General features: G+C 49.7%; 1 protein-coding gene and 1 non-coding gene across 2 annotated transcripts; both read left to right on the top strand.

The window, feature by feature from the left end:
- Nucleotides 1-8843: 8843 nt before the first annotated feature.
- Nucleotides 8844-8953, top strand: LOC125148521 (U6 spliceosomal RNA). Its single transcript, XR_007145603.1, has one exon. It is a non-coding gene; the product is annotated as a U6 spliceosomal RNA (small nuclear RNA).
- Nucleotides 8954-44836: 35883 nt separating this feature from the next.
- TMEM72 (transmembrane protein 72) lies at nucleotides 44837-70150 on the top strand. Its single transcript, XM_047826465.1, has 5 exons — nucleotides 44837-44906; nucleotides 62545-62611; nucleotides 66523-66594; nucleotides 68154-68293; nucleotides 69672-70150. Exons 1-5 carry the CDS (start codon nucleotides 44837-44839, stop codon nucleotides 70148-70150), a joined length of 828 nt encoding a protein of 275 aa, XP_047682421.1.
- The last annotated feature ends 1201 nt before the right edge of the window (nucleotides 70151-71351 follow it).

The following is a 71351-nucleotide window of genomic DNA, read 5'->3' as shown; positions in this document are numbered from 1 at the left end:
TTGCTGGCAGCTCAGAGCACGGGACAAAAAGCAAACTCTCTTTCCAGCATGTTGAACTTTGCACTGGTTTAGCCTACTTGGGTGGCCAGCTGGTTGGCCATACATGGCTGCCATGACTTGAGGCAACCTCCCTCATCCAGCTCAAAGGCCCAGTTCTTCATGAATCTTCACTTTGTTTTAAAATAAAAAGGGTGGGGGGGCACCTGGGTGGCTCAGTCGGTTAAGCGTCCGACTTCAGCTCAGGTCATGATCTCGCAGTTTGTGAGTTTGAGCCCCGCATCAGGCTCTGTGCTGACAGCTCGGAGCCTGGAGCCTGCTTTGGATTCTGTGTCTCCTTCTCTCTCTGCCCCTCCCCAACTTGTGCTCTGTCTATGTGTCTCAAAAAATAAATAAATACTGGGGCGCCTGGGTGGCGCAGTCGGTTGAGCATCCGACTTCAGCCAGGTCACGATCTCGCGGTCCGGGAGTTCTAGCCCCGCGTCAGGCTCTGGGCTGATGGCTCAGAGCCTGGAGCCTGTTTCCGATTCTGTGTCTCCCTCTCTCTCTGCCCCTCCCCCGTTCATGCTCTGTCTCCCTCTGTCCCAAAAATAAATAAATGTTGGAAAAAAAATTTTTTTTTAAATAATAAATAAATAAATATAAAAAATTTGGGGGCGCCTGGGTGGGTCAGTCGGTTAAGCGTCCGACTTCGGCTCAGGTCATGATCTCACGGTTTGTGAGTTCGAGCCCCGTGTCGAGCTCTGTGCTGATGGCTCAGAGCCTAGAGCCTCCTTCAGATTCTGTGTCTCCCTCTCTCTCTCTGCCCCTCCCCCACTCATGCTCTTTCTCTCTTTCAAAAATAAATAAACATTAAAAAAATTATTTAAAAAAAACATTTAAAAAAACAATCTTGCTTTATCCCTTATCACATGAATTTAAACTTAATGACACTGTAATGAAAGGCATGGAGTGTGGGGTGGAGAGGCCTGAACTGAGTATCTCCTGCATGTCCCCAGTCATTCATTTGGGCATTTGCTCCCTGATCTCCTGGAATTCCACCACCCGCAGAAATGTTAGAGGTATGAGACCCTGTTAACAGAGAAGAAAATCAAGGCCAGAGAAGAGAGGAATTTGTATGAGTCTCACACCGAAGTGAATGACTTCTCCATTCAAACCATATGACTCCAAAGTTCTATTTTATCAGGATTAGTGTCGCCCACCTGGACAATAAAAGAATAAAGAGAGAAATTCTCTCTCTCTTTCTCTGTTTCCATCTCTGTCTTTGATTAGAAAACCTGTAACCAAAACCACAGCACTGTTTTTCAGCATCCACCATCTTCCCTCCAATGTGGATCCCACAAGAAAGGATCTGTACGGGCCAGAAGCTTCTGTGGAGGGTAGAAGCTGGATCCTGGTGGCTTTGAGTGTCCACCTGCTGGGGAAGCAGCTTTCCTGCCTGGCTCCCAGCTTCCACTCAGAAAAAGTGGGAAAGGGAACAGGCCACAGGTAGCTACAGGCCCAGAATGGAGATCATAGATAAGCTGGAAACCATGCAGTCAGGGTTTGGGGGTCCAGACCACAGGAGAAGACTCTCTCCACAGGGAGGGCCCAGCTCTCCACTCACGGGACCCAGCTTCCAAGGGGCCTGCGGGAACAGAGGAAGAGGGAGCCGGGGTGAGTCAGAGCTTCCGGTGCTACAGCTGCTGCCACAATGGAGGCATTGAAGCTGGTTGGGCAGAAGCAGGCAGGGGCAGGGGAGAAGAGCGTGGAGGGATGGGGCCACCAGGAGAGCCCCACATGAGAGGGCCCGACGTCTAAGGAGCCACAAGGAAGGAACTGCACTTTGAGGGCAGGGGCCTCCTGACCTTTAAGTCTGCCCTCGCTGCCACAAGGGGGGCAGGCCCCCCTGGGCTCATGCCGGCATCTCATTATCTGCCCTGCCCCCAGATGCATCAAATGCCCGTTGTTCTCAGCTTCCCCACCCTGCCGCCACTCAAGTCCTTGGCTAAAGAATGCGTCGTGGGCACAGGGACAGTAGAAGAGGAAGAGACTGAGTGCGGTCTGTGCCCTCCTCTGCTCTTCCCCACCCGCCCTCAGTGCCCCAGGTCTGCAGTGCCTCTGGAGGCTGGGGACAGGGCCCCCCCCTCCCCCCGCACAGCCTGCCCCTGAGGAGGTGCCTGGCCCACGGCCGGGCATCGTCTCCAGGCCCCAGTGCGGCTCCCGTGAGTTGGCATCAGCCTCTGCATCTAATCCGCTGCAAATCTGGGTTCTCGCACCAGTGCCCTCACCCTCAGACCTGCGGGTCTAGCCTTGTCCACTGAGGGCTGGCATTCGCTCCTTTTCGGTGATTATCAACAGTTGAATGTATCCTCTGGCAGAGGCAGCTTTGTGTTTTTAACCTCCCAGCATCCTTCAAACGTTTCCTTCAATCCTTTCCTCTCCACCATCAGCACCTTACTCCCAGCTGCCCTCCTCCGTGCCTTGGACACCCTGGAATATTCTCCAGGCCTCTTGTCCTGACTCTCCAATTCATTCACTTGAAAAAAAAAAAAAAAAAAAAAGTAAACCTGATTGTATCACTCACACCCTACAATCCCTTCAAAATTTCCCCATTGCTTTCGACCCAGAGACCCAACTCCTTCCTGTGGCCCGGAAGGCCTGGCGTGCTCTAGCACGGCCTCCCAGCTTCTATTATTTTTCTTCACTTCCCTATTCTCCCATCAGACAATAAAGCTCCCAAGGTCAGGGACCACGTCTGGTTTGCTCTTCAGACTATTTCCAGTTTGTGACTTCATCCTGGGCTCAAGCAGTAGTAACAGGTGAACAAATGAAGGAAGGAATGAATGAGCGAATGAATGAATGATCAAAGGAGGTGGCTGTCTCTCTGGAAGGTAAAGAGGACTGCTCCCCTTGCCCAAAGCATATCCCATTAGTCTGATGCCCGAAGTGCTGTGGAAGTTGGGTTAGATCCCTCCCAGGTGTCTTTTAATTCTGCAGAGGGGCACAGTTTGCTCTCTTCAGACAGAACCGTTGGACTAGAGCTATGTCCGGGCCCTTTTATTCTGTGGCTTTATGTGTCTGTGAGAAAGACCCTGGGTCGGGCCAGGACCACGTGTGAAGAGGGAGCCTGACTCTGGGCCACATGGGCACAGAAGAGCCTTTATTCTGGCGGACTCTTGATCCCTCACTCTGACTAAGCCCATTGGTGCACTGCGGGGGGAGGGGGATAAAAAGAAAAGTCTTGAGGAATGCCGGGGAAGGAAGAGAAGCCGAGTGTCTGGATGGTATGACCCCAGGCTACAACGCTACAGTGACTCTCAAAACATTCTCCCGTATCAGGAAGATACGCGCGCTCCCCCAGCGGGAGTGGGACTACAAATTGTTCAACTAATTGGGCTGCATTCTGAACTCAGCCTTAGTCCAGAGCAGGCCTCCTGCACAGGGATCCCCCAGGACAGACCTGTAGGGACTCTTGCCCCCTGTGGTCAGGAGAGTGAGCTGCTGGGCTGGGGCAGGTGCCAAGGTGAGGAAGGGGAGCTCCCAGTCACCAGCGGGGGGGCTAGGAGATGATGAATAAAAGGACAACTGGTCGGGCATTGCTCAGTTCACAAAGAATTCACCATCTACAATGGTTAGATCCTTAAGCAAGATTGCCTCCTCATTGCTTTGCATGTAAAGACAATTAAGCTGAAACAGTGCCTGCGATGTTCATGGTTGCAGAGTGTGGGGCGAAGGGGGAGAGCGGAGTCAGACGGGCAGCGTCCCAGGGGGGTGATGTGCTATCCCGCTACATGACACTGCTCTCTGGGGACTTATGAACTCCGCAGTAGAGGTTATGGGTAGATTGTGGGAATTCTTCATGAGGCTTTTAAAAAGCTATCATTGGTGTAAGTTGCTTTTACAGACATCCCTGGAAACCATGGGGAGAGTTGGCTAAGTCGCGGGGTAGTGGTAATTGCACTGAGTTCACACCAAAGGCCAAAAAGGAGCCAGAGAGATTGAGAGACAGAAGACAGGATCCTCAGACCTCTGAACCTACTGCCTGGGCCTCTGTGGGTTGCTGGGCAGCGACTATAAACCCACGTCCCTCAAGGCATTGGCCAGCCCAGCTAACAAACACGGACATCTTTGGTCTAAAAGGAAAAACAAGGTGACAGATAGAAATGCTATTTTTGTTGGGGCGCCTGGGTGGCTCAGTCGGTTAAGCAGCCGACTCGGGCTCGGGTCATGATCTCGCAGTCCATGAGTTCGAGCCCCACGTCGGGCTCTGTGCTGACAGCTCAGATCCTGGATCCTGCTTCAGATTCTGTGTCTCCCTCTGTCTGCCCCTGCCCCTGCCCCGCTCACGCTCTGTCCCTCTCTGTCTCTCAAAAATGAATAAACATTAAAACGTCTTTTAAAAACAAGAGCCCTGCTGATATGAGATAGGGGAAGGTGTGAACCAGTCTTAACTAGTGGAAAAACAGCAAGGTGCCTGTACATACACTGGACTGGGTTATCCATGGGGAAGGACACCTGGAAAGACGTACTAGAATCTGGGAGTCCAGGGCAAGAGATGCTGGGGGAGGAAAAGGAGAGCGAGCCCTGCCTGCCTCACCTTGGCAGCCTCTGAATAGACACACATCACCCCAATCTGTTCTTCCCTTCCCATCGGTGGAACCCTGGCCATGTCAGGATGGGAGACCAGGGCTGGAGTCTGGGATAGAAGAGAAAGAAGGAAGAGAACCGATAATTGTCCTGATGACTGGGCATCCACCATAACCCCTTCTGAGCAGACAGGGCCAGCGCAGAGATGGCGAGGGGACCGGGGAAAGGATGTTGAAAGGAAGAGCCTGGTGGTCACGCTGGGTCTCTCTCCTAAAGCCTCAGGGCACCTGTCACCTCCGTAAGAAGAGTAACACCCTGTGTTTGTCAGGCTTCTTGTAGGGTCCTGGAGAGTAACAGACACACCGTCTGGAGCTGGGATGCGGAACCGAGGACGGTGACGTGAGCTGACATCTGCGGCCTGCCAAGGACACGCACCCCTGACTGATGCTCTCCACGTACGGTCCTTGGCTAAACCCTCAGACGCCCTCAGAAGGACTAGGTTTCCACATGAGGAAAGAAAGCCTTGGAGTCAGGAGCCAGGAGGACAATTCAGGAAGGCACATCCGAGCTCCTTAAGAGGCAAGGTCATCCGGGTCCTTTACAAGTTTGAGATTCCTTGATTCTATTGGTCTGTTGTTGTGAGTCCAAGAGCGAGGTGAGCCTGCCTGGGGACCTAGATGCGAACAGTAGTTTCCTTCAAGCTAGTAAAATCACAAAACACAGAGGCTTAATTTCTAAAAGTTCCCTCAGACGTAGCATTGCCTTTATGAAAATGGTAAAGGATACGTGAATAGACAGAAAGAACTAGTTTTGTCAGAAGGGATTCCGTAGTTTGTCTGCACGTCTAGCCTCTAGGGTTTGACATAATTAAAGAGCTTTCCTTTTCCTTGAGTGTGCACACACATGCACACACGCACAACATACATGTGTACACACACAACACTCTGGGTACTGTGCTAAGCTACCTCTGGCCCCGCATTAGTCACATTCTTTCCTACAGCACCATGCCCTCCTCTCTCTGGGCTGATTGTCTTTTATGATTAATGAACATTTTAAATACCCGCAAATTCTGCCGACCGGCTTTGAAAAGCACTAAACAATCTCCCAGCTGTCGTCAGGACGGGCTTTGGAGTCCGAGATGAGAAGTACCCAGGGGCATCTGTGAGGGAGGGGCCGGGTGCTGGACACAGGCTACTGGGGTCCAAGCCGTCCAACTTCCTAGCTGTGGGACCCGAAGCAGGTGCCTTATCCTCTCTGAACCGCAGTTTCTCCATTTGTAGCCGGAAATACGATAGCATCTGCTTCTGAGAGTTGGTGTGGGGATTAAATAGTTAGCCCAGAACACTGTTTAGAAGAGCACCTTTGGTGTCATAAGGCAGGAACTCCAGATCCTCCCTCTGTGGGCTCAGACACCCAGGATCTGCAAACTGTCAGGAGGTTTGGAGCTTTGTGCCCACAGCAGCCACACACCAGATTGAGTCTGGGGACTCTAGTGGTCTGAGCCTTTAGTTTCTGGGCCCCTGGGTGCTGGTTCCTTTTTCAATTTCTCGAGTGAAAGTAACCTGTTGGCCCTGTGAACCTTGCTCTTGGACCCTGGCTTGTCTGGCTCAGCATTGACTCCATATCTGCCCAGTTCAGGGGTCTGTCTCATTCCCACCCTTGTTCGGGAGCGGTTTCCACCATACAGATCCTTCCAGAATTGCATTGTTACCATCTCCCAGACTAAGAGCACCAACCCTGTTCAGAAGCTCCTGCGGCCCCAAGATGAGAGGCAGGAAGTCAGAGGAATGGTTCAAAGACTAAGCAAAGTACACCATTTGAACTCCACTGGACAGAGTTTCAGAAACAGTGGCCCCTGGAGAATGGCAAATTCTCATTGGGCCGAACGCAGGGAAATGATCCCGCCCGCCCCACAGGCATCCTGCATGTGGCCCATTTGAATGTGTTGAGATGCACAGTAACCTTGACAAAGATGCAGGAGCGTAATGGCCCAGAGGGATGTGCTCTGACTAGCGTTGCCACCCACGGTCACTGGTGATGACTGCCCTTTGATTGCTGCCCTGGAAGTCCTGAGGGAGTCTTCCTGACCTCCACTCCCCAGGCTCTCCCATGGTGGAAAAAGCCCCCAGATCCCCTATAATAAATCTCTCTGCTTCCCTACATAACCCTGAGCAAAGCCCCTCAGTGACAGCTCTCAGGGTCCAAGGCACCGCCAGCTGGAAAGACCATCCACACTCCTTCCCACATACCCTCTGCAGGAGAATTCTTGCTCACACCAGGTCTCTCCCTGATGCCAAGCCCTTTCTACCTGCAGGCTGGGAGCTCATTTCTCCAGGAAGTCTTTCTTGACCCAAGGACCCAGTTAGGTCTCCCTTCTTCATGCTTGCTACACCGTATGCATCGAACATCCTGCTCGATGTCAAGCTCCGTGAACAAGCAATTATGTCTGTTTTGCACCCCATTGTACCAGCACAGGGCCTATATACATAGACTTTGTATTTATGAATAAAATAGATGAAAAATGTCGAAAGGCTTTGAGATCATGATGCCTGGGATAGGGAAAGAGAATATATGCAGCTCAAATCCCTGAAGTCTGATAAGGAATGCATATTGGCACAGACTCTGAGCTGGGTGGGCTCCACGAGGTACAAAGGTGAGCCCACTAGGAGACCACATCCAGGAGGTGTGAACATGTATAAGCGTCTGGTGGTCTCTATGCAGCTGCATTCTGTTAAGGTTTCTGGTGACTTCTGCCTCCCTTTGTCCCTCTAGGAGCCATATTTGTGCCTGGAGGAAAAAGCAGTGCCAGGAAGGAGACCATTCCCAGATGTCAGGAAAGCCACCTCTGCACTCCGTGGATGGCTTATTTTAGTTCCCGAACTTTCTTTTTCTTTTTTTTTTAATTTTTTTTTAATGTTTATTTATTTCTGAGACAGAGAGAGACAGAGCATGAGTGGGGGAGGGGCAGAGAAAGAGGGAGACACAGAATCGGAAGCAGGCTCCAGGCTCCGAGCTGTCAGCACAGAGCCCGACAAGGGGCTCGAACTCACGGACTGTGAGATCATGACCTGAGCCGAAGTCGGTCGCTCAACCGACTGAGCCATCCAGGCGCCCCTAGTTCCAGAACTTTCAACAAGAGGAACCAGTTGGTATCAGTTCCTTGAACAGCGTACTTAAAGGATGAGTTTACCTCGTTTAACCATTTTTATATATTTCATTAAGGTCTAGGAAAGAAATTTTTTTTTTTTTACTAAACAGAGTAACAGTCCTACCTGTCGTCACCATGAGTGGGGAGAGGGGGAGCTGGAACACCACTGGACGGCCAAGCCCTGTTGAAGCTGTGACCAGGTTTTAGCTTGTGAAAGTTCTGCAAACGTGCTTTTAAAACCCTACACGATTTTGTATAGACTGCACTGGAGAGCGGCAGAGTCCAGCTTTTCCACACCATGTGTCATCTGCGGCTGGCTTACTACCGCTGCCCCTCGGCCCCCCTGGCCCAGGGCTCCTCACCCTCTGCCCCCAGGGTACGTCTGGGGCTATATCTCACCCACCTTCCGAGAAGCAGAGCTGTGGGCAACAAAGCTTAAAGCGGAGAAATCACCAGGAGTATACACACAAAAGCAGGACACAGGAGAGGAGCCAAGAACAAGGATCAAGTGGAAGAAGCCATAGGGAGGGGAAAAAAAAAAAAAAGCCACCAGGTCTATCAGAACAATACTGGACCTCTGCCGCCCTCTAGCAGATGCTGGCCGCACCACCTCCTCTGCCGTGGGACCCCAGGAACAGACAGCAGGCTCAGAAGCTGGGTTCTACCTCAGACACCGCCACTTTCTAGCAGGTGACGTGGGGAAGTTATTGAAAACAGCTGGGCAGTTATCTCATTTGTAAGGAGGGGGTAATACTAGTCTTCACCTCCTGTAAGACTGTTAGGAGGTTTAAATGGCCAAGATGGGGAAACAGGGGACCAGATTTAACCTCCCCCAGCAAGAACCCCTGGGAGGTGGGGGGCAGGTCTGACCAAATAGCTGAAATAACAGCTTTCAACACACAGCAGATCAGACACGAAGTACGGGGATCCCTGAGAGAGAGGAAACAAATGATCTCTCTCATTGCCCATCTCACTGACCAGTTTCCACGGCCCAGGGAGGGGACCCGGGCATGGCTTGCCGACTCTATGAGTTGAGGAGACAAAGCTGAGAGTCTGAAGAAACCAAGGCAGATACTGAGGAACTGGAGCAAGAGAAAGCTGCAAAGAGACACAACCCTAGAGCACTCCAGTGCTCGCTCGGGCAGCACAGATACTCACACTGGAACGACACAGAGAAGTAACATTAGCATGGCCCCTGCACAAGGAGACGCGCAAATTCGTGAAACTCCGGAGAACTCCAGAGAAAGGGTCCCCTTTAAGTATGTAGCAGAGTACCGATCGGCACACGCGTGTGCAGAAACTACCCGAGCCCAGGAGAGGACCACCTGACTCACCGCAGGGCAGGGTACCCAGCACTCACACAGGACGAATAGCGTCTCTTCTCTCAAGGCAGACCGAAAACTTCACAAACCACGAGGCATTTACCTGGAGTCTTGCTTGAGGACTAGGGAATGATTACCCCCAGAGTAAACACAGTTTCAGCCCCCCTAAGAAACTGAAAGGCATGACCCAAAAGGGTCAAACTCTTTCTGAGTAACTTAACGGTATCCCAGGACTAAGCTCCAAAAAACATGCAGTAAAACAAAAATATCCAGCACACAACATAAAAAGTAACAATGTGCAGCATTCCATAAAAAAATAAAATAAAATGGCCACCCATGCAAAGGGGCAGGGAACATAACCCATAATGAGAAGAAAACTCCATCAATGGCCTGAGTGCCAAAACAGGGCACATCAAAACTGGTGGGAGAGGGATCAAGCGACACGTTGAGGGGAATTCACAGCACCGAACCAGGTTTGGAAGCAAGAAAACTTTCAAATCCCTGTTTATCAGCTTCCATCTTTAAAAAAAAAAAAAAATAGAAAAGACGAGCAAGTTATACTGAATGTAAGCGGGAGAAAGGAAATAATAAAGCTCAGGGCATACATAATGGAACAGAAAATGGAAGAACAAGAGAGAAAAATCAGTGACATTAAAAGCTAGAAGGTTTTTTTTTTAATTTTTTTTTTTAACATTTTATTTATTTTTGAGACAGAGAGAGACAGAGCATGAACGGGGGAGGGGTAGAGAGAGAGGGAGACACAGAATCGGAAGCAGGCTCCAGGCTCTGAGCCATCAGGCCAGAGCCCGACACGGGGCTCGAACTCACGGACCGCGAGATCGTGACCTGAGCCGAAGTCGGACGCTCAACTGACTGAGCCACCCAGGCGCCCCAGGTTTTTTTTTTTAAGAAGACCAATAAAATTGATAAACCCCTGGTCAGATTGATCACAAAATAAGAGAAAAGATTCAAACTACTAATGTCAGGAATGGTTATTGTGATATAATTATAGGTTCTACAGCTGTTATAAAGAAATAAAGGAGAATATTGTGAAAAACTTGAGGCCAACATATTCAAGAAATAAAATGAAACAGACAAATTCCCAGAGAGCCATTATCAATGCTCGCTAAACAGTAACAGATAACCAGACAGTGCCCTGTATCTATTTTTAAAAGTCAATGTATACCTTAAAAATCTTCTCACAAAGAAAAATTCCAGGTTTCATTACCTAACATTAAGGAAGAACTAATACCAATTCTACATAACTCTTCCAGAAAATTGTATAGGAGGAAGTATTTCTCAAGCCATTCTAGGAGGCAAGTATTGCCCTGATACCAAAACCAGACAGACTTTATAAGAAAACTATCGACGAATATCCTTAAGAAAATGAATACCAAAAAAAAAAAAAAGCTAAATTTTAGCAAATTAAATCCAATGATATAAAAAGATAATACATCATGATCAAGTGAAATATATTCCCGGAATGCAAGGTCAGTTTATGACTTGAAAATCAATCAGTGTAATTCACCATATTTATCAATTAAAAAAGAAAAACCATTTAGTCATCTCAACAAACCCAGTAAAAACATTTTCAAAAACTCCAACCTTCAGGGCACCTGCGTGACTCAGTCTTTAAGTGTCTGACTTCAGCTCAGGTCATGGTCTTATGGTTCGTGGGTTTGAGCCCCATGTCAGGCTCTGTGCTGACAGCTCAGAGCCTGGAGCCTGCTTCGGATTCTGTGTCACTCTCTCTCTGCCCCTCCCCTGCTCATGCTCTCTCTGGAATCCAACCCCTTCTCACGATACCGCTGCTAACCTGGCCCCAACATCTGATCTCCTAGCTTCCACCCTACCCTTCAATGAACTGTCCCCAGAGCAACCAGAATATCCATTCCATGTCAAATCTCACATCTCTCTTTTCTTTGCTCGCAGCATTGGCCAGAACCCCAAACACCACATCAAACAAACAGTGATAGCAGGCATCCTGATCTGGTTCCTTAAATTGGAAGAATAGGAGTCTAATGTTTCTCCATTAAATATTAGGTTTCTGGGGGATTTTTGAATATAACTTTGGCCAAGTTAAGAAAAATTTCTCCCATTCCTAGTTTGATATTTTTTAATCATAAAAGTTGAACTTCGTAAAATACTTTCCTACGTTAATTTAAATTGTTCTGTGATTTTTTTCTCTAGAAAGTTAATACAGTTAACATTTTTTTACCAAAAGTTTTATGATAACTTCAGATGATGGGCTACCTTTGTAGGTTACACCCTATGTGAGCATGATATATTTTTTAACATGTTATTTCGTTCACTTAGCTAAGATTTGAGACTTACCTTCTACGGTAATAAGTGAAATTGGAGTACTGTTTCCTTTACCTTTATTGTTCTTATCTGAATTTTGAATTAAACATTACATTAGACTCACAAAACAAGCCAGAAAGCTTGCTCTTTTTCTATTGATGGAATCACTTATAAAAATTAGGGATTAGCGATTCCTTGAACGTATTCTAAAACTCACCTAAAACTCATCTGGACTTGGGGCTTTGAAGATAGGAAATCTTTAAATACCACTTTAATTCTCCTTAATAACTCTTGGTTTAGGTAACTTTTATAATTTCTTCATGAACTAATTTTGGCCCTTATTCTTCTTAAGCTTCAATCTGTGCATTTGGGTTTTTTTTAAGTTATTAGCACAATTACGCATAATTTAATGTTCAGGCTATGCTGAGTTCACTTACCAACCTGTAATTATATGTACAGGCCAGTCTTCTTCCCAGTTGGAAAGAGAGAATTGGGGCCCCTGGGTAGCTCAGTCGGTTAAGCATCTGACTTCTGCTCAGGTCATGATGTGGTGGTTAATGGTTTTGAGCCCCGCATCAGGCTCTGTGCTGACAGCTCAGATCCTGGAGACTGCTTTCGATTCTGTGTCTCCCTCTCTCTCTCTGCCCCTCGTCTGCTGACACTCTCTCTCTCTCTCTCTCTCTCTCTCTCTCTCTCTCAAAAATAAATAAACATTTAAAAAATTATAAAAAAAACAGAGATCATTTTCTTTGATAATGTTCATACGTATCTCTAGAACTGTGCACAACTGATAATGTCTCCAGGAGATTGTGCGCCCCATGTCCTCCTCGGAGAGTCTGTGCTGTTTTAATAGCCATTTCAAGAAGCTCTGTCCTGCCTGGGTTCTTTCTACAATAAAATATAGATGGATCCTTCACACTCTTCTTCCTTGCCTTGCATTTTCGTGCCACCAGGGACTGCTACTGTGTCTTCCACATTCTTAAGATTTATCTCTTCCCATTCAGTGCCCAGTGCATTGCCCAAATAACCATGTCAATGGACTGATTACAATTGGAAGTGTTCTCTCTGCTGCACTACAATAAATCCAGGATTAACCAGAGAATCGTTACCTAGAACTTCCAGTTGTTGGAAATATCTCTTTAGTATTCCTTCACTTTTAGAAGTAACCAGCTAAGGAGTGCCTGGGTGGCTCAGCCAGCTAAGCCTCTCACTTTGGCTCAGGTCATGCGTTCATGAGTTCGAGCTCGGCATCATTGGGCTCTGTGCTGACAGCTCAGAGCCTAGAGCCTTCTTTGGATTCTGTGTCTCCTTCTTTCTCTGCCCCTCCCCTGCACGCTCGCTCTCTCTCTCAAAAACTGAATAAATATTTTTTTAAAACTTTTTAAGTAACCAGCTAAAATAATAACTACCATTCATTCAATGCCTACTATAAACCTGACATAAATCAGCACTTTGGGTATGCTAGAAGCTTTATTAAAGCCGCAGAAGGAAAAAAAAATCTTAGTAACTTTCTTTCACTGATTGGGAAAACATGCCTTACTTGTGTTAAGTGACTTGCCTGAAGTCATTTAGTGAGTAAATAACAATGGGGATTCAAATTGAGATCCATCTGGTTTTAAACTGCTAACTGAAAGCTGGAATTTTTCTCAATAAAGAAGCTTCCAAGGAATGACCCAAATCAAATGGTTTCTGCCAAATCAGGTATACCTACAAAATTTTAAGCTCCTGGCTAATATTTTAATTCCTGGATAGCTATTAAGTTTCATGCTTGTACTAACTCCTGCCCACTGGAAGTAACTGTCTGCAGTCTTATACTGAGGAAGACTGTGCGACTGAGTTTGCGCTAAGAGAGGAAGATTGCAAAGAGTGAATCTAATGTTTCTATTAGTCAAGATTGTCCAGAGAAATAGAGCCAGTGGGATGGATAGATTAAGAGAGAAGAGGAGAAAGAGAGAGAGAGAGAGAGGCAGGCGGGGGGTGGCTGGCTGGCAGACAGGAAATTCTAGCAGGAGTTGATGCTGGGGTCTTGAGTACAAGGCAATTTAAAGGCAGAATTTCTTCCTCCCCAGTGGACCTCAGTCTTTTCTCTTAAGCCCTTCAACTGATTGGATGAGGACCACCCATATTATGAAGGGTAGTCTCTTTACCCAAAGTCTACTGATTTAAATCTAAAAACTACCTTCACAACAACATCTAAACACGTGTTTGACCAATCAACTCAGTACCATGGCCTAGGATAGTTGACACATAAAATTAACCATCACACAGTCACAGACCAGGAAGAGCATATTCTGGACAATAATGGATCTCAAATTTTAGCGTGTATGGGAATCCCCTGGAAGGCTTACGAAAACACAGGTGTGGAGCCCCACCCAGCCTCTGACTTTCCGATTCAGTAGTGGGGGCTGTCTTATAACAAGTACCTTGATGCTGATGATGCTGGCCCAGGGACCACACTGCGAACCCCTGCTGCATAGTTGCTACTTTGCTCTAAGTGATGACATTGAACCATCATGAACCATCATCACAGAAATGTATGCTTCTGATCTGTATTGTATAACAACAATTTCGAGTTTTTCCAGCACTGAAAGTTTTCAACAAGAAGGACTTCCTTAAGCCCCAGAAAAATGTCCATCCAGCCCTGAGCCCCCTCGTACGATTATATAAAGAAAGCTAGCTAACTACTCACGTACCAGTAATCAGTTAATTCATAATTTAATTAACTTAAATTTAATTTATTGCAAAGCAATAGAGACACAACCCTGCAGGTCAGCCTGGATGTGGCTGAAGTGTGATGGAAGGGTACCACGAGTCAGGACACCTGGGTTGGGCAAGATCACGAGGCTCACAGTTCGTACCACTGCTCAAAGCCAGAACTCCCAGTTCCTAGTGCTTCCCTCCCTCAGGCCTCGGTTTTCACATCCATGAAATGAGCGGGTTGGCTCAGGTCTCTCCAGACCTAATTAGTCTTCCACCCAGGTCTTAACACATCTTGATTCAGTTCAATACAGACACTCAGAGAGTTCGTGGTGGCCAAGGGGGATGGGCTGCTCTGTAAGGTAGGTAGGCGGTTCCTGTGAGTGGAGGAATCCAAGAGGGAGGACACTTGGTGGGAACTTCATAGAGAGAATTCAGAGGGCAGACTGGACACGTCTGTCTCCTCTCACACTGTAAAGTTCTACGAATCCCTGAATTCCAGCCCAAATTCCTGGGATGGAGCTTAAAAGGAAGAAACAAACCTTAAAGAAATACAGGAAGGTGCCATTGTTGCTAGAATCATGACGGATGCCCATTATAAAAATATTCACGGTACTCATGCATCTTATGTGCAGAAATCCAAAATCATGTTGTTAAAGCGGTTTCGGGGTTTCAGAAAATAAATAAGTAAATAAATAAGTGTCGGGTCTCTACACCTCCAGGAAAACTGTTCCGACTTGGATTAATCTGGAACTGAATGTCACATTTAATCCTGCCAAGGCTTGGCAGGGCCTCAGGCAGGGAATGGTTTGCATTCCATCTGGAAAAGCGGCTTGGGTGCTGAGGAACCAGTCGTCTGGGCAGGGCCCCGTCAGGGTGGCCAGACCACAGTGTTTCTCTGGGGGGACTCATGCAGCACAAGTAAACTGAGGGTCACCCAGTCTGAATCCCGAAGGCAGTTCCCCACCCCCACTCTCAACCTGGCCCCGCTCATCCCTCTGCCAGTGTTACTGCTGGAAACACCACCGTGCAGTAAAAAAGCTACATTTATTCCCGCTGGAAGCTGTGATTCCCACCGAACCACACACAATGCTGAGACTCAGCGCCTGCGTTCTAAGACTGCGTTCACAGCCTCAAACTTGGAGCCAGAAGACCTCCAGAACACCAGGCTCCATCCTTCAAGGACCCTGTGATTTAGACAAGTCAAATCACCCCTCTGAACTTTGGTTTCCTCGTCGGTAACCAGGGGTTATTAAGACGTTTGACCAGGGGCACCTAGGTGGCTCAGTTGGTTAAGCATGTGACTTTGGCTCATAATCTCATGGTTCAAGGTTTCAAACCCCACGACAGGCTCTGTGCTGAGCTCAGAGCCTGGAGCCTGCTTCAGATTCTGTGTCTCCCTCTCTGTCTGCCCCTCCCCCACTTGCACGCGTGCTCTCTCTCTCTCTCAAAAATAAATAAACATTAAAAAATAAAAAATAAAATAAAAAAAGATGTCTGACCAATCAACTCAATACCATGGCTTAAAGTTGACACATAATGCTGGATCTTCCCACCTACATGAGAAAACGATAAAGTCTGACATCAGAGCCTGTGCTGTGGTCATGCCTGCATGGCGACATGGTCCCATATGGACATCGATGTACGTTTATCTTTGCACATAGATATACACACGCATACATTTCAATTAAGTAGATACAGCCCCATCTTGCTAGAGAGAGTGATTTTTGTCTCTTATAAGCTCCACTCTCCCAGTATGCAGGAACAATCGGTAAATGTCAATCAATGCCTAGAATGGCACTGAGAAGAATGGTGGGCTTCTCCTGTGTTCCTAGAGTGTGAGATGAGGGGCTCCTGGATGGCTCAGTCGGTGAAACGGCGGACTTCGGCTCAGGTCATGATCTCACGCTTTGTGAGCTCCAACCCCGCTTCGGGCTCTGTGCTGACAGCTCAGAGCCTGGAGCCTGCTTCAGATTCTGCATCTCCCTCTCTCTCTGTCCCTTTCCTGCTCTCACTCTGTCTCTCTCTCTCTCTCTCTCAAAAGTAAATAAAGATTAAAGAAAAAAAATTTAGACTGTGAGATGAAACCAAAAGCCATCATCAGATTAGCTGTTATCTTCACAATGAGGTGGATGAGTTGAGGGAGGGACAGGGACCAGTGTTGCAGAAAACCAGACCTTTTATCCAGCTTTGCAGACAAGACCTGATCCCACCCCGGTCCTCCGGGTCTGGGCCTCGATGACTGGACTCTGGCCACACCTGCCTCCCCACTCCCCAGGGAATGAAGGTCCTCTCATTACTTGAAGGCCCTATTTTCCATCCCCAAACACACGTACTGATGATGTTCCCACATTCCAGCCCCACGCCAACCCAATTTGTCTAGAAATTGCCCTTTGGTTTCTTCGTATGACTTGAGGAAGCACAACAGCAGGAACCAGTGTTCATAAAGACAGTATATCATTACAGTAAGGGGAGGGAGGGAAAGATTTAGGGTGTGAGGGGTTGGAATCCAGCAACACCACTACAGGATGTGAGCGCTTAGAATGCAGAGGAACTCACGGTCCTGAGGACGGGCCAGGTAGGGGAAGACAGAAGCAGTGGCTGACCCACCAGGGCCCTGGCCTGGAAATGGAACCTAAAACTGCACCTGTGGGAAAGGTGGCCCAGCCTTCCCTCCAGGATGGTGCCTGAAAAACATCCATTGTTTGTGGCCAGTCCTTGTCACTCCCTTAAAGTACGGGGATTGTGAAACCAAAGCAGCAGAATCAATTGGGCAGATCTTCGTGCACACATTGGGCTGAACCGCGTACAAAATGTGGGTGAGTATAAAATGCAAACAACCCCCGCTGTGTCTAGGGAGATGCTGCCCCACCGTGGGCCGCTGGAACAAGCAATACTGCGAGGTCATGGCAACCCCCAGCTCCCCATGGGGGCAGCGTGCTGTTTCCTGCTGCTCCCTTCCGTGTCCTGTAACCACCCCCACGTTGGGGCACAGTGTCCCAGGGCCCAGTCCCAGCTCTTTGCACTGCAGCTCACAGCCATCTGTCAAGTGCAAAATCTTCCGCTCCAAACTGCCACCCCCAGGGAGCCTATGACTATGAGGTCCACTGCTCCTCACTCTCGTCCCCGGAGCTGCAGTACCCCTGCATGGCCGAGGGGCCCACAGGACAAGGGTCTCTGGCCAGCAGTGGGAGTGACAGTGCCGTGTGTCACAGGCATATAGAAAGTTGGCACTTCCCAGGATCCCCCCAAAAGGAAGGAAAAGCTAGCAACCATCTCATTAACCATGGCAAGAGGCAAATCAGAGGAATTGGCCATAACGGCCAATGAAACAAAGTATCATTTGTGAGAGACCGTGTTCTATCTGACTAGAGCAAAGCAACTGCATCATTTTCAAGTGTTTATGCGCAGGGCTGGGCCAAGATCTAGAAAATATCTAAATGAAAACAAACCCGTGAACTTGGCAGTTTCCGTTGATCTGATGGCTCATTTGCCTTTGATCCACTGACTCCTATTCAGGGAGATGAACAGAGAATTCCAAGTAACAAGGTCTCTTGTCCTTCAGCGTGGTTATAGGATTTCCAGATGGCGTATTGGAAGGTATGACAAATGGAAGCAGGCCTGGAAATGAGATAAAACAAGGGGGCTTGAAGGCCAAAATTAGATGCCGCACAGCACGGTTTGACTTAATAGCAGTGGCAAAAACAAAACAACCCCTTGTGACCGAGCTGGGTTGAGAAAACAGCCAGGTCACAGGACCCATTCCTGCAGGCCCTGGAGCAATGCACAGCTGGGAATGTACTAGAAACCTGGGAGGGAGCAGCCCGGTGACATTGAAAGGCCAGCTGGGAGGAGGCGGGGAGGCCCCCCCTCCCCATGCCCCGGTCCCCTCGGTGCCCCGTGCTGCCCAGCCAGCGGCAGAGATGGGATGTCCGAAGCGGAGCACCCCTGGGCCTGGTGGAAAGGTCGCCTGGACGCAGCAGCACCACTGTCCGCTGCAAATGTCCCCTTGCCCCAGAAACCCAAGCCCTCAGCCTTTCCCAGAGGCTCCCTGAGCCTGAGGTCCTGGATCCGTAAGCAGAGAGGCCACAGGCAGTGTGGAGGAGGGCAGAGAGCTCTGTGCTCAGATCCAAGGGCCCCACTTTCCAGCTGTGACATCGATGAAGGCTCCCAATTCCTCCGAGTCTGACGTCCTCATCTGTGGGGGGAGACAGTGACATCCGCCTTACAGAGGACCCGGAACAACCTAGCACTCAATAGGCTGGCCTACTTTGTCTCCTCTCCTGTCTGGTTGCCTTCAAATCTCCTCTCCTGTCTCAGGGCCCCTGCTCCCCAGGGGCACTGAGGACAGGTCTGGGGCTCATTCCCTCTGGCTTCCCTTGTGCCCAGCATGGCTGAGATGAGTGTCCTGAGAGAATTTCTTCCTGCCCACACCGAGGCCTCAAATCCCCCACACAAAGCTCCAGAGGCCATTCCCTGCAGCTCAAGAATGTTCCTCCGGAGCCACCTCCTACTCTCTGTTTCAAACCCCTGACGTCAGTCTGGGTTTCCTACATTCTAGACCCATGTCAAATCTCATGTGGCCTCCTTCCTCCCCCCGACCCATCTTTCTTTCTTTCTTTCTTTTTTAAATATAATCTATTGTCAAATTGGCTAATACACAGTGTGTAAAGTGTGCTCTTGGTTTCCGGAGTAGATTCCCATGGTTCATCGCTTCCATACGACACCCAGCGATCATCCCAACAAGTGCCCTCCTCAATGCCCATCACCCATTTTCCTCTCTCCCCCATCCCCCTACCCACCCTCAGTTTGTTTATTGAAGAGTCTCTTACGGTTTGTCGCCCTCCTTCTCTGTAACTATTTTTTCCCCTTCCCTTCCCCCTTCTGGGGGTCTTCTGGAATATGTGGATCCTTCTTTCCTCCTCGTGCATTTATCTTCTTTCCTTCCTTCTTTTCTCCTTTCCCAGTCTCCACCCCCTTCTCTTTCTCCCTCTTCCTTCCTGCTTCCCTATCTCCCCTTGCCTTGCTTCTCCATTGATGACTGCCTTCCTGGCCTTCCAAGCTTTGATTTCATTTCACTCCCAAAGACACTGCCTCTTGTCTCACTCCGTTTCTCCCAAATCCTTCACTCAGGGCCCTGGGAAGTCATGCCCTCAGCTAGGCTCTGCTCCCTTACCTCCCAAACCCTATCACACAGTTGACAACTGTAGTGAACATTCAGTTTACAAAAGTAAAGTGCGGGGAGGTGGGTTTATTCTCTCCAATGAGACTCTCAACACCTGTCTGTTCCAGGCCTGGCTTGCCAGCCCTCTCCTCAATCCTGTGGGCAAACTCGCATCCCTCCAATGCATTTTCTTCTAAGTTACTAGCACGGGTCCCTGTTGCTTCCAACCAAAGAACTCTCACTGTGTGAGCGAGAGAGGATGAGGTGCCCAGGACACCAGCTGCAGGGGAACCTTGTCTGAGTCTATTCCAATTGTAGCAGTGAGAATGATTAGCACCCAAGCTGAGGCAGGAGCAGTGTGTGTGCAGAGAAAGGGGTGGATTAAAGAGCTATTAAGAAGACGAAGACACTGGAATCAGATGTGGAAAATGAGCTCACCTCCAGGCTCCTGATCAGTGTTTTGGATAGAAGGTAGTGCCCTTGCAAAGGGAGAAGGTAAGGGGTGGGGCGGGGGGTGACATGACCTGCTTCAGACACAGAAGGACTGATCTATCTATAGAGGACCCAAGCAAGAGACCCCAAGAGGCAATGGGTTGTATGGTTCTGAAAATCATCCCAAGAACAGATTATTTGCCAAGGATATTTAGGAGATGTTCCTGCCTGGGGTCCCAGTGCCAAGCAGGTACCCAGTGGGGAACTTTGGTGCTAAGGTTGGACAAGGAGCCAGAGTGAGATGGCAGAAATCCTGGAGGAGAAGGGTGAGGGCCCAGCCCCAAGTCAGGCTCTCCACCGCTCTGTGGCCTCAAAGGCAAGCCACTTACTGCTTCTGAGCATCAGTCTGCCCATCTGTAGAGTAGGGAGAAAACAGCCCCCTTGCCCTCCCAGCAAGGGGATTGATGAGTGTGGGAGGGCCTCTGGGCTACAGGAATAGAAATGGTCCTGTAGGCAAGTCAGGTCATGGACAAGGACCAACAACTTTAGATCAGGGCTGGGGCTGCAGGGAGGAAGAGGAGGAAGCTGAGGGCCCTTAAACGCAGAGTGCCATCACACCAATTTATTGAGTGTGGCCTACCTTGAGCATCCCAGCACAGACCACTTCTTCCTCTTCTCAACCAAATGTGAAAGCTCATCAAATTCTTGCCCTGGCCTCCAAGTCCTGGTGGATACACTGTTTTTCTCTCTAGATTTTTAGACTTGAATCCAACCTGAGGAAAGTCTGGTTAAAGACAGGTTTTCTCTGATTCCTGAGACTGGGGACCAGAAGGGCTCCAGATAGTAGCAAAGTTTCACTGACAGCCGGGGATGTTCCCTTCTGAGACTGGCTGCCTGGGGCTGAAAGACTTCTCTGTGCTGGGGGACCGCGCAGTCCCTGGGCCCACGTGTGGCACAAGACACTCTGTGGAAGACACGGAACAACACCCGTTCTTCAGCCACTGGAAGCCTTGGACACTGCAGGTGAATGAAAGGCATAACTGAATGCTGTCACCCTGAAACAGTAGTGTTCCACGTATGGCCTCTGATTTTCAGAGCTACAGTAAAGACCGAAGGAAATGGAGGCACATAATTGAGGACCAGCCTGAGTATCCCCCACAGGGACGAGGGGGAGCAGTCCTTGGGTGATTGGGGACCAGCCTTAGAAAGAGCAGCTGATGTGTTCTAGAATACTGAGTCTGGAAAGGCCCCAAATCGTGTCATCGCTTGGACAATGATTAGTGAGAGAGCCCAAACCAGGGGGAGGGCAGCATTTACTACCCTGGGCTGCTGCATAGTTGGAGCCTGTTCACATGGCAGAGGCCCACTCACTTGACCGTTGACCTTAGAGAACTCACTTCACCTTTCCCAGGCTCAGTGTCCTCTCCTTAAGCCTTGGTATCCATAAGGCATTAACAGAGCGCTGACACATGATAAGTGCTCAAAAGACTGCAGCTTTCATTTTCTTTGTTTTCTAACGTTTATTTATTTTTGAGAGAGAGAGAGACAGACAGAGCACCAGTGGGGGAGGAGCAGAGAGAGAGGGAGACACCGAATCTGAAGCAGGCTCCAGGCACTGAGTTGTCAGCACAGAGCCTGACACGGGGCTCGAACCCACGTACCATGAGATCATGACCCGAGCTCAAGTCAGACGCCCAACTGACTGAGCCACCCAGGTGCCCCAATGGCTTTCATTTCCTTAAGACATTACTCTTCTCTCCTTTGTCTTTCTCTCTGGCAGCAAAAGCCCAGGGAGAGCGGGCTCTTCCCCCACCAGTGACAAGCTAGACTTTCGTTAGTACTTTACCTCTCCAGGTCTAGCTTCTTGTCTGCCAATGAGTGGTGAAAACAGATGATGGATAGGGCCACTTGCTGCAAAAAAAATGTACAGAACTGTGAGTCCAACATTGTGTGGTTCTCTGGACTACATGCTCATGTACCTGGGGAGTCTCCACCTGCCAGGAGTTCCCCTTTGTACTTCCGTGGGCAGGAACCAGGAAGGGTTGCATTAGCAGCTCGGGCTCATTACCTACATATCCTGGTGATAAAGTCGGCTTCGGAGTCTAAACTGCAACAGACTCCAGGCTCCACAACTCAGAGACAAAGTTCTAGACACTCTGGGAAAACATCATTTGTGAAAAAAAAAAAAAAAAAAAAAAAAAAAAAAAAACTAGCAAATAGTCCAAATAACATTAATGGATATTTTTAATGAGACAAAGTTATGAGCGTCTCTCCTTTCCTGTTATTAGTACTTTAAAATATGCAAAATATAAAAAAAAAAGCTTGCAAAAACATCCCTAAGTACCACCCCATTGCTACTTCGTCTTGCTCATTGATGACATTTCCATTTCCATTAGAATATTCTTACAAGACTTCTTCACATCATCTTCCTCAACTCCTCCTGCCTGCTTCTCCTCCTTGGCTCTGTGACACATTCTGGAATTCGGCCCTTCTAAGAATCAGCCCTGAGAAGCCTGATAAATAGTATCTGGCAAATCCATGGAGATGTCCGCTTTCATCGCGAGAATGGTTTTAAAACAAGCATGAGTGCCTTTCACACGGCTCAAGGAGGGCTCTCTCATCACTCTTCAGTCCTAACATTGGCAGGTCCCACCCTTTAAAGGGCATCTTAGCATTACGTGCCCACAGAAAACAGAGGAACAGTCAGAGGAGTAGCTAAGGGTCAGCCTGTGGGGTCCTCACTCACGCAACGTACGTTTCAACACCACGTCTCAGATCCTCCACCCTTAGCTGGGGATCCAACAAGTTAATTGAGTTCTGACACGAACTACCCAGAGCTAGGGCAGACCCCACAAGTTAAGAGATCGGTCCCACAACATTGTCCTTGCCTCAGATGCCAGTGGCAAACGGAGTCCCCAGGCCACCTGCACTTCTGCCCTGCCATCTATAAATTCAGGGTTTCCACAACGCCTCTTCAGCCTTGGTAATTTGCTAGAATGATTCACAAAACTCAGGAAGACTCTACTTAGAGTTACGGTTTTATTATAAAGGATACAAAGCAACAGCAAAGGAAAGAGACGCACAGGGCAAGATATGTAGATGAGGTGCACGGAGCTCGCCTGCCTTCTTCAGATGTACCAACTTCCCTGCATTTGATGTGTTCACAGACACAGAAGCTCTGTTGGCCTCATTGTTCCAGAGTTTTTAATCCAAGTTGGTTTTTTTTTTTTTTCATGTAGGCATGATTTGATTACATCGTGGCCATTGGTGATTAAAATCAGTCTTCATCTCCTCTCTCCTCTCTGGAGGTCAGCGGGGTGGGGCTGAAAATTCTAATCCTCCAATTCGCCTGGTTGGTTCCTCTGGCAACCAGCCCCCCTCCTGAGGCTTTCTAGAGAACTGCCAAGATTCATCTCATTTAGCTAAACTCAGGTAAGCTCAAAAGCAGGGACTCATTATGAATAATAAAAGACACTCCTACCACTCAGGAAACAACTCCAAGGATTTTAGGAGTTCCTTGCCAGGAACCAGGGACAAAGATCAAGAATCTCATTTTTATGGTACCACACAGCTGTGGCTGGGCTGGAATGTCACCTGGCTGACAGGGCAAAGCATCAGGTTCCTGAGTGGTAAATATCCCAAGACAACCTCAAACCTTTCTAACAAGTAGGCCATGTGCATCCAGAAGGACTGTGTGAAAGGAGCCGAACCAGCGCAACAAACAAGTTGAAACTCTCCACAATGAGATGCTACCTCACAACGACAAGTGTTGCTAGAATCAGAACCATCCGGAGCTTGCCTGCACATGGATTGGCACACCCACTAAAGAGACGCGTTTGTTAGTTTCTATAAAGTTAACACACATCTATGCTATGATTCAGCAATTCCACTCGTTGGCATTTACCACAAGGAATAAAAACCTGTGTATACAAAGAGAACTGAACTTGAATGGTCATTATAGCTTTTTTCATAAGAGTTGAAAAAACCTAGAAACAGCAGGTGAATGGATAAATGAAAAGTGGTATAACAGAAAGGAATGAACTACTGATAGAAAAGCCCAAATGGATGAATCTTAAAATGTGAAGAAGCTAAGGGTGTCTGGGTGGCTCAGTCGGTTAAGCATCCAACTCTTGATTTCAGTTCAGGTCACGATCTCACATTTGTGAGATCAAGCCCTGCGTGAGGCTCTGCGCGGACAGCATGGAGCCTGCTTGGAATTCTCGCTCTCTCCTCTCCCCCTTCCCCGCTCATTCTCTCTCTCTCTCTCTTTCAAAGTAAACATTTTTTTAAAAATTAAGAATCTAGACATAAAAGGGTACGTACTTCATGATCTGATTTATATTAAATCTAGAATACTGAAAACTAATCTAGAGAAACCAAGGTAAGGACACAGCCATTGGCAGTTGATTGGAAAGGGGTATGAGCTCTCCCTCAATGGAGATTGAAAGCGTTCTATATTTTGTTTTGAGTGGTAGTTACACAGGTATACATGATTATCAAAATCCTCTATACTGAAAGCTTAAATTGTTCCATTTTACTATTAGTTTGTACCTCAGTTAAAAAAATAAAAAAGTTTAAAGGCCTCTCAGTGAAGATCATGGTCCGAAGAACTGTATGGAGGTCTGTCTCTACATGGGAAGAAAGGACCCTGGGCCATACAGGAAAACTCCTGTCTAACCCTACAATCCCAACCCTGAATTCCAGAATTGCATCAGTTGCTGGAGACTTGCTAAGGAAAAGTTCCAATGTCTACGTGGACCTTGCCTTTCCCTGAATCCTCCGGAGGCACTGTCTATGAAATGTGTTCTCCGAGTCATAATCCTTGCCTGCTTCCCCCAGCCTGAGCCCCCAAACCAGAAACTCCTGGGACACAACGGGGTGTGTCACCCACCTCTGTGTCCCTCATGCCTGGTGGCAGATAGCAGACCATAGGTGCTCTATAAATATTGAATTGCACTAAGTCGCTAAATATCACGGTTGGCTATGGACGACTCCGAAAACTCAATCTTAGATGCCAATATACCTAGTTTGTCAACATGCATTGACTATAGTAACCATGTAAGTATACAAGTTCTTGGTGGGAGCCAGATAGCTTTCTCCTCATGCCACACACCAAAGAGACAGCAAATACAAACCACTCACTCAGAAGTTGTGTTCTAAGGGGAGCAGACAAATGGGGAAGTCTCTCTCTCTCTCTCTCTCTCTCTCTGTGTCTCTCTCTATTTGCCGGAAATTCCATAATGTTGCCATGCTGATGAGAACAAGTACATGTGTATTTCATGAAGTGATTTATTAAGGCAAAAACGAGGTCCTTCTCTTTCATCCATCTCACTTTCTTTTGCACTTCAGTGCAAGGAGGAGACAGAAGGGGGATTTATAACTCCCCTTTAAACCCCTTCACCCCAAGATAGACCCCCCCCCAGATAAGTCTCTTAGGTGGGTCAGTTTGAAGTTACCAGCATCACTGTGGAAACGTCTCCACTGCTGGGAAATAACGATAATTGCCCGTATAGAGTGAACAGAATTTGAAAAACAAGGCAGAATTACATAGAGCCCTAAGAGGAGGGATAAAGAGATGATTTGGGTTAAAAAGTGGTCATACATCCACTTGGGTTATGGGGATGTACAGAAGCAACCACTTACAAATCTAATATTGAAATTTGACCTCAGCAGTTGGGATTACCTAGTAATGACACTCACATGACATCTTTCTACAGGGTATACATACACTGTATTTGGATTATCCAAGTTTAATCCCTCAACTACATGAGAGAGACCCTAAGAGGGACACAGGAACAGCCAATGATGGGGCATGTTTCACAGCAGTGGGAACAAGATCAGTGTGACTGCAGGTCATTTGCAAGAAATAGCTTCTGATCCTAGCAAAGGACTCCTCCAATCTCAGCCCCAGAGGGAAGGAAGGAGAAGCGGGGCTGAACTTGTGGGCCTGAGGAAGTATCTTGTGGATGTATTACATTTATTGCAAGAGAACAGACCTCGAGAGAAAGACCTTCTTGCAAAAGACAAATGACTAAAGCCATTTTATTAGCATATTAAATAGAAATGAGGTTGATTTTGTAAAGGCCAAGGCTACAAATCAGTTCATGTAAGGTCCTTTAACAAATGTTCATAGAGTACCTACTATAAATCCAGCATTGTGTTAGCCACCAGACCAAGGGGACTAAGGTGTATTCAACACGATTCCTGCCTCCCAGGAGCTCAGAGAACAAGCAGTTGGGGGGGGGGGGCGGGGGGGGGGCACAGACACAGAAACAACTCAGCCTGCCCAGCTCTGTGCTTGGTACCTTGCAAGTACTCACAACTCCTAGTGGCCATGGTGATGATGACGACAATGACATTACAGTGTGATGAAGGCAACCACTGAGGTACAGAAGAGGTTTTCTGGCCACACAGAAAAGGAATGGCCAAGTCTTCCAGGATGGTCAGGGAATGGGTGCTCAAGCTGGTGAGCAGAGGAAGAGACTAGAGGCAGGGGACCAGAAGAATGTCTGAGCCAACTGCAAAGGGCCTATGACAACTCCTGGGAGCCCAGAGTCCCTTATAGAGAACTGAAGGGATGACCCAAGAACCCAGAATCCTGGCCCAAGAATCAAGCCAGTTCACATTAGAGCTTTGCACTAGCACCATTGCTATGAGCAGGCCTCAGGGAAAACTACATTAGGGGTTTTTTGCCCTTCCTTGAAAGGGGCTCCTTCCCATTTCAAATCCACATCTTTGAGATGAATATCAGAGACGAAGAGTGGCCGACAACGAGGAAAAATTCTTCTACAGCGATCTGTGCAATCCCAATCATAAATCTCACCAATGCCTGGGACTTCACGTAGTGAAAAGCCACAGAAGGATTTCAAATGGCATTTGATCAGATTCCAGGGGCTTTCCAACACCATCTGCACTTTGTTTTCCATACATGAAAAGGATGCATGGATTACAGACTGAATATTGAGTATGTGATGCTTTGTATCTCAATTCCACAGATAGCTTTCTCCATCCTGACATTTCAGGATGATCTGTCCTTCAGGGTTTCAGACTCTGAAGTATGCCTCTAGCACTTACTTCTGTCTGGATCCAAGTTACAGTACAGCTTTCCCAACTGTGCACAAGCCCAGAGGAGGACAAGACCAACCAGGGAGAAGTCACTCAGCAGAAACCAGGAAAAATCCAAGTGCAAGCTGATGAGGTTCAACCCCCAAGCCAATGGCCCTTGGTACAGCCCCAGTCAAGACAGACCGGCCGGGTCACAGGCAGGTGTGTGCTAAAGTTGACTTATGTTGTGTAGTGAGAGCTAATGGTTAAATCTCCAGGTATTTAAAGGGCTAGTTGTCAAAGCCACCATTTAAAATAAAATTACATTCAAGTAAATATATAATGAAATGCAACAAATATTCAAAACTGAATATTAGCACCCCCTGGAGCTGCACAGACAAAATACTGTATAACAGTGTCCTACGGTGCCCCTTCCCAGCTCTAGCATCATGTTGGCAGCTTGAAACCACCATGGTGGGAGTATTTGCACCACAGAAATGGGCAACTGCTACAAATAAGGGTCCTCCCCCCCCAGATGACTGTTGTTGCCGGCACATTATTGCCCCCCAGCCTGGTGAAGGACCACATACTTGCCCTGCAGAAACTGTTGAGATTTTACACTGGGGACTGACACGGTTCCTTCTGTGTCTCCGAACGACCCCCCTGGCTGTGGGGTGGCATCTGGAATGGCAAGAGGAGGTGTCAGAGGGGCCAGATCAGCTAGCAGCTGATGGCCCGCAGCAGAGGATAAACAGGCAGGCCCCCGGGGTTGGCACAGCCCCAGCGAGATAAGAAGGAGGCACGTGAAAGGATCCCTGGGAAATGGGAACCACAGGGCTGAAGGAGGGCTAAAAGCAAAACTTGGCTCTGGGGTGTTAAGCCTGAGTGCTCGATAGGTGCTGATATCCTCAGCCAAGTTAGAAGTCTCAGAATGAGGTTTCGACTGAGGACCAGAATTGAGAAAAAAAATGAGTCCCTTTGAGCCGTTTGAAAGCAGAAGTAATGGGTGTCGCCCTATGACCCTGAGCTCAGGTATTGCCTAAGCAGAGATTGGAGAAAAGATGTCCGTGTCCTTGGCTAAAGATTATCCCCACCCTGCTCAGCAAGTTTTCACCTCGTTTTATAATCTCGGGGTGTCAGAGCTGGAAGGATATTTGTGACCCTCAGACCCTGTCACCTCATCATACGGATGAGATCATCACAGCCAGGGGCTTAGGGGAGGTACACGGGCCCCGAGCCCATCACCCTCAGGTTTCCCCAGAACCGTGACATGCCCCCCCACCAGGGGTGGGACCAGGGTCTGTGAGGGGCTCACCTGCCATTCAGCGGGGGGAGGGGGTACCTGATTTGCAATCAACCTTGACGGTACAGGCATGCTGTGCTCAAGACGGGGTGGGAAGTCAAGTCTCTCCGGATGGCCGCCCCAGAGCTCCTGGGGAGGGAAGAGGGCTGCTGCAGGGGGGCTGAGGGCACCCCACAGAGGGAGGTGAAGGCCGCCCCAGCTGTGAGTGTTCCCCGGGGTGGATCAGGTAGGGCAGGCCAGGAGACTAGCAAGAATTCCAGCCAAGAAAATGTCCCCAAGGGGGGAAGCCCCACAGCCATCAAGAGAGTGCTGGTGTTCAGAGTACAGCTCTGTGGAGGCCATTTACGCAGGAGAGGCTTCATGTTTATGGGGTCCCCAGTCGCCCATCCAGGCGAGCTGAGATGATGCGAAGAACAGGGAGCCAGAGTGACAGGGTGAGGCGCATGCTCCCTGCCAGCCCGGGAACCAGCCTCAGGCAACTAGTTCACTATTCACTCCATTCACTATCAATGTCTGTCGTGTGCCAAGCACTGCCCCATACTGGGGTGAGCGGCCCCACGTAGTTCCCGCCCTGGGAAATGCATATCCCCGTGGAGGGGAGACAGACAGTAAGCGGGCACGCCAATGAGAACACGTGTGCACATGTCACGTAGAAACGAAAGGAGAATAAGAGACCCTGAGCAAATTCCCTGTGCCCTGTGCCTCTGTTTACCCATCTACAAAATGGGACTGATGTGGCCACTGACCTCCCCCATCAGGTGAAGTGCAAATGGGACCTGCGGACGTCCCCCAGAGGGCTGGGCGAATGAGTCGAATGCAACCACAGGGGGCTTTCGCCCTCTTTTTTGAGTTTTTATTTATTTATTTATTTATTTAAGAGAGAGAGAACACATGCGAGCATGAGTGGGGAAAGGGCAGAGAGAGAGGGAGAGAGAGAGAGAATCCCAAGCAGGCTCTAAGCTCTCAGCGCAGAGCCTGGCATGGGCTCGGTCCCTGGGGCTCAATCCCATGAACCCTGAGATCATGAGCTGAGCCAAAATCAAGTCAGACACTTAACTGACTAAGCCACCCAGGCACCCTTAACTTTTTTTTTTTTTTTTTTACTCTGGGAAATTATGCACGAATTCACCATTTTAGCCATTTTTAAGGGGCTAAATGTCACGCAACCCTAACCACCATCCACCTCCAGGACTTTTTCATCATCCCAAACAGAAACCCTGCGCGCATTAAACCTCAGCTCCCTATTCTTCCGCCCCCAGATTCTGCTAACCCCTGTTTGCACTTTCTGTCTATGAATTTGCCTCTTCTAGGTACCTCACATAAACGGAATCACACACTGTTTGTCTTGCGTCACACTTATTTCACTTAGCTTCACCCAGAGGTGGAATTGCCGAATCATCACATGATAATTCGATGGTTAGCTTTTTGAGGGGCTGCCAGACTGTTCTCCAAAGTGCACCATTTTACCATTCCTACCGGCAATGCGCAAGGGTTCTCATTTCTGCACATCCTCACCGACACCCATTATTTTCCACTTTTCGAGTAATAGCCAGCCTAACGGATGTGATCTTTGGCTCTCTTTCATGTACGAACAGATAGTGTTAGATTGCATCCTGCCTGTGTGCCCATTACACGCCTACATCGCTATCTACGCTATTTATTTACAGTACATGTTTTTATATAGGGTTGGATATACCAGCCTGTGTCTTCTGTGCCCTATGGACAATTTAAGGCATTGTCAAAGGTAATCTCAACAAATTTATTAAGTGTCTCTGTTTCTTTCCATAGCACAAGTGGTTACGGGGACTGGCACCCTGTCTAGAAAGCTTGGTGATGTGTCCCTGTCAGACCTAGGGAGTCTAAAAGTCAGTTCCAGTACTGTCCTCTCCCCTTCCACTCTGCCACCGTTGTGCACGCCGCAGACTCGTGCCAGGGAGGATGGCAAGTCCAAGGGCAACTCATGCAGGCTTCACATTCATGTTTATGGGCCACTGCTCAGTTTCAAAATGACCAGAACCAATGTGAATGAGTAAACAGGGGTAAATAATACAAGGTCTATAAACTGCCCCTAGCCAGACTGACCTTGCTGCCCACATCTGATCTGCCACATACCTTAACCTCCAACAATAAATAACACGTGCCTGGAGCAGAAGATACAGCAGTAGTTTAAGGTTTTGTGGGTTTTTATTTTATTTTATTTTATTTTATTATTTATGAGAGAGAGAGACAGAATAAGCAGGGGAAGGGCAGAGACAGAGGTGGGACAGAGGATCCAAAGCGGGCTCTGTGCTGACAGCAGAGAGCCCGATGCGGGGCTTGAACCCACAAACTATGAGATCCTGGCCTGAGCAGAAGTCCATCCAGGCGCCCCAGTAGTTTGTATCTCAAAATCCAAACAAGCGCCAAACTGCAGCCAGTTCTACGAATATAAATCCCACCTCGTTCATATGCTGACTCTCCGTGGTCTGAAAAAGAACAACGACCAAGAAGATGCCTTCCTGACTAAGAGTTCCACACGGTCAGGTCCTGAACTTGAGCACTTTTAGGGACTTCAGCAAGGGCTAGGCAGAGATTGGAGGAAAGAGGTCTGTGTCCTTGGCTGGAGATCATCCTTCCCTGCTCAGCAAGTTTTCACCTTGTTTTACAATCAGAGCTGGGAGGATGTTTGTGACCCTCAGACCTCGTCACATTATCATACAGATGAGATCATCACGGCCAGGATTTATGCGAGATAAGCAGGCCCCAAGCCTGTCCTCCCAGCCAGTTCTTGGGCCTGACTTGCCCTCCAAGGTCTATTAAGAACTTTACTGCCATTCTGGCCTAGGCTGAGAAGGAATTGGCGACCCTGTGGAGAGAACATAGGGAGGGACATAGCAAATATCTCTTGAGTCTGGGCATGAGTTGGACTTTTCATCAAATAACAGCAGCTATGTCTTGCTCTGTGCAGTCCCCGAGTGGGGTAGGCCACTCCACCAGGTCTGGCTAATAAACACCCTACAACTAAGTCACTTAAAACACAACCACTTCCTATCTTACAATTCTGCGTGTTGGTGGCTGAGCTGGGCTCAGCTACACGGTTTTCTCTTCTGTTGCTGGGTCAGCCTCGGGGGCTGGCTGGTCTGGGATGGCCTCGGCTGGGACAGCTCATCTCAGCCCCTGTCCTCCAGCAGACTGGCCTGGGCGTGTTCCAACAGCAACTGGGTGAGTTAGGAAAGAGGGGACGTGGAAGCATGCGAGACGCTGAGGCCCAGAGCTGGCCCACCTTCTTTCCCACTGCATTCCGTTGGCCAAAGCGAGACCCAGGCCAGCCCCGATTTGGGGAGACCAGAAGGAGCTGCAAAGGCACATTGCAAAGAGCACGGGGAGCAGGATTCCGCCACCACCCCCGTGATGTGATACGGGTGATTCAGAACCACTTGCCTTGGAGAAACCTGCGGGTTTGAACAGAGAGAACTTCAGGGGGGATTAGTATAGAACGAATACCAGAGGGCCTCTTCTGAGGGTTTGGGCCATTTAAACCCCTGACGCTCGTGCTCAGTCCTATGGACAATGAGGTCTTCCAACTGCACAGAATGCATCATCCCCCGGCTAAGTGGTTAGAAGCAGACGCAGGTTGTCTGCTTGGGAGCAGTGTGACAGTTTTTGTACTTGAGTGTTATGGACTAACATCTGTACTCACCAAAAAAAACTGAAGTGACAAAGGCCCAGAGAGACTAAGTAACTTGCTTAAGGTCACACAGCTAGTAAGTAGCTGGACCCTGAACAGCCCCCTAGCCCTGCTTTAATCAACCATACCACATGATACCCTGGGTGCCCGTGGCTGGAGGAAAATGGTCCACCGATTGGGGAAGTCATAGAATGAACCCTGGGGACTGACAGCTCCAGAGGAAAGCTTTGGGAGACTCCCAGCTGCCCGTCAGGAAGAAAGGGGCACTGGGAACTGGGCTTCCAGACACTGCAGCTTCCCCTCTTTCCCCAGACGGGGACCTGGAAGGTATGTGTGGCCTCTGTGTTGTCGTACCTGCAGTCCCGGAGGATTAGCCAACTTTTCTGTTCTTTCGTCTTATTGGTCTGTGCATTATATAGAATTGCCAGTTCTATATAATGCACAGAGCAGAAAGGCAGTGAAGGGCAAATGAGGGAATTCATTTTGCAGTCCATCAAAATATAAGTACCGGATCTTCTTTAAGAAAAAAAAAAAGAGGGGCACCTGGGTGGCTCAGTGAGTTGAGCATCCGGCTTCAGCTCAGGTCATGATCCCAGGGTCTGTGGGTTCGAGCCCCGCATCAGGCTCTGTGCTGACAGCTCAGAGCCTGGAGCCTGCTTCGTGTTCAGGGTCCCCCTCTCTCTCTGCCCCTCCCCTGCTTGTGCTCTGTTTCTCCCTCAAAAATAAATAAACATTAAAAAATATTTTTAAAAAAGAGCTTGGACTAAAACCAATCTCAGATTATATGGGTCACCTTGGGGTACCTCCCAGGTCTCACATGTGGGGCCCAGGCCTTTCTTCTGCTACACGTTTCCTTGCTGAACACAAGTAAGAGCCAGTCTAATACGGGACAAAGAGACCTTCACTGAACACTGCCATGTGCCAAGGCTGGACCCAGTGCTTCATGCTTGAAATTAAACGGGGAGGACCCCACCACACCCCCGTCCCACAGATGGGGTAGGGAGGTAAGCTGGACCCCACGCGACCAGCAAGAGATAGCGCTGCTCCCATTAGACCAGGGGTTTCATTCTGGCTGCACCCTCCTGGAACCACCTGGAGAGTTCTAACACAAACAATGCCCAAGCCGGCCTCCTCAGAGACTGGTTTATGGCACTGAGTCTCCTGCTTTTTGTTTGTTTGTTTCCCAGTTGATTTTAATGTGCAGTCAGGATTTAGAGCCCCTGTGTTCGACATGCTCTCAACATCACCTGCACATGGAAAGTCACATCTGTGAAAAAGCTATGGAGCCTGGGTCCCACCTGCAGACATTCTGATTAAATTGGTCTGAGGTGTGACCTGGGCGTCAGGATTTTTTTAAACCTGATTCCTATGAGCAGTCAAGTTAAGACCCACTGTCTTAGGTGAACTTAGGGAAAGAGTGAGTCTGGATTTCTCCGAAAGGTCAAAAGACCCCATCACCTGGGTGCTTAACCCCCCAGGGAGCCATCCACCCCATTGTCTGGGGTCAGAGTCTCTGGTTTCCTCCCCCTCCTGAAATACCCCACACACAGAGCAGCCTGCAGCGACACCACAGGGCTCAGGCCCGCCTGTGGCCTGCACCGGAGACCGGAGCATCTCTGAGTCTCTTCCGCCCGCAGTCCTGACTTCCTGCTTCACTGTTGGAGCCATGAGCCCAGCTGTTTTCCCCGAAGACCCAGCCGGAGGCTTTTCAGTTCTTCCTGGTCGATTTTCTGGGTCATGTTACCTTTGCAAGGGCATTGGCAGCCTGACATCTGAGGAAATCGAGTTCCCATTTCTCCAAGGAGGCCCCTGAGTGGCTGGGGAGCCCTGGCAGCCTAAGAAGAAGCCGAGCAGAGAGGGCAGAGAGGAAGGTTCAGCCTCAGATCACCCCGGAGGACCAGCTCAGCGACCACAATGAGGGCAGGGAAAGATGACTGCTCCGGAACAGCGTTCTAAACCCCAGATTGCTGGACCACCCCGCCAAGAGTGCCTGCTTTGGTAGGACTGGGTGGGACCGCTGCATGTGCGTCTCTAACGAATTCCCAGCTGACACTAATGCTGCCCGTCCAGAGAGCATCCTTTGCAAACCACTGATCCAAAGGCTGCTGGTTTCTACCTTTCCCACAGTTGCAGCTTTTCCTCCCACAGGATTCGCTGCAAGGCTAAATCTGATACCCCAACTTCTTGTGCTTAGGCTCCCTGCCCTAATCTTCTGTAGAAAACAGGATTTGCAGAGAGAAGATGGCCAGTGCAGCAGGCAGAATAATAGCCCCCGATAATGTCCATATCCTAATCCCTGGGACCTGTGAGTGATGAGATACATGGAAAAGGGAAGTAAGGCTGTAGGTGGAATTAGGCTGCTAAGGAGCTGACCCTAAGGTACTATCAGTTACCCAGGTGGGCCCAGTGCACAGTGCACAGCGGAGCCCCTTCCCCATCTGGGAAAGAGATGAGATGAAGGAAAACGTTTGAAGGTGAGACATGGGATGCAGCCACATTTGATGGCTTTGAAGGTGGAGAAAGGTGGCCACAAACTAAGGAATGTAAGTGCCCTCTAACAGCTGACAGCCAGCAAGAAGACGGGACCCTCAGTCCTACAGCCACAAGGAACTGAACTCTGCCAATAACCTGAATGAGCAAGGAAATGGGTCCTCCCACAGAGGCTCCAGAAAGAGGCAACACCTTGATTTTAGCCCAGATACCAGATTTAGCCCCATTGCAGACCAGAGCTCTGTGGTTCTACATCCCTGTGTGCTGCCCTTGCCTCTGTCTTATGTCTGTGCCCTGGTGTAATCCCCACCATCCCAGAGTTTCCAGAATCCCCTTCCAAGACAGTCTTTGGATCAGGTAAATCAGGTGGGAATTATACAGGCAGAAACTGTAGGTGGAAGGAACAGAGAGGTGAGGCATCACAGGAAAACGGGAAAAGTGAGACCTGTTTAATTTTTTTTAAGGTTTATTCATTTCTCAGAGACAGAGCGTGAGTGGGGGAGGGGAAGAGAGATGGGGAGACACAGAATCTGAACCAGGCTCCAGGCTCTGAGCTGTCAGCACAGAGCCAGATGCGGGGCCCGAACTCACGAACAGCAAGATCATGACCTGAGCTGAAGTCCGATGCTGAACCAACTGAGCCACCCAGGCGCCCTGAGACCGGTTTAAAACCTGAGAACATACACATGAGGAGCTGACCAAGGTGGCAGTCAGAGTGGGAGACTTCATCCCAAGAGGGAGATTCTGCAGGCGTCCCCACTGCCCTAACACAGCTTCTCCCCAGAAACATCCTGTGATGGGACCGCACCAACCTCACCTCAGCTCAGCTCATCATTAGGCAGCTCACACAGTGGGAGAATTACTACACGTGGTGAATATCATCGCTGAGATGGGGAAGGCCCCTGCTCCACTCACCCTCCTTCCCAGCTGGGGAGAGAGTCCCCTATAACCAAGCTGGGATCTCCATGTCCCTTGGCCTTTACACGGGCCACAGTCATGACTGATGTGGGCCCAGGCTTCCAGCAGGTCTTAGGGATCGGCTTCGGTGCCTGTGGATGGCATGGGCTGGCATGATGGTCCTGGGACACTGTGTCTTCTCCATCACTGAGGCCTCCACATCTGTGGCTTGGAGTGTTTCTAAACCATTTCCGCTAAGAAACCCCTGTGTTGTTTCTCGCCCGTGCCACTAAATTCATGCAGCTTTTAAGGTTTTTAACTGCATACAGCTTTGTTCTCTTCTGCAGTACCAAATAGTAGGCCTTCCTTATATAAGCATTTTTGTTGGCGGGTGCATTATTCCAGGATACTTTCAAGTTAAAAAAATCAGTTATTTAGCAACATGCATGTTATCATGTTGTGGCAAGAAAATATGGGGGTTTTTTGTCTACACATAATAGTATAGCTAAAAGAACACATTCTCATATATTAACATCCAGAGAAGGGGTACTTTCTTAATTTTTAACACTGTTTCCTTTTTCAAAATGCATTTTATTTTTTTTCCAACTAATAAAAAAGTAGCCAAGCTTAATATTTCAAGAGACAATAAGAGGCTTAAAGCAGCAAATCAACAAAAACAACAGTTACAAAAAGTTGTCCCCTATTTCTCTAATCCCTCTCCCCAGATCCACTCTCCAAAGATAAGCATTGCCATTTCTTCTAGCAAATTCTTCTGATATTCACTGTGCTATTTTTTGGTAATATATTTGTGTTGCAATTTTCCATTGATCAGCTGTAGGCATTAACCTTTGACCTCCCCATCACTGTCTCTCCTTTCATCTTCCTAAAATTTAATCATTCTGGAGACTTCTTTTCTTCAGTTCTCAGAAGTTTTCTTGTGTTGCATCTTCCATACTTCGTGCTCCCCACCCCCGTCAGCCTTTCTGGAAGTCCTGGAGATCAATAGACATACCCTTAGACTTTCTCCTCTATTTCCTTTTCTTTGTCTTTTTGTTGTACTGGGTTTTAGCTTCTAACTGGTCTATTATTTTATTTTGTTTGGGTTTTGTTTATTTTTCGTTTTGAGATTCTTTTGCTCTGGGGTTGCTATCGTGTATTCAAAATACAGTGTATTCTGTCCTTGTTTCATAGATGTGATACCTTCTCATATGTCTCTCAAGATAGTAATTATAGGGTTTATTGTTTTTAAGCTTTCTATGTGTCCTCCATTGTCTGTACCTTCTCTCTGGGTCTTTCTTTTCTGTTTGTCTGGGACTATTTTTGTGATGTTGGACCCTTTCCTCAAATATGACCTAATACCTATGACAAGGTACTAAAAAACTGATTGGAAATGTGGAGACTGATGTGGAGACTTTGAGGACTTGGGGTTTTCACCAGAAGGCCATGAGACTTTTTGGTCTCCTAAAGTTAATTTTCAGGTATTCTGTGGGGCTATTCACACTTTCCAGGAAAGCTGTTCCCTAGGGTCCCAGGTCTGCCTCTGCTGTTCTAGAGTCAAGTCAGGGAAAGAGCTGGAGAGCCGACAGTTCAGCACAAGTCTGACTTTAACCCCTGTCTTCTGTCCTGTGCCTCACCTAGCCTCCCAGAGCCTGACACATTGCCATGCAGTTCATCTGGACAATAAACTTCTGGTCTCCATTGGATGGGAACAGGAGATGAGCAGGGCAGAGAGAAGGGATGGGGGGGTGCAGATGGCATGGGGGAGGGAAAGGACCTGAGAGTCCAACTGCTCAGTTTCCAGACTTTCAACTATTCGCCCATTTTTAGCTCCAAGCCTGACCCCGGCTCCCTGGTCCATGGTGTCCCTGAGTGCTGAGCCCTTCAGGGATTTGCAGGGCGAAACACTCACTGCTCACAGGAAATACCCACTGCCGGCCAGTAGCTCGAACCGTCCCATGTTCTGCAAAATCAGTTGCCACTTCTCCATCCACCTCCACTTGAATTCCGCTGTTTGCTCTTATCTTGTGTCCATAGAGTAATCGTTTTTAAATTGTCACACTCCATTTGAGTGGGGAGGAGCCAAATGCTTATCATTAAAAAAAAAAAAAATCCACATTCATCTGGAAGCCCCTGTGTTTTCAAAACTAAACCTTGGTGTTGTTGGTTTTTGGTTTTTGACTTTTTTTTTTTTTTTAGTTGTATCAGAAAAAAAAAAAATTAGCAATTGGGTGATGTGAGTGAATGAAGAGACTCAAATGAATAAAACATGGTTTCAGCACTTAGAGAAGTTACAAATGACCTTGCTTGACTTCTGAACAAAGTTCACCAACAGGACTCTCGTTTTTCCTGACAGAGCCTTAGACATCTTTTGAGAATTAATTTAAACCAAAAAATCAAAATTTTCAGAGACACTATCATGAAAAGCACGGACATGGAAGGGGAAATTGTAGCTTCCCCTCCTAACTTCACCTCTGCCCTCACATTTCATGGCGGGTGTGGTTTTTTGGGGAGAGCAGAGCCAGGGCCTTCACGAAGGAGCCTGTGTTCTTTCTCCTGAGCTCCCCTTGGGGTTCTGATTGATGTGGAAACCCCTTCCTCCCAGCAACAACAGAGGGGAACCTTGTCTGAGGCAACTTGGCGCCTTTGACTAAAATATTATTTCCTCCACATGTTGGAGTTCACTCCTGGGAGCGTTGGGGATTTAACCTCCTAAATGCTACAAACCTGGACAGGTATTTAGTCTCACTGTGCCCCCTGGGGGGACTGATGTCAGAGACCAATTTCCCGAACTCTGTGGTCATCAAGAAGGCCAAGCCCGTGAAATGTTTAAAACCTCTTGTGGCCTCGCACTGTAAATCTGTGTCTCGACAGACAGTCCCGGGAGACCTGGCTGCGACGGCAGGGCCGTCTGACCACGTCCGACGAAGCTTGCTCAGCAGAGCAGGTGGTCCTCGTGTGTCAGGCCCCCATCAGGCGTGGCCATCCCTCACTCTGTCAGTCTACCCTTTCAGGACAGCTTAATTGAAATGGAGCCCAGGGTTATAAAGTCCACAACCTCAGTGACTTGGAAAGATCTGAAGGGCCCACCTGTTTCACTATAAGCGTGGAAAAACCAATCCCCAGGAAGCATGACCTGTCCTAGTTCACACTGACCGTTAGAGGCAAGTTGGAATTCACCCCCGGGTAACCTGGCCTGAAGACCACCGCACCATCCCCTCTCCCAGAACCAGTGTGTTAAAATGGCAGCTGCCAAGCAGGGCAGACCCGTGCCGCTCAGTAGCACCGCCCCCCCACCCCATTCCAGCGCAGGTCTCTCTTCCTGCCCTGCACAGACCAAAACATGGTGGACCCTGGGCAGCTCTGCCTCCCTGTGAACTCAGACTCACAGAGAAATTGTTAACACAAACCCATACAGTAGCACAGGCCTCGTGCAGATCGTTGGTAGCCCCTGCACTGTGAGGAAGCATACACAGATGGCACCAAACTTAGAGAAAGAGGGAGAGGTGAAGGGCAAACGTGAGTTTGCCTGAAAATGCACCCACTGCACCCTTTACACTGTCGAGTACGTGGCTTTGCCTACTTCCTGTGCTTTGGCTAAATTGATCCTAAAGAACTAAAATATAAACGAAGGGTCCCTTTGGACAAGACGTCCTCATTCATTCAAGTATCTACTGTCCCCGAGTCCATAAATCTCACCAGCCAGTGGAAGAGGCCAACGTTAACTCGGCAATCGCTAATACAATGCGACCGGCTGCTGGGGGGCTGCAGGTCTGAGGATCTCTGTTGTCTTCTGCAGACACTGAGATGAGGGCCTGAAGAGGTCAAAGGTTTAGATCCGCTCCAGGGATTTGTCTCCAGGGCCAGGCACTTACTTTGAGTTATGCCCATGAGCTTCCTACTATTTTGTGCAAGCTTCCTCATCCCCCAACAGATGAAGATTAGCACACCCCCACATTTCATCCTTTCCTGACTTCTCATGCTCCCCAGAGTCATCCTGGGCATCTAGAAGTTTCGTGCTGCTTTTAATGGCACACAATTTATGGCCATCCCATATGGCAGAGTATATCTGTAAAGCATCCATATGTAGCAACGCACAGAAGCTCTAGACAAGGCCAGAGGCAGCTGCAACCCAGCCTCCGGGGGCACTCATTCCCATGAACCATCGTGGGAAGACAGTGGAGAGCTTCAGCAAATCCACCATCGCCTCCTCCAATCTGAGAGCAGTTTCCTTTAGAAGCCCTCCTGGATGAACTGCCCCAGGGTTACCGGAATGGTCTCCTCTCACTGGGCAGCTTTATGATAAAGACACCTGTAAAACCAGAGGGCACAGCAGAGGGAGCCAAGCAGAGACCACTGGGCTCATTGTCTCCTCATTTCTGTTTTGTGTGATCTTGAGTAAATGCACTTAATCTAACATGACTGCTTCCTCATCTATAAAATGTGAATAAAAGAATAGGGTTGTATATACAGCACTTAGCACAGCACCTGGAATGCAGTTAATGTTGAACAAACACTAGTTATTGTAATTGTCACTGACGTTATCACTAGTTTTCACAGCCCTGGAGGCAGGACATTTATTACCAAGCAGCTTGAATTATTGTAAGCTGATTGAGTCTGACTGCCTTCCTATGGTTACAACACACAGGGACTCTGGTTAGTGTGCCGTGAAATGAAACAATATAGTAAACAAAGCTCTGGGTGAGCCCTGTCATCCCAAAGAACAGCTTTTCCCTCTATTTCCCTGAGGTCAGGGCCGGGCCGTGCCCCTAATTGGGAGTGTCGTTGGTTCACTGGGTGGAATCCTATTGTTACAAAACCTACAAAAGGTTGACCACAGTGCAGAAAGTTTTCTTGGTTCACTCCTAATAGTAGATCCCGTTTCCCGGCATCTGCTGTAGACAGGTACTTTTGACACAATACTTCGATCCCAGTGAGACACCTTGTAGACCCATTTGATAGATAAGAAGGACTGAGAGAGGATAAAGAATGTCTCAGGCCACACAGCTGTTAACTGCGGAACTGAACTGGGCACCCCTCCTCTCCCTCTCTGAACTGCTTCTCTGCCCTGGCCCGGCTGTGGACAGATGCACAGAAGAGGAACCAGGCAAGGTAGGAAATTCTGGCTCTCTTCCTTTGCATTCTAGGTGCATCCCTGGCACTTCTCAGGGCAATTGTCTGGATTCCTTTAAGAATGACAGTCATCTGGAATCACAGACTCGGGGGTCCAAATCGTCTGATCAGAGCTTGAGAATTGCCCTCAGTGTCAGCAATGTAAACGTGCGCACGCACACACACACACACACACACACACACACACACACATACACACACGGTATTCTTGGGGGCTCCAGGGAGTTCATGACCTCCCACACCAGCCCATCCTATGAGTGGGGAACAACTGAGAGAACACCTTTCCCTACTGTGAACTGAAAGTTTCTCCCCATAACGCCCACCCATTAGGGCAAGTTTAAATTCTTCCCAACGCAGCCGGAGTGGAAAGTGTGCTTTCTCTGTGCCGTACCCACGCCACACTGTTGTCAGGAGCAGTGGGGTCCCCAGCTCTCTGGTCCCTATACTGCTGTAGTCTGAGGCTCCCTTCGTGCTGCGCAGGGTACTTTGCTGCACTCTTTATATAGGTCCCTCACAGCCATGCTCAGTCCTGGGTCCTTCCCTCCACCCTTTCACAAGCCTCTTGGAAGCCCCCTGATCTCTCAGGGAAGTGCCCCCTTCTTCTTCCTCTGAGCCCATGAAGGACCACAGAGTCAGACCTGAAGGTCTGGGAGCTTCCCCCACCTTCACAGTTAGCTTCTATTTCAGGGCCTCTGGCCCTCGATTCCTGGAAATCTTTTCTCTGAATTCTGAGATGTCTGAGGACCTTGTCTGCCAGCCAGATTTCTCCTTTCCCCACGGAGCTCCACAAATCGGCTTAGTGACAGCAAGGCCAGAAACTCTGCCAGAGTCCTCTTTGCCAGCACACACGGGGTCTCGTCCACTGCGTGCTTTCACAACGGGCCATACCCTCCTTCCTCCACCAACCCGACCTGCACTGGGCTCTTGAGCTGACAGTGTGAAGCCTGCTTGGGATTCTCTCTTTCTCCCCATCTCTCTGCACCCCCCAACTTGTGCGCACACACCCTCTCAAAATAAATAAATAAACGTTTTTTACAATGTAAATAAATAAATAAATAAATAAATAAATAAATAAGGAACAGGTAAGTTTAGCAGCTCCCTAAGGACATCCAGTGCCCAGTGTTATTGCCATAGCACTGGACAGACTCATGTGCTTGTTTCGCCCTTTGCCTTGACCCCCCTCATCACCAAGGAGCTGCCCGTCCTGATACAGATGCACTCACAGAGGGGGAGCCCAGCCCATCCTCAGGCCCCTTGTTAAAAGAGAGGGACACTTCCCCAGAAGTACATCAGCACATACCCCTTCCAGGCTGTTTGGCCAGAATCGGGTCACACGCTCGCTCCTAAAACAAAGGCACCAGGAAGGGAAGGCTATAATCGGGCCTGCGGAGTTCAACAGACCGTGGTAAGCAAGGCCTGGAAGGAGTCTATGTCTTCGGAGCAGGCAGATGTCAGACACCCAGCAAAACCAGCTGCTGTTAGCAAGGAGGAAGCAAAGCGTGCTGCAGGGCTGGCCAGAGCTTCCCGAGGAGCTGAGAGCACAGGACCCCACTGGGCACGGAGCCACAGGACTGCAGATCCCCCGGCCGCCCGCAACAACATCTGTGCAGTTCATTGTGTGCTACAGACACCCAGGTACCAGCATGAGGGAGAGGGGATGTGGAGCGCCAAGACCTGTGAAAAACTGGGAACTTTGTGGGGCGCCTGGGTGGCTCAGTCGGTTGAGCGTCCGACTTCGGCTCAGGTCATGATCTCACAGTTCATGGGTTCAAGCTCCTTGTCAGGCTCTGTGCTGACAGCTCAGAGCCAGGAGCCTGCTTCCGATTCTGTGTCTCCCTCTCTCTCTGCCCCTCCCGCACTCACACTCTGTCTCTCTCTCTCTCCTTCAAAAATAAATAAACATTAAAAAAAATTTAAAAAAAAGAAAAACTGGGAACTTTGGAGTTGATAAACACAGCTGACCCAAGAAGTAAATATGTCAAACCATACATTTTCAATCTTTTTAAAATTGTTTTCTAAGAGAGCACATGTGCATGCATGAGCTGGCAGGCGGCAGGGGAGGGGAGGTGCTGGGGGGGGGGGGAGAGCGGGGTGGGGTACAGAGGATCTGAAGCAAGCCCTGCTTCATAGCAGACAGCAGAGAGCTCCATAGGAGCTTGAACTCACAAACCATGAGATCGTGACCTGAGCTGAAGTCCGACGCTCAGCTCACTGAGCCACCCAGACTTCCCCAAACCATACATTTTTAAACTTGATCTTAAAGGTCACATGAACAACAGCGATTCTTAAACTGATTCAAATGGGGGAGATTAAAAAAAAATTTGTAATCTTTATGGAATGTTATGAAATCTTGACCAAATTAATCAATCATATTAGAATAACTTTGTTATTTTTATTTTTTTCATCATAATAAGTCTTTAATCCTCATCCCCTATATCCCCCATGCCCCCACCCACCTCCGCTCTGGTAACCATCAATTTGTTCTCTATGGTTAAGAGTCTGTTTTTTGGTTTGTGTCTCTCTCTTTTTTCTTTGCACGTTTGTTTTGTTTTTTAAATTCCACGTTTGAGTGAGATAATATGGTACTTGTCTTTCTCTGACTATTTCACTTAACATAATACTCTCTGGCTTCGACCATGTCATTGCAAATGGCGAGATTTCATTCTTTTTATGGCTGAATAATGTTCCAATGTGTACATACACCACATCTTATTATCTGCCCATCAATTGATGGACACTTGAGCTGCATCAGCAATTTGGCTACTGTAAGTAATGCTGCAATAAACATAGGGATGCATGTATCCCTCTGATTTTGTGTTTTTGTATTTTGGAGTAAAATAACCAGTAGTGTGACTCTTGAATGATAAGGTAATTCTACTTTTACTTTTTTTTTGAGCAACCTTCATTCTGTTTTCCAGAGTGGCTGCCCCAGTTTGCTTTCCCACCAACAGTGCAAGAGGGTTCCTTTTTCTCCACACCCTCATCAACACTTGTTTCTTATGTTGTTTATTTTAACCATTCTGACAGGTGTGATGTGATATCTCCTTGTAGCTTTGATTTTAATTTCCCTGATGGTAAGCGATGATGATGAACATCTTTTCAGGTGTCTTCTGCCCATTTTTTAAATGGATTATTTGTTTTGGGGTGTTGAGTTGTGTCAGTTCTTTACGTATTTTGGATACTAACCCTGTATCAGACATATCATTTGCAAATGTCTTCTCCTATCCTGTAGGTTGTCTTTTAATTCTGTTGATTGTTTTCTTCACTGGAAACTTACAATAAATTTACTAGAGGGGCGCCTGCGTAGCTCAGTCGGTTAGGCCTCTGACTTTGGCTCAGGTCTAATCTCACCATTCATGAGTTCGAGCCCCGCATTAGGCACTGTGCTGATAGCTCGGAGCCTGGAGCCTGCTTTGGATTCTGTGTCTCCCTCTCTCTCTGACCCTCTCCCTCTCACACTCCTTCTCTCTCTCTCTCTCTCTCTCTCTCTCTCTCAAAAATAAATAAACATTAAAAAAAATTTTTTTAAATTTACTAGAGAAAAATATGTATTCGTTATATGAAGGCGTATGATCCTCACCAAAGCAATAAGCAAAACAGACTATGCCTGAGCTTTTCGTTATTATTAGAATTTAGTTTGGGGATTTTTTTTTTCCTAATTTGGTTGTTCGGCTGTTTATTCCACTTGAGCAAAGGGATAAAAGATTTCAGAAAAATGCCTGGGAGGAATGCTAAAAGTTTTCATCAATGAGTAAATTGTGAATTAGTAAAAGCCCACGATTGTCAGCTTTTAGAGGCTGGGCTTCCTGGAGAAGCTCTCAGAACATACCCTGAGAATCACCGATCCAGCCAAACCCTCTCATTTATCGTCTGCAAAAGTCACTAAGGCTCACAAACATCTTTGGGTTTCCCCAAGGTCATCCAGTTAATTATTGACACAGAAAGTCCCCTCCCAAAGAATCATAGTGTTTCCCACATCACACGTCAGGGATGCCTGTCGGGGATAAAGGAGGGTCCATGTGTGCTATGGGCCTGAGCTAAGTATAACTGGTCGGAGTCCAAATCTAGCATGGCTGCAAAGCTTTCTAATCCACCTATATGCAGAAGAATAGAAGCTTGGAGCTCATTTCATGAGTTGTTTCTGCTAGTGATTTAAAGACACAGCTTTCTCTTCCACACGAAACGGTCACCTCTAGACAATGACTTCCCCGGACCCCGTGGGCCTGAGGTCCAGGTGTGACTTTCTCAGAGCTGACCAGTAAGGAAGGGCCTGGGCTGGCTCCTCGGCTCTCCCCTCCCACCCAGAAATGGTTAATTGCCAGCTCCAGGCTGCCTCCAGCCCAGCCCTAATTGGCCCGATCTCAAGCGGCCGTGCTGGAGCCGCAGCAACTCTGGGCCAGGCCGGAGCTGCGCGGAGCGGCAGGGGCACTCTTCCAAGGTAATGATTAAGCTGAGCGTCTGGCAAGGGCACAGGCAGCAGAGCCGGGAAGGTGAGCCCTGTTCACACCTCGGCCAGGCTGTGGTGGCCAGGACTGGTTTGGAAGGCAGGGCCCCGGGGCACGGGGGCCCAGAGCCGACAGCCACAGCCTCCCCCTGCACACGGGCATCCAGGAGCATCTCAGGCCGGAGCTTCTGCTGCCTGCCCTACTAGGACCCTGCCCTCGACCCTGGCACCATGAAGCTACAGATGTTCTGGACTGGGCTGGAATACACCTGCCGGCTCCTGGGCATCACCACTGCTGCAGGTAAGACCCCGCCTCCCCGCTACAGTCCCCTGCGCCCTGGACACAGCAGACATGGCTGCTCAAGGGGTGGGGGCCAGCAGGCTGGGGACAGATGGACACATCAGACCACATCTGCTCTCACTTTTCTTCCCAATGCCTCCAAGAAACACTGTTTCGCAGGGCAGCGGCAGGTGCAGTGGGGTGAGCCTGAGTGAGGGAGCCTGATGCCAAATCTCCACTTGGTAACCCACCACCCATGTGACCCTGGGAGCCCTCAGTGTCCTCATCTGGGAACTGAGTAGAGAGGGTCTGCTTTACCTCCTGGAGGGCTATTGTGAGGTGGAGGTGGGGTCTGAAGGTGAAGGTATAAAAAACCAGGCCAATGTGAGAATCAGACGCCTCCCCGTATAGTTATAAAGATGATCAACAGAGCTCAAACCACAGCCCTATTTCATAGAGAGAGAATTCCCAGCACTTGGGGCAGGCTGAGCTCTAGGACTAAACATGGAGATCCCCGGCTTCCCTTGGCCCACTCCCACCTCATTAACAGAAAGTCCTGTAGAAACCCAAGCCCCCTCCCTGTGGCCTGATTACAAGAACACAGTGTGGGTCTGGAGAAGATATGGTTCCCTACCCTGGGCTCCTCTCCCTTACCCGGCCTGATCACAGGCTGCTTGACTTTCTGGAAGCACAGACAGAGCAGAACCAGAGCACCCACGATCCTGAGTTCTGCCTGCTCACTTCCCCAGTGCAGACCCCAACCTTTAGTCCCATAGGCCCCACATGGCCAGAGTCTGTGTGGGGGAAGTGAGGAGGCAGCGTTCTGAGCTCTTAGCTCTGGTCCCACTGACCCTTAGGAAAAAGAAGAGACACACATTGATCACCAGGTCCTTCCTTGCCACTGCACAAAATCCAGGATGGGTCTTGGCAAATAGGAAATGTCCCCCAGCTCAGACTCCAACAGTGCTGGTTCCAGCCCCCCACCCTGTCATCTGCTGATGTGTGACCTTGGGAGAGCCACCCAGACCCCCTCGGATGGCACTTTCTGATCTGGACCTCCTGGCCAGGTATTTTGAAAGATCAAGGATGCATAAGCTGAGCCGAGTTAAGTGGAACTGAGGGCATAAACCTCTTGGGAGAAGCCTCTATGACATGGTTCAGAGCTTGTTGGGGAGGCTGGCCAGTGGGCTCTTCTAGCATCCAGGTCCTCAGCACAGGAAGTCAGCTGTCGGGGAAGCTCTAATGCCACCCTTCTTATTGCAAGATGGAGCACCTGAGCCCAAATAGGGGCAGTGACCTTGCCCAAGGTCACACTGCAGATCACAGGGACAGCAAGTCTGGAGCTCAGGTGCCTCAACTTTTGTAAAGGCCAGGACTCTGGCCAAAAAAACCCCTGCTTCTCAGAGTAGGAACCCCCACCCAGAAGACACCAGGAAGGGTCTGGAATTGCTCTGCTGAGGGTTCTGAGTAAATGGGCTGGCAGGGTAGCCAGCTCCCACCTCCAACAGAACCACCTTGTTACCTACATATAAGGGAATGAATGCCGACGCCCACAACTTCACATCGTGGGGAGAGAAAGGTAAACCTATAGAGTGTTTCTGTGTCTGGGGTTCGAGTCCTGGTCTACCCCTGTTGATCTTGAGCCCACCCTGCCCTCCTCCAGGCCTTGGTTTTCACATAAGTATAATGTATCCTTTTTAGCTATCAGATATCTTGGTGATATTCTGCCCAGAGCTGCCTCCTGTCAGGAAGCCGTTTTAAGACATATCTATTTTTCTAATAGCCTAGCAAAAGACAGTTTAAAAGTCTGATTTATCTCAGTCAGTGGAAGGGTCTGCAGACACACACACACACACACACACACACACACACACACACACCTCCCCTTAAGCACACTCTTATCTCTGCGCAGAGGGCTGCTGTTAACGCTGAAGATGGGTCTTCCTCTTGGTTTTGATAAGATCCAGGCTAAAAATAGGCCACAAGTTGCCTTTTAATGGCCAGGCTTTCCAATAATCTTGTTGGAGCTTTTTAGAGTGCTGGGAGCACGTGGGAAGCTAGAGAGAGGGGCTTTGGTGCTTTTGGGCAAATCTCAAGTTTCTTCCAACGTCACTAAACTCCTGGCCCGTTTCCAGTGTGTAAGATTTGCAAATTCTTTATTCCCTTAAGCCTCTTGTTGTTGAAATCTCCGTTGAGAAATCTGGGCCTCATTTACAGGGGCATTGCTACCAGAAAGGAAATAAGACTTGAGACAGAGGCTGTCACTTTACAAAAACCCCAGGAGACCTAACGCAGCCCCTGGTCCTTTGGTCAGAAGGAACGTGGCATCTCCAGAAATGAGGAGAAGCATGTGGCCCAAGGTTTCCCAGTGTCACCTGCAGGTGACACCTGCCAATCCACCTGCCAATCCCCTCTGCAGATGGGATCTGGGACTATTAGAGGTTCTAAGGGTACCAGACCCCAGGAGACTCCACCACGACGGCAAAGCCCAGTGGCTAAAGCCTGGTTAGCTGAGCTCATCTCTTCTTCTCCTCCCAGGCCCTTTGGATGAAGCTTCTTCAGGATGTCCAGTAGTCCCACGGGCCATTGCCGCCCCACCCCCATGCCCAGCCCCACAACACCAGTGGGCACAGACAGAGCATTGCCACTGCTGAACAGGGGCAGACAGGCCAGGAGCAGACAGCACCCAGCTGGAAGTGTTTCTAAAATTAGAAAATTCTCTCCCATGAGACTTTTTTATGACTTTGAACCAGTCATAAAGTTTCCAAGTCATCACAGAGCTGCCCCCCCCCCAAACATTTGTCTTACCCTTAGCCGGCTTCACTCATTTGCATTACCTCCTTGGCATGGAAGGAAATATGTGTGTGTGTGTGTGTGTGTGTGCGCGCGCGCATGCACATGTGATGTCTGGTGCCTCTGCTGCTGCTGAGATGTGGCTCTTGGAGTCGCTCAGAGAAGCAGACACAACTGGGGAACTGCACACAGACTGTGAGCGCTCCTCACATCCCCTCGCAGATGTGGGTTCTCGCAAAAGAACCCTCGCAAAGCGGGTTCTCATTGTGTCCACCTAAAGGTAGGGACGTGCCATCCTGAGTTAGAGACTCGGGCCCCAGGGGATGTTCAACCCTGGGCTTTATTCTCACTACAAACCCACCATCAGAAAAGGGAACCTGGGAAGTGGGTTGTAACTGAGATGGGAGCCCAGAGGTACAGGGCGCCCCTTCTCTGTCCCGCAGGACTGGTCCCCATCCCTGTTCTTGGAAAGCAGGATTGGCTTCCCTTTGAACTTCGGCAGTCCTCTTCGTCCCTGAGAGAGAATCTCCATGCACTTCCTCACCACTCCTCAGCCCCAGCCCCGAGTCTTTGGGGAAGAGAATGGAAAGAGCCCACTGTGTTGGCCCTTTGGTGAGACCCCTGCAACTTTCCTCAGAGCAATGGCGGCTCAGGGTTGAGGCTTCTCACTGTCAGCGCTTGAGGGCTTTCATCGTTCTTCCAGCCCTGCTCGGGTGTGAGAGCCGATAATGAACATTATTATTTGAGTATTTACTGTGAGCCAAGCTCTGCGCTGCCTGTTTCAAAGGTAGTGTTGCATTTCGTCCTCATAATGACTCTTTGAACCATCATCATACTCCTCCCCATCCCCACTGTATGTGGGGGGAAACTGAGGTTTGGTGGAGTGAAACACCTCATTCAGAGTCTCACAAGCAGGAAGCAAAGAGGCAAGATTCTGATTGATGATGGTCTATTCCTGAGACCCGACTCTTAAACAGTGTGTCTTCCACCTCACTCCGGCTAAAGAACACATCTTTATACGTCTTGGCTACCGCAAGATGCGGGAGGTAAAACACACAGAGGGTCCAAAAGAGGCCGGACCGAAGCCACACCATACACAGGCTCAGGCATGTGGGGTCACAGCTAGTTGGGCACAGCTACACTGAAGCCTAGTAAGCATGACCAAACACTTCCTGAATCTAAAGACACTGACATTTCATCACTTCCTGTCTCTGAACATGCATACTTTGACTGGCACTAGCAAATCCACTCCTGGACCTCCTCTGAGGACAGACAAATCTGCTCACCTTTCCGGAGGGAACTGTCACAGCAGGGCCTCCCATTTATGGGTCCAGAGATGCACAACTGATAACAACAGCAGAGTCATGATCTTGCTAAAGCCCCACCAGTGTCTATGAGGGCCAAGTGCTGACCTTAGTCCTAGTTTACAAATGAGAAAACCGAAGCTCAGAATGTTCGGGTAGCTTGGCAGAAGTCGCACAGCCAGTAGACAGCGGGTATGGTATTGGGGGTCCAGTCTGCCCACCCGCAGGGATGCAGTGGAACATCCAGGGACCATCAGTACACTGCTCCAAAGAGAGGGGTGCCACACAGCCAACTGGGAAATGGGCCGGCACTGAGACAGGGCCATTTTGAATGAGCCCTGCTTGTCAGGCTAATGTGCTCTTTCTCACAAATCAACTATTTTAGATCAACCTGGAATCACTTAAGGGTTTGTTTTGTTCCAGGTTTTTGACCTATTAACCTCTTCTGTCCTCTAAAGGACAGAGCCACATTCCCCAAAGCCCCATTCCTTGCCAATATTCGGTTCAGACTGGAGATTTGGCTTATTAATATAGCCTAAGACAAAAGAAGCATTTAAACCCAGATGTTCTCATTATTTTTTAAAGAGTACAGCAAATGCATAGTTTGACCTTAGCCCTGACAAAGCCTTCGAAAAAAAAAAAAAAGCAACAACAACAACTAATGCTTCTGAGGCAACCATCTTGGGCCCTCCATGCTAATTTCCATCCTTCTTAAATGTGTATCCCCGTGACCATTTCCTGCCATCTAAGGAAGCTTTGTGCACTTCAACATGTCCACAAGTGAATTTATTACCCAAGCAAGACCACATTGTTTTCAGATCCTCCAAATGGATGTTGACTGTTTTTCTTTTCTGATCTGATTGTTCCAATGAGTAAATGAGATATCCCTACTTCTGTTCCGCTCCCTTAGCACTGAAAGATCATATGACTTGGGTCAAACATTTTTTTTTTTACCTCTTTGTGCCTGTGTTCTCCTTAGATTTAGAATCAAGGAATCTGTAAGTCCATTTAGGATTCATTTATTCAGCAAACATGTGCTGAGTTCCCATTTTGTGTCGTGTAGACACATAGAGTAGGATGGTCTGACCCTTACCCTCGAGAAGCACATGGTCTGACCAGGGAGACAAGCCAATAAATACACATCCCAGCACCAAGTGCTGCAGTGTAGAGTTGGAGGGGTGAATTTGTGTTCTTCTCTACTACTTACTAGGTGTGTGACTTTAGGCGTGTTACCTAACCACTTTACACATCAGTTTTTTCACCTATGAAATGGGAATAATGACTGTATTTACCCTCTAGGGCTGTGAACATTCAACAAAACAATGACTGAAGCATGAAAATGCCTGGCACATATATTCTCAATCAGGGCTGGTTAATTTTTAAAGGGATGTATTGAACACAGGGTTGGTAGAGCATAAGTGATGGGCTCTTCATGAAGGATGGAAAAAGAAGAAAGACCAGAGGAAAGGAATAAGGCAATCTATGACCCTTGAAGCTGCAAAGGGAGGACGAAGAGTCCTTAGAATATGAAGACTCTTTTACTGAATAACATTTTCCTTCACAGTTTCCTTCACAGAGTCCTTAGAATGTGAAGAGTCTTTTACTGAATAACATTTTCCTTCACAGTTTGAGGTTGGGTCATTAGGATCAGCCCACAGAAAAACTGATCATTTCTAAACCACACGTAGTGATCAAATCAGAAGAAAGATGGTAGTCTCGTTTTTTTTTTTACCAGCTGGCAATTCTCTTAAAATTGTCCTTAGTTCTGAACAACCATCTGAAGAGGGCTATTATCAAAAGAGATTGTCGTTAGATATAAGTGGCAGGTGCTGAGGAGGGAGAGCCTTCTGCGGATTTCCCCCCAAGACTTCCTAGATCACCAGAGGCCAGGTGAAGTCAGATGAAGAAACATGGCTTGTGTGGCATGGATAGAGTATCTGGAGGGATGGCCATTGTTTTCCGGCACCAGGAAACTGCCATATGGAAGGGTGAGCAAATGTCTTCTTTTTGAATGCAAGAATAAGAAGCAAATACCTTGGGCAAATACCTTGACCTGAAATCAAGACCTAGAAGAAATTCCCCCTGTAGGTCCTTACAAGAATGCTATTCTGTGCTAGAGGTGATATCCTCAATAGTATCAGTGATCCCTGCAGAGCCATCAACAATGTCATCCCCCAAAAGTGGCATATCAGCCTAGATGGCTTCACAGGTGAATTCTACAACATTGAAAAAATAATAGCATCTATTCTACACAACCTTTCCAGAAGTCTGAAAAGGAAGGAATACTTTTCAACTCTTCTATAAACTAGCATTGCTCTAATACCAAAACCAGACAAAAACATCATGAGGAAACTACAAATAGCCCTCAAAACATAGATGTAAAAGTCCAAACAGTGGTTTAGCAAATCAAAAAATATATATGTCAAGAGGAGAGTATATCATACACAAGTGGAGTTTATCCCAGGAATAGTAAGATTGCTTTAACATTTGAAAATCAATTAATATAATTGACCATATTAACAAACTGAAAAAGAAAAGCTTATATTATACAAAGCATTTGACAGAATTTAACATTCTTTCATGAGGAACCCTATCATCAAACTGGGTATAGAAGAAAACTTTCTCAGCCTAAAAAGAGCATCTACCAAAAATCTTACAGCTACTTACAAGTAAAAGATCAAATGACCTTCTCCTAAGATTAGTAACAAGACAAGAATGTCCACTCTCACCACCTGAGCCAACATTGTACTAAAGATTATAACCAGTATAATAAGGCAAGAAAAAGAAATAAAGTACATACAGGTTGGCAAGGAAGAAGAAAACTTGTTATTCACAGATGACATGATCATCTATGCAAAATCTGATGGAATCTATCAGAAAAGCTACTAGAACTAATAAAAGGTTTAGTAAGGTTGCATAAGACAAAATCAATATACAATAACCAACCATATTTCTCTATACCAGCAACAAAAAAATAGAAAATGAAAATTTTAATTTTTTTATTTTTTTGTTGTTTTTTTTTTAATGAAAAATTTTTAATACAAGTACTTCGGAATAAATCTGACCCAAAAATAAACTAAAAAAAAAAAAATGCTACAGGTAGCAAAGAAGACCTAAATAAATAAAGAAATCTATCCTGCTCATGGGTCAGAAAACATTACTCAGATGTCAATTCTTCCCAAAATTGTCATACAGTTTAAAAGCAAACTCAGTCAAAATCCCAACAGTTTTTTCCAAAACCTGTAAGCTGCTTCTAAAATTCACATGCAAATACAAAGGTCCTAATATAGCCCAACAATGTTGTAATCAAAGAACAAAGTTAGAACATTAACACTACCTGGGGTGCCTGGGTGGCTCAGTTGGTTAAGCATCTGACTTTGGCTCAGGTCGTGATCTCTTGGTCCGTGAGTTCAAGTCCCACGTCGGGCTCTGTGCTGACAGCTCAGAGCCTGGAACCTGTTTTAGATTCTGTGTCTCCCTCTCTCTGACCCTCCCCCGTTCATGCTCTGTCTCTCTCTGTCTGAAAAATAAATAAACGTTAGAACATTAACACTACCTGATTTTAAGACTTATTGTAAGTCTGCAGAAGTCAAGACAATGCACTATTGACATAAAGAAAGACAAATAGGTTAATGGAACAGAATAGTGTCCAGAAATGGGCCCATACATTTATAAACAACAGAGCTTTGACAAAAGTACAGAGGCAATTTAGTGTGAACAATTGAAAATCCATTTACCGAAAAATGAATGTCTATCTATAGCTTGTACCATACACAAAAAAAGACTAAAGTGGATTATAGACTTAAATGTGAAACCTAAGACTACAAAACTTTTATTTTTTTTAATGTTTATTTATTTTTGAGAGAGTGTGTGTGTGTGTGAGTCGGGGAGAGGCAGAGAGAGGGGGAGAGAGAGAATCCCAAGCAGGCTCCGCATTGTCAGCACAGAACCAGATGCAAGGCTGGAACCCGGGAACGGCGAGACCATGACCTGAGCCAGAGTCAGAGCTTAACTAACTGAGCCACCCGGGAACGCCTAAAACTAAAAAACTTTTATACTACGGGATAAACTCTAGGTAATGAGTTAAGCCAACGTTTCTTATTTATAATATCAAAAGTTCAATCCGTAAAAGAACAAACTGATAAATCGCATGCCATCAAAATTAAAAACTTCACTTTTCAAAATATAATATTAAGAGACTGAAAAATCAAGTTGACAAAAATACATGATGGCCAATAAGCCCATGAAAAGATGTTCCACATCATCAGTCATTAAGGAAATGCAAATCAAAACTACAATGAGATACTACTACGTAGTATTAGAATGGCTTTCTACCAAGTACTGAGTGTTGGCGAGGATGTGGAACTCTAATACAGTACTCATGGGATGTAAAATCGTACACTCACTTTGGGAACGATTTGGCAATTTCTTTAAAAAGTAAACATATAACTACCATATGATCCACCATTCCATTCCTAGCTATTGATACCCAAGAGAAAAAAAAAAAAAGCAATGTCCACAAAAAGACTGTACATGGATGTTCATAGCATCTTTATTTGTAACAGCCAGAAGCTAGAGACAACCCAAATGCCCGTCAACAGATGAGTTATAAACCAGCCCAAGTATATCCGTACTGCTTAGCAATAGAAAGGCGTAGGGGCACCTGGGCTCAGTCAGTTAAGTGTCTGACTCTTGATTTTGGCTCAGGTCATGATCTCATGGTTTGCTGGATTGAGTCCTATATCAGGCTCTGAGCTGACAACACAGAGCCTGCTTGGGATCCTCTCTTTCCCTCTATTTCTACCCCTCCCCCCACTCACATGCACTCTCTCTCTCTCTCAAAATAAATAAACTTAAAAAAAATAAACAATAGAAAGGCATAAGTCCTGATATGTACTACCACATGGATAAATCTCAAAGTAATTATACTGAATGACAGTAGACAGCCAAAATAGAGTATATATTGTATGATTCCATTTTTATAAACTTCTAAAAAATGCACACTAATCTCCAATGACAGAAAGCAGGTCAGTGGTTGTCTGGGGGTGGATGGAAGGGTGGGAGTGTAGTATTACAAGGATACAAGGGCCACTCTGGTTTCTGCGTGCCTCATGCTCCAGCAGGTTGGCTCAGGTAGCTGTGCATGATGATGGTAGAGGCAGGAGAGAGCAGACCAAGTTCACAAACCCATTTCACATCATTGCTTGCATGATGCCTGATAACATCCTCTTGCGCGAAGCAAGTCACATTTCTGAGCTCAGATTTGAGGGCTTGGGGAATCAGCCTTCGCTTTAATGCGGGGGACTGCAAAGTCACAAAACAAGGGGTGTGGACACAGAGAGGGGCATTACTGCAATCTACCCCAGGACTTCTACAAGGCCAGATGAAGTAGACCTCCTGGATGGTCAACTTTGGTCTATAGCTCATGTTAAAAGAATCTAGTCTAGAAAATTGAACGGGTGCAAAATCTTGCCTTTGGGAAATTCTTCCCTAACAGGCTTGTGAGAGGTATTAAGGGTACTGACTGCCACACTATACTCTAAAATCTCTTCTAATTGAATATCTAGAATTTTCTACTATAAAATCTTGGCCTTTTCTCCCAGTGTCTCTGAACCCTGGCCCATATGTGTCAGCTGAATGTCTCTCAACATACAGGTAAACCTCCCTGCCAGGCTTAGACTCTGCCAAAGCTTCTCCTGGGTTAAGAAGTCTACAACTACCACCTCATTATCTCAGTGGATCCTTAGCAACTGGCTCCAACATCTTCATGTTCTTAGAAATGGTGCAAGTGTAGCTGTTACCTCTACAACGAGCTGTGACCTTTTCAGAACCTAAACCATCCCCAGCCATTGTCATCAGCTGGTACATCCTTACCCGAGATGTCCTTGTGTATCCTACGACCAGTAGGAGATACACCATACTTGAGGAAGAAGAGGAGAGACAACCATGACGTGGTGAGTTATGAGGCTGCCCTCAGCAGCAGTGAATATGACATTCTCATCTTGCTCCCCACGCAGCCAGAGCCAATATCGCTGCCTGGCGTGAAAAGCCAGGTAATGTGACCTCTAGTGACCTCTGTTGCCATCAGGGCACCGCACTGAATGTAAGACAGATATCAAAACTTCACCCAGTGATGGAGTCGGAACAGACAACCCCCAGCCAACCATGAGGTCAGTCCTGAGACAAAAGCAGCACGAGGCCAGAGGCCCCCAGGATAGCCCCTCAGCAGTCAGCACCACGGACAGGCCACGTCCTCATGAGCACACTGGTCCTAAGCCCTTGGCATCCCTAGCAAGTCACACAGAGGACGTGACACAAGAGATGTTGAAATGGATGGGGATTTGGACTACTGATATCCCAATCAGGCCTGCAGAAGGGACCTCAGGCAGAAAAATCAATGAACAACATCAGTGAGCAGAGAAGAGCTCTTTAGCCACAATAACACTGTGTATTAATGGAAGGAAAGGATGAGAATAAACCCTCTCCTCCCCCTTGAGAGTACTTGCCTCTCTCGGGCAGGAACAACCTGCCTCTCCTGATAATTCTATGAGCCATCGTCTACATTTGCACAGCACTCTGTAATGTACTAAGATTGAGCATTCAGAGCCATTTGTGCATGCTTTTATTACCCTCATTTTCCGGAAGAGGAAGCAGACGAGAGGGTTATGGTTTGCTTGAGAAGCCGGGGCTCCGCTTTCCTGATCAGGCCTCACGTTCTCTCTGCCACAGCCGAGTACCCGCACAGCTCCCATCCGCCCCTGCTCTGAGACCAGCACATCAAGACGCCTAGAAGGATGCCCAGAAAGCGGTGCACCACAGAGTCTCGGGCCAGTCTGCTAACCTGAACTAGAACAAACCACTCAGGAAGGCAACTCAGAAGAAAGCCCTGGCCTCTGGGAGAAGAAAATACCGCGCCTCGGCCCAGACAGGAGGGACAGAGGCTAGAGGGCAGGGGACAAGGTGAGGAGGCCAGGCCTGTCCACAAATGCTTGTGGAGGAAGAACTGGCCCTAATGGGCACCAAGTAGGATGCCTCCCCCAGGGGACGGTGCAGGAGGGGGAGAACAGAAAGGTGGGGCAGACTGTACGGGGGGGTGGGGGGCTCCTAATGTGGCGCTGTGGGTCTGGGAAGAGAGGTAACAGGGCCCTGAGGGACAGATAACAGGGAGTGTAGGAAGGAGTCAATGGGTCACTTGGTGGTATAAAAGTAGTTACATGGCAGTTCTGCCCAGCACCACCCTCCCACCTGCAGCACAACAGCAACGACAACGACAACAACACATCTAGGGATCAAGGCTGTTCTTAGGGGCAAGTTTTTCTTACAGAGAATTTATCGTAATGAAGCCCTGATTCTGGGGACATGTATGGTGTTTGTTTCCATGGTCACACTGTCCGCTCCTCTGTCTCCACGCCCAGCTCTGGGAAAAGGCCTCAGGGCCATTTGTCGGAGTGAATTGCTGACACAGATTGTCCATTTCACACTGAACTAGAGCCCCGTGAAGCCAGCGTTGCAGAGACACCAGCCAGGCTGCCTTGTCAGGAGGAAAGGGGACCAGGAGTACAGGCCAGATTCCAGGAGTAGCTAGAGGCTCCCAAACCCTGGGCCATGTGCGTCTCTGGATGCCAGGGCTGGAGACACCCATTGCCATGGTCACAAAAGGGCCAATGCCGCCTCCGCATCACCCTGGGAGTGAGCACCTCCTTATATTTAGGTCTTAAATTTAGAGCGAGCGCCTCTTTAAATTTTGTGCTCACCTCACATCAGTCCTGGCTTCGCTGGATGCCGAAACTTCTCTGTGTCTTATAGACAGCCCTGCCTAAATTTGGAAACCTGGCAGAGTTCCTAGGTCTGATTCCACCAAGCAAGGACTATACCCATTCTCATCCACGGGGCTGACAAGAGGCCTCGGAGAGAGCAGGTGGCCCAGGCGCGCGGTCCTGGGAAGACAAACACACAGGAGACAAGATGGCCAAACCACTTCTCACACACCCGTCCCATTTTTCACTTAACACCCCTCCTTCCAATCGAAGGCCACACATCATGCTCATTTCTTGGCTTCTGAAATACACCAGTTCTGGAAACTAGTCCCCTGGAAAAACATTTGGGAAGCTCTAGACCCTCAGTCAAAACGGCCTTGGAGTCCTGTATCTGCATCACATGGCACTGTGGGGCCTCCCAAAGACAGTGCGTTCCCAGCACAGTTCAGTGAGAACAGCAGGCGGGGAGCTGCCATGGCAATGGCTGATGTGGCTGTCTGGGGTGAGCGCTAGATACGAGTCACAGCGTTCTCCCACAGTAGACGGGCCTCAGTGTTTGCTTTCCTCACTTTCTCCACTGGGCACCTTTGTAAAATGAATCTGCAGAAGGGAACTGCTTTGGATGAGGCAGAGCCTCACCGATCCTGCATGAAATCCTAAGCTATTATACCAGCGAATAGGATCCTAGAGACACCACCCCCACTCCTAATGAACTGCCTCTCCCGGCCCGTGCCCAAAGTTGAGCAGGGGGAGAGTTGCTACAGGACCTGGGAGCCCGCAAGTTGGCTTTCTGACAACCAAGCTGAGGACCGGTGAGAAGGGCCAGAGGCCCAAGGGGCTTTGGGCGCACGCTCAACATTGAGAGTCAGAATATAGACCAGACCAGACACAGGGACTTCTGGGCCAAAAACCTCAGGTAGTTAAGAAGATAGGATAAGCTGCTTTTCCAGTTCTGTGGCTACCTAATAAAACCACTCCAAAACTTAGTCGCTTGAGGCTACAACAATTTTATTACGCGCAAAATGTTGTGGCTCGGGAATTCAGGCAGAGACAGTGGAGACGGCTCATCTTTGCTGCATGACGATGGGGTGGCTGGAATGACTCCTCAAGGGCTGAATGTCTGGAGCTTTGGTTCTGACTGTTGGGTTGGCTCGTCCATTCTTCTCTACTTGGTACCTGCTGGGGCTGGGACGTCCACGGAACTTCCTCACGGAAACTTGCCTGGTGGAGAGGGCTGAACCACCTGGGGCTGGCTGTGTATCTGTCTGTCTCTCTCTTTCTCTGGCGTTCCCTCTACATGGCTTCCTTGCACACAATGGTCCCGGGAGCATCAGACTTCTTACGTGGTGGGTGGGTGGCCACAGAACAGGCATTTTAAGAGGCCTGGGTGGAAGCTCTTTGTGAATTAGCAGTGTAAGTCCTTGAACTGTCTACATCATTCCACTGAACTGAGTCACTAAGGCCAGACCATATTCAAAGGGAGGGGAGTTAGACTCTACCTCTTGATGGGAGGCATTGCAAAGAATTTGTGGGCAGCTTCCATTAACACATCCTACTGTAACAAAGAACCCCCAAATCACGTTGCTAAAGTTAGGGCTATCTCTCTCACCTAACTGTGTAGAGTACATGGGCATCCACTCTCCTTTTCTGCCATAGAGCCCAGCAATTAGTTTATCAGGTGTCTGGGAGTGTGGCTGCCCCAGGGATCCGTGGGAACATCTTCACAAGACCATCCCTGGCTCACTTACCTTAGTCATGGCAACTAGTGTGACCTTCAGAGGCCCGGGAGACCTTTGGGGAGATAAGTGCTAGGGAGAAGAGCAAGTTCTCGTAGAAACAAGTCCAATCCCCAGGATACGTGTCTGCACCCAGGCTGCAGGGACAAGGGTTTTCCCAGCACCACAAGGCACAGCTTTCTCAATGGACTTGGCTCCCTTGGACGAACAGGAGGAAGTTGCAAAGTACAAGAGGACTTGAGGGTGTGGGCCCAGGAAGCCACACTGTCACTGCCCTAGTGTGGAACGTGTGGAACCCGTGACCTTACCTGGTCCCAGGAACTGCACAGAGAAGCCCAGAGACAAGGCCCTGTCCCTTTTCAGCCACGGCGGTTCCAGGTTCTTATTCATGCTGCTCCACGCTTCTGGCATCACCTTGCCTTCCTTCCCTGCAGAACCGTGCTCGGCTTCCAGACAGAATGGAGCCAGCACTCGTCCTGTTCCCGGGGTGCCGTGGCCTCTTCCCACCCTCCCCCGCTCTTCATTTCCTGGGTCCGCGACAGTCTGCCCAAGCCCCAGGGTATATTTCCTTTGCACCGCTGTGCTTTACCCAGGCCTGGCACAGAGGATGTGCCATAAATGAGGGTGTAGGCTGACCGCTGGGGACTTTGGACCCTGGCCTATTAGGACAACTCTTGGGTCTCTGGGGGGCACTGCCCTGGGCAAGGAGATTCAGCCGCGGCTACTTCTGACATTCAGAAGACGACTCTGCTCAGACTGACGGCCCCTTTCCAGAGGCCTGGGGTGAAGGCCAGATGGGTTACTACCACACTGAGCCAGAGTTTAGACATTCGGCAGATCATCGAGGCAGCGAGGCAGGAGTTTCCTGACTCGTTCTGTGGCAGACATTAGAGAAATCCATTCACAGCTGGGTTTGGGGGACACAGTGGTCCACTGTCCATGGCAACGAGGGTGTCATCCATGTAACACCCCCATCACCCCATGTGAGGGCCCCCAGGAAATGTCCTCCCCACCAGCACCATTGTCAGCAGAGTCCTTCCTCTGCTGGGGGTTCTTGGGGCCCCTGGGAATCAGTCCTGATTCTGGCTGCCCTCTGCCCTTTACAACAGCATGCCCCGGGCAAGGTGCCGCACCTCCAGGATGCTTGCTGGGATTTTTCCATAAGTTACATGAGGGACGTTGTGCAGACTAAACAAGATGCACGTAGGGACCTACTGGAATGTGCTGGCACGTGCTGGGACCTCCCTGAGAGGCAGCTGGGTGGTCACGTCCAGGGAGGCTCCAAACCCAGATGCCTTCTGGCCCCACCCTTCCACCTTCCACTACCCAGATGAAAACCAGGATGAAATGGCAAGGCACGCACTTCTCTGTGCCCGGTCTGAGCCCCCAGACAGAACCAGCCCTCCCCTCCTGGGGTCCTGTGCCTACTGGCACCCTAGTATTAAACAGGGGAGCAAGGGCACCTGGGCACGCCAGCAGGAGCCAAAACCAGAGCTCGTGGCTACCAGTGTGCTAGGAGATGGGGAGGCCAGGAGCAGCCGGACCACGGTCCTGTCTCTCGGTCACCACCTCACGTCTGCTGCTTGATCTCGGCCAGTCACCAAAGCCTCTTGCCCTGTCTGCCCGAGGTCAGGATGCTTTCTGAAATGCCAATCTGAACATGTTGCTCAAATTCTCCAAAACACTCAAGGCCCTCCCTGCCCATCCTGTGGGGGCTGATATTTAAAGACCCACCCGCCAGCCTCAGTCCACATGGACTGCCCACGGCCCCCTCTGAGAAAAGAGAGAGCTCTCTCTTTTCTCTGCTGTTCCATTGATTTGTTTTTTTAATCGCAGACCAGTGCTGCTTCTACAGCATTCCTAGAATGCCCCTCTGACTATTGACCTTCTGTTTCCATCAAAAGGCATCAAAATACCTCTCCACAGGCCTAACAAACCAGGGCAAAGGGCTGCTTCCAAGACCCTTTCCTGCCACCTGCTGGCCACTGGCCACAAAGCATGCGAATCTACAAATGTGAACGAAGCCACCCGCCGAAAGTTAACAAGCGACTGAGCAACTGTGGTGTGCCTGGCATCAGTTAGCTTACTGAATCCTTATAACCATTCTGTGCAAGAGGGATGACGAGGAAACTGAGGCTCAAAGAGATTGCGTGCCTCAGCTATTAACTGGCGGATGTGAGGTTGAAATGCAGGAATGACCTTAGTTGGTAGGTTGGTTTTGCTTACACTCTCTGTGCCTCAGTTTCCTTTCTGTAAAAGGACGGTAACACTAGTACCTTCACAGAGCACTGTTGTGATGACTTGGAAAGTTAACAAACGCTAAGTGCTGAGGACAGGGCAAGATACATGCATTGAGTGAAAACTGAATAGACAGATCGGCATTTGCCTGCAGTATATACCACATCACACACACACACACACACACACACACACACATCGACAGTGGAAACCAGGAAACCGCCCATCACCTGGAGCCAGAGTCTCAAGTTTGGTCTGCAGATCGTTTACCTTCTGATATGTGTCCTTGGGAGAACTACCCAAGATGACAGACTGAGTAGGAAGTATATACCTCCCTGTGTCTCGGGCTGCTGTTGAGGAGCCAGGACGAGCTTGACCACCGTGCAGAAAGCATTAAGCTCTCTGTAGGTTACGCCGACCCGCTGGATGTGTGTGGCCGGCCAGCATCCCTGGCCCCTCACGGGGTACAAGCCAGTGAACATCTAGAACCTGGAGAGGGCACGGGGCCCTCCACGGCTCCAGACCAAGCCCAGGGGAACACCGGAGCCTTCCATCACTACGAATCCTCAGGCACTGCCCCTCTCTTCCTGGACGGAAGCACTCTGTGCCCTGCTCCCCAAAGCACTTTCACATCCAGTCCCCCCAAGGGGGAGTGAGAGGTGCCCGTGGCCTAAGTGAGGGGCTCTGCACTGCTCTTCAGCAGACAAAAGTCTCAGGACATGGGGATGAAAGTTTACAATGTCTCTGCCAGGGAGGAGAGGACTCATCAAGGGAAGCAGCCTCCCAACCAGCAGAGGTGAAGGGCCACACATGGACAGGCTACCAAACACAACAGCCTAGCCCTGCCATCTGTGATTTTCTGGGAGGGAGACAAGGTGAAGCCACAATTCGGCCAATAGCAGAGGGGGTCATCTGAGCCCAGAGAAGAAATAGAGGGTGCAGTGTAATCAATTAGGACCAGAAAGAACTCTGGTTACTGGGCCATGCGGCCCTGGAGGAAGTTTTCAGGACACCTCCATGCTGTCTGTGGAACGTTTCCATCAGCAAGCGGATGGGGTCTGAGCCACGGCTCATTGAGTGAAGCGGTAAGAGCAAGGGAATCCCCGTGAGGAGACAGCCCGGAGCCAGCAAGTCTGGAAAGGAGAGTCCGAGAAGAAATTCACGCTGGACAAATGGAAGGTCAGGTGCTTGAGCACAAACACCAACCGCCAAGTAAGAGCAGGAGGAGGGACGAGGCTAATCAGCTTCCTGTGTCTGAGCAAACCCTCAGGGGCTTAACCAGCACTGGGGCCAAAGCAAGGAGCTAGGACTGTGTGATACAGGAGGCGTGAAACCAGCGAGTAGAAACGAGGTCACAGAAATAGCTACAACAGTGAGCTAGGCAAGGGGACAGGGGTTGGGGAGGTCCCACGGCCAAGCACGGACCCAGACACATGTCATACATGGGTATGGCTTGCAGGACAGTGAGGGCCCTTAAGGCCATGCCACATGGAAGACAGCCGTGGAGCAGAGGGGCTGGTGGCCCGTCAGTGTGAACTGTCTCTGGGGACACTAAGGGACGACCCATGAGGGCAGAAGACAGGCATCTGTGCCCCGGGGGCACTGCTGGGGTTCTGCCTGAAACCCCTCTGGCTTCCAGAGACCATTCCAGAAGGCTCCCTGCTCTCCTGCCTCTTCCCAGCCACCAATCCCTGTGCCATGTGGAGAAGAGCCCACCCTGGCTCCCGGTCCCCAGGGAGAAGCCTCACTCCACAGCCAAGGAACCTTCCACAGGGCCACGCTCCAGCTGGAGCATGTGGGCCCACTCTCCCCTCTCTTCTTCCCCTCTTAGTGTTGATCGGCGTGGGCACTGAGACCTTCCTCCAGGGACGGTTCAAAAGCCTGGCTTTCTATTTGCTGTGAGTATGCGTGCATGTGCTTTCCCTGCCCACATGTTCTGCTCGGCACATCCCAAGTCGGTCTCTTCAGACTAACACAGAGCAGCCCCCACCCCTTTCCCATGCTAACTCCGTCACATCCCACAGGTAGAAGAAGTAGAGAGGGCTTCTAGGATATTCTCTGCTTTGGGCAGGGCTTTGGTCGGACTATCCCATAAATCAAACAATTCTCTCTCCATTCATCTACCTACACACCCATCCTCCCATCCATCCATCCATCCACCCATCCGTCCAACAACCCATCCATCTATCCATCCATTCAGCCAGCGAGCCAGCCAGCCGCCCTCTACCCACCCATCTATCTTTCCAATCATTTCTTTATTCAGCAACCACTAACTGAGCTCTTGTTTTAAAGAGAGAGGAATCAACTCAAGAGACTACATATGTGAGCCCTTCTACATGTCATGCACACACACACAAAAGGTTTTATTTACATCATGTTCTTTGACCGCATCACGGAAGTGCACACTGTCCTAGTTTTTCAGGTTAGAAGGTTCAGAGGGAGTAAGCAGCTCAGCCACATCACCAAACTTAAGAGCAACAGGGCGCAGACTCAGGCCTGGGCCCATGTAGCTCCTCCCCAGCATCCTTCCCAGCCAGCTGCCTCTGCAAATGCCTCCCGGCAGGAAGGAGATCTCTGTGCAGTGGTGACCCAGGGAGGGAGGAAAGCCTTGGGTCCCTGCCGCCTCTGACCGAACAGCTTCTCGGCATCCCCATCCTGAGGGACACAGGGAGCCTGGACTTGGCCTGCAGGGTGGCCAGGCTGCCTTTGCAACTCCTCCCTCTCCTCCCCATCTACATCCACCCTCATCACTGCCCAGGGCAGGTCTTCAACCTGCTAGATGGGTCACACCCACCATCTCCCATCTTCCACCCTTCCAGCCCATGTCCACACCACCACGCAATTAGCCACCTATAAACACAGGGCTCTTCCAGAACCTTCAGCAGCTGCCAGGGTCTCCCGGCCATACTCTCTGCCATTTCCTGGCTTCCATTTTAGTTCTTGTCACTCAGCTTCCACCCCCGGAGCTTCTGACTCTTTCTCAAACTCACCTGCACCACCTCACCTCCTAGCCCGTTGTTCGTCCTGGTGAGCACCCAAGGCGATTTTCCACCCACCTCGACATTCCCAAAGCCTGATATTCCTTCCTGGCGTTCTGCCTTGGGAAGCTTGCCCGGAGCCTGAAGCCCCCACTGTCTGAAAGTGACTTCTCTTCGCTCTGAACACCCTCCATGTCCCACTGAGCCTGTCCCCGCCGCTCTGCGCTGTCTCTCCAGAATCCAGAAGCGGGCCCGGCCTTCCCCCTCTCCGCACGGTTGTGCAGCTCACCCACACGGTCACTTCAAGTAAGAGGTAGGGTTATCATCCTGCTGTAACAGGTCAGGTCCATAGCCGGTTAATGCAAACTGCTTTCTTCCCAGAACCCTGCCCCTTCCTGACCACTCTGTCCCTTTCCTGAGAGGACACTGTGCCCATCTGGTCACTTTGCGGCCCATCCTCGAAGACATTATTTCCAGCCTCCGGTCCCCCGGCCCCTTGCGGTGAACTGGCTTAGGTTCTGCACCCTGCACTGCTCTATAACCCCATGGGACGGGCAGCCACCACCCTCCTGAGCTCACAGCCACCCACATCTCAAGGGCCATCTAAACGCCACCCTCCCTCTTCCTTCTTCCTCTGCCGTCCTCCTTTGCACTCACTCAGGCTCCCCTGCAGATCTCAGACTCCTGCCTCTGCGTTCCCTCAGAGCGGTCCTCGGTCCTCGAAGGCAGCACAGCCCTGTAGGACGGCCACTCCCTCCTCTGTGTCCCCGGGGCCCTCACACTCTCCAGGAGGAACTGAGCTGTTGTTGGCTTTCGCTTGTCCTTCACTTCTCTCTGCCCTGGCTTCCTCTCCCATCTTCCTCCTCCCTGCAAGGCCCCTCACTGTCTTCCTCACACGCACCCACAAACAGCAGCCACACCATTAGGTGAAGGGTCTGCGTGGCTTGTGTGGCGCCCTGGGCAGAGGCCTTGGTTTGTAGGATGTTGCTGCCACTGCAGGGCTGTAGCCTTGGGTTCATTGCCCCACTTGAGTAAGCAGACTTCCCTGGCCTCAAGAGGCACAGCCTCTATAGCACCAGACAGGACGTCTGGTGAGTCACTTTATTGCCCAAGCCTGTTTCCTCCTTGCCCACCCCACCCCCCCCCCGCCATCCCAGGCAATGAAGTTTGTTTTACAAAGCCTGCACCTTGGTGTGCTTGTTAGGAACACAGGCTCTGGAGTCTGAGTGCTGGGTTCAAATTTTGCCCCTGCTGCTGATCTGCTGTGTGACCACAGCAAGGATCTTGACCTCTCTGTGCCTCGAAGCCCCTGGCTGTAAGCTGAGGGTAATTACAGTGCCTCAACAGTAATATGGTTACAAGGACTGAATGAATTGATATTTGAAAGCCCTTAGGACATAGCTGGCGCGTCGTTGTCATTATATAAATGTTAGTTACCCAATTTAAAAGCTAAGGAGTAAGAGGGAGATACTGGGAGACATAAAGAGAATAGGAGAGAATGGGGATTAATTACTAAATGGTCACAGAGAAAGAAAAAAGATAATAACTAACATGTATATAATGAGCATTATGTGCCACATTTGAAAGGCTTTGCAAATATCAATTCATTCAGTTGTTAGAAGCAATGTGATTGAAGCAGTGTAATTACCCTCAGTTTACAGATGAGGATACTGACACACAGAAAGGTCAAGCCGCTTGCCTATAGGCATACAGCTGGTCAGTAGCAGGGGCAACGCCCAGGAACCTGAGGAAACCGAGGCCCCCAGCCTCAGTGGGCCTGGGCTACATGGAAGAATTAGAGAGGGAACTGCCAAAGGGCGTTCACAGAGGCTCAGGTCACACAGGAAAACTGGGAGAAGCAAGAGGTCACCAGACAGACAAAAGGAGGAAAGGGGAGTCTTTCCATGAGGGACAAGCCTGTGCAAAGGCCCTGTGGCACTAGTAGCTTCCCGTGTAGTCAGAGGACTATAGAAGTTCATGTAAGACTTTAAAGGCATGCTAAGAAATTTCCATGTTATGGGCCAGTAGGACCCTCCAACAAAACATTCAAGTTCCATTCCCAAAGATTCTAATATATAAAGTCTGAGGCTCACCCAGGAATCTATGATTTTACATATTTCCCAGAAGATTCTGACTGGAAGGTCCCTGGACCATACTTGGAGCACAGGGAACTTTTGAAGCATTCTGGATTGGGAGGAATACCGTCACATTCAGGTGTCAGAAGGAGCCCTGGGGGCAGCCCAGTAGTGGCAGAGTGGAGAGGCAGGAAGGGGAGAGGGGAAGCAGGGAATCAGGGAGGCAGAGAAGGGGAGACTAGTGCAGGGGTTGAGAGGGCAGTGCCCAAACTCAGGTCAGACAGGTGAGGCCAGAGAGAATGGGAGTGACTCTAAACCGTGGGAGGAGTACAACCAGCCCCTCCTGGAGACGGTTTGGACAGTGGGAAAAGAGGAGGAAGGGAAGGAGTCTGGAACAGATCCAGCCTTCAGGTTTCTACAGCCAAGCAGTGAATGTCCTCCTAGTGACAGTAAGTAGAAGTATGTGCCTGCCAGTGTCCACACAGGGGCCTGGATCAAGGCGGCCTCCCCTGCTGGCCCATACTCCCTCACCCATGTCTGGGCCCTGGCCCCCACCCCTCCACTGAGGCCCAGGTCCTGGCATGAAGGCAGCTCCTGTTAGATGTTGGCTTAGTGGCAGCATCAGATCGGGAGACCCCTGGTCGGTCTGCTGGCTGTGCCTGGCCAGGGGCCCCGGATGCTGTGAGAAAAAAGGCTATGGGAGAGCGAAGGGTGGACCAGATGGCACCAGACCTCCCTTACCTGTCTCCTCCGCAGGTTTATAGGAGTTGTCATCTCTGTGTGTGAAGGGGCCTACTTTGTGGCTCAGCTGCTGACCATCTGCTTCCAGTAAGTACCCTCCAGAGCAGCCCCTCCACCACCTCCCAGCCCCAGACGCTCCCAGATACCCCCACCTGTGAGGCCACAGCCCAGGTGATGTTCTGCTTCTGCAGTCGCTGCGGATGGCTTCCCTCCCCACAGTGCGGCCAGCCCCTGCCTAGACATGGGATCAGGCCCGCAGGGCTCAGTGGTCTCCTTTCCCCGCTCCCAACCAGGGGAGCAGAGTGACGCATTCACTGAGGGCCTGTTCCCACCCAGAACTCCCCGCAGAGTCTGTCCCCACCACCAAGAACAGGTCATACCTGCACCTGCCATCCAAGGAATCCACAGAGGGGTGAGGACCCTGCAGAAGGCCGGACAGGTTTGGAGTAAGCAGAACTAGATTTGAGAACTGGTTCTTTTTCCTGCTGAGACCCAGGGACAAGTCAGGGGTTGCAAGGATCTTGGGAAACCTCAGTTTGTAGAAGCTGTCATCAATGTGGCCAAGGGCTGTCCCTGGACCACAGCTCTCAGAACCTAAACAGTTGGGTTTCTAGGTAGTCAGGGAAGAGCCAGGCCTCAAATCCAGCCGTCCCGGTACCTTGCAAGGCTATCAGCTGCCTCCCAAGGTCACCAGCCCTGAGGCCACAGGCTTCCTCCTTTCTGATGCATGTTACTGCCAAGGGATCTTTTGCAACTTCTCTGGAAGGAGGAGGGGCAGGGAAGAGGGGGCAGAGAAGAGCCCTGAAGCTGAAGGGGCATTTCTCCCTGCTCTGGACTCCCTTCTCCCAGCCCGGGTTTGGTCTCAAAAGAACGTCCACCAGAGGGCACTAATGAGCCATGGCCATGGCCGTGGTGGAGGGCTGTGCTCTGGACCAGCACAGCATCCTCCAGGCCCCTCCACTGCCCCCAAACTTGCCTGGCCAGAATTCAGCTGTGCAGAGCCCTGCTCCAGACCAATTCAGAGGATGAAGGAGATAGACCTAAAGGCAAGACCTTTCCTCCTTTGAAACCTGGAAGCAACACCCCCGAGGAAAACTGCTCAGCATCAGGCCTCTGCCAGGCCCATGTGTGGTCCTTGTGTGACAGTTTTTTAAAAAGCCCCTCCGGGCTGATGCCATCTTATGCCTAGGTGACATTCCGCGAGCAAGGTATAACTGGATTCCAGCCTGTTCATACAGGTGGCCAGGCAGCTTGTGCAGTGCACAGTCAACACAACTGTCCCAGCAGGCTATCTCCCCTACTGTGTGCCTTCTCCATTCCACGGGGGACCTCCCAATGGGGCCCTGGTTTCCTTCCCAGTCTTGGCTGAGTCCTGATATCATTTGGCTCCTTTCCCCCTTGACCTAAAGGCAGGGCTAGACAGCACTTCAGAAAAATTGTGGACCCTCTGGAGGGACTCAGACAAGACCCCTAACTGTGGAACCCATGGTGAGAACACCAGCCCCTGGGGAGTGTTCAGCCAGAGGTCACTAAAGAGAACATGGACACAGAAAGACCCAGTCCCAGCCTCCAACAGCTTCACTTGTTGCTGGGGCTTGTCTGGGTTGTTTGCTGTCTCCTACTAATCCTGGACTCCCTCCCGCCAGGTGTCGGCCAGCGTCCCTGGCCTACAAAGCAAGGGAGAAAGCCCGCTGGTTGGGCTGCTTCCAGAAGTTCCTGGCATACATGCTGTTGTCTGTGGCCTGCTTTCTCCACCCTGTCCTGGTCTGGCACGTGACCATCCCAGGTAGGACCTCCAGGAGTTAGTGGAGGCCAGCAACCCCCACCACAGACGGGCTCTGAGCAGGAAGGGCTGAATCCCCTTCTCACAGGCCTCACGGACACTGGCTCCCAGGGCCCCCACTGACCCCATTGACTTCTCCGGCCTAGATCTTGGGGATGAGGAAGTGTCAGACATCCTTCATGCTGTCAAGGGGCAAGAATGTCCCTTCATGTAGGTATCCAGAGGCTGCACCCACAGAGACTTGTCCTCCAATGCCTCTGTGTGGTCAGAGCTTTCGGAGGGCGTGAGATGGTCATTTCTCTGTACAAACCCATCCCTGTCTCCCCAGTGCCTACCCACTCAGGGGCAAACTCCTCAGCCTGGTTTGGAAGGTATGCCATGATGGGACCCAGGGCAGACCCTCAAAGCCTCCTCATCTTCTCCCACTCCAACTTCACAGAGCCTGCTAGTCAGCCTGGTGTCTGATCGTAGAAGCCAGGACTCCGTGTTCCCGCCCCTCGGTGTTGTCCATGACCTCTTCTGCTAATACCCTCCTCTCCCCTCCTCCCTAGCTGTGAAAACTCTGTCCCTTCTCGTGACCCACCTAAAATGCCAGGAAGCCAGCTGCCCCGGGGAAACCAAGTCGAAAGGCAGAGCTTCCTCTTCCTCCCTGTGGTTTCTTTTCATGTACCTGTCATAGCATCTCAAGGCCACTCTGCACAGCCCTCAGTGGACTCCAGAGAAGGATTCACCATTGCCGAGGCCAGAGCAAGCCACAGCCTCCCGCTCCTTGGAGACGCCCAGAGGCTTCCTCTGGCCAGAGCAGCAATCTCTGCCTGAGACAGAGGGACCTCTGGCCTGGAAGCTGGGGGTGGGGGGCCCCCAGGAGGGGGGCCCATGCTAGGCCAGCCCCACCCCATGGGATTTGCTCTTTCTTCTGTGTTCACTGGGGAGGCTGAGGAAGGAGCATGTCCCCGCTGCTGGGAGCGGAAGGAAGCCCAGATCAGTCGCTGGAGCCCAGCATTCAGAAGAGAGTGCAGACCCATTGAAGGTCCAGCCCGACACGCTGTCCTAGCAGGGAGGCCAAGCACAGTGATGAGAGGCCAGGCGGGCTGCACCAGGGTCGGCTGTCACTAGGTGGGGGACCTCAGGCATGGGGCCCCCTGGCTAAGGATGAGGGTGAGGACCCCAGCATAGCGCTAGCCCTGCTGACGTCCCTCAGCCGGGCATCAGGCCTGCCCCCTGAATGTGAAGTGGGTGCGTAAGGACAAGTCACATGTGCAGGCTGGAGCACAGGAGGGCCTGAGGGTGCCGCGATGGCCTTTTGGGACAGCGGGCTTGGACAGCCTCTGGCCCATCTCTAGCACTCACCCAGCATGCTGACCTCCCACATCCCTTCCAGGCTCCATGCTCATCATCACTGGCCTGGCCTACTTCCTGCTGAGCAAGCGGAAGAAGAGCAAGGCCAAGCCCGAGGCGTCCGCTCCCCCAGAGCAGTACACGGACCCCTCCGGCAGTGCCGTGAGCACCACTGGCTCTGGGGACACCGAGCAAACGTACACCTTCCACGGGGCCTTCAAGGAGGGGACCGGCTCCCTCTTCATCCACATGAAGAGCATCCTGAAGGGGACCAAGAAGCCCGGTGCCCTCCAGTGCCCGGACACCCTGACAGAGCTGACCCTGGAGCCAGCCGACTCGCTGGTCAAGAAGAAGCAGGTGCACTTCGAAGACAGCATGGTCAGAATCATCCCATCTCTCACCGAAGACCTGGACGGGGGGGACAGCGAGCCAGAGGAGACCACCTCTGACACCACCCCCATCATCCCTCCCCCGCAGGCCCCTACCTTCCTGTCCTCTCTCACAGACGCCAGCCTGTTCTGAGCCACAGGCTCCAGCCTAGGGGACACTCAGCAAGGGGTCTGCATAGATCGATGGCCCTGCCTGGAGTTTCCTGACATCTGAGGGCCCCCCTCCCAGGGAGCTTGGGGTCTTCACAGGTTAGTGCTTCAAGGGGTGACCAGACATCCCTGTGGTAGCTGGGCTTCTGGGACCGTCAAGTGGCATGGCAGATCCTGGAGACGCCTCTGGCAAGGCACAGATGAAGCTCGTGCTGTCTCAAGCCAATAGAAGCTCCTCCTTCCTGGCCAGGGGGTGGGGAAGTCCCCGCGCTTTCCCCAAGAGAGACCATCAGCCCCATTTCACACAAGGCTGCTCCAGCCCCAAGAGCCAATGAGCTTCTCTTGCTCCTGACACGGGGCCCAGCAAGGCCTCGTTGTCCATCTCGCGTCAGATGCCGCAATCCAGCTCTGAAGGCCCAAGGATGTGTGGGCTATTTAAGCATCTCAAAGGCAGGTGTGAAGGCAGCCATAGACCCCAAGCCCCAGCCGAGCTGGCTCAGGATGTGCAGGGAAGGCACGGCTGCAGGCCCTCAGGAGGGGGGCAGCTGGAGCAGTGGGCCGCATTCTCTGCGTGCTCTGGGGCTGGCCCTGTGCCGCCGGAGTTGCACAGCCGCTCGGGGACACAATGCCACACTGTGCTCCCTGCAGGGAAAACCAGGCCGGATGAGTGAGGCTCATTCCAGAAGCATCACTGAGGACTCCCTGCCTCCCCACCACATAAACTTTCCCGAGATTCCAAGTAGATGATGTAAACTGAAAGGTCCTGAAAGCCGACGACAATCCGGCGGTGAAGACCGCAGCACAGGACACAGTACCTCCGGCAGGCAGGGACCACGGGGGTGGTGCCCTGGAGACACTCAGCACAGAGAGGTGGCCCCGCCACGCGTGGGTGCGGGTGCGTGGTGGCAGAATAGGTGACAAATGCACATTTGTTTAAAATATAAGGGGGGGAAGAGGAAGGAAAGAGGGGGGAGATAGGAGAGGGGGCGGGCAGGCTAGCCCTCTGCCCCTGGGCTGTGGAAGTGACAGTCTGCTTAGAATGAAGGAAGAAATTCGAGTCAGACCTTCCCTAAAGGATTTTCACTGTGGTATTTGTTTCTAAAGAGCGTCCTCTGGTCTGTGGGATTGTGGCAAGGAAGAGCAGACCCGTTACTCTTGGGAAGCAAGCTCGATGAATGGGCAAG

This window comes from Prionailurus viverrinus, chromosome D2 (assembly GCF_022837055.1).
Source record: "Prionailurus viverrinus isolate Anna chromosome D2, UM_Priviv_1.0, whole genome shotgun sequence".
NCBI lineage: Eukaryota > Metazoa > Chordata > Mammalia > Carnivora > Felidae > Prionailurus > Prionailurus viverrinus.
The sequence above is the reverse complement of the archived record's forward strand: the minus strand, read 5'-3'. Positions and strand labels throughout refer to the sequence as shown.

Coding starts and splice junctions, on each gene's coding strand:
- TMEM72 (XM_047826465.1), top strand. CDS start 44,837: ATGAAGCTACAGATGTTCTGGACTGGGCTGGAATACACCTGCCGGCTC. Junction 44,907..62,544: donor GGGCATCACCACTGCTGCAG/GTAAGACCCCGC, acceptor TTCCCCTCTTAG/TGTTGATCGGCGTGGGCACT. Junction 62,612..66,522: donor AGCCTGGCTTTCTATTTGCT/GTGAGTATGCGT, acceptor TCTCCTCCGCAG/GTTTATAGGAGTTGTCATCT.